At 42.8% G+C, this 71217-nt stretch overlaps 2 long non-coding RNA genes and 1 pseudogene across 2 annotated transcripts; 2 read left to right on the top strand and 1 right to left on the bottom strand.

Moving 5' to 3' along the window:
• Positions 1-26484: 26484 nt before the first annotated feature.
• LOC147914342 (uncharacterized) lies at positions 26485-40742 on the top strand. The gene is made up of 2 exons (XR_015555344.1): positions 26485-26848; positions 35207-40742. It is a non-coding gene; the product is annotated as an uncharacterized LOC147914342 (long non-coding RNA).
• A 44-nt stretch (positions 40743-40786) lies between these two features.
• On the bottom strand, positions 40787-42057 carry LOC101398907 (A-kinase anchor protein 17A pseudogene; annotated as a pseudogene).
• A 4193-nt stretch (positions 42058-46250) lies between these two features.
• On the top strand, positions 46251-64834 carry LOC147914341 (uncharacterized). The gene is made up of 5 exons (XR_015555345.1): positions 46251-46765; positions 47951-48067; positions 51145-51290; positions 56825-56915; positions 63867-64834. It is a non-coding gene; the product is annotated as an uncharacterized LOC147914341 (long non-coding RNA).
• Positions 64835-71217: the final 6383 nt, after the last annotated feature.

Raw genomic sequence — 71217 nt, 5'->3', positions numbered from 1 at the left:
TAGCCAATGTGACCATGCACAAAACTCCTCAGGACTTTACTTCCACAAACCCTCTGTCAGTTGATTTTTACATTCAGAATTTAGCCCATGCCTTCTTCCTTTTTTTTGCTAGTACTGCAGAACAAATTTATCTTTCTTAACAAAACAAAAATATCTCCACTTATTTATACCTTCTTTATTGAAAACATACATCTTACTTTCCTTGTATACAGACTTTTTAGAAACATGTGCTTTCTCAAAGAAAACTCCCCAGCATGGCACAAAACATGTTTATTAATAAACCTAGGCATCTCTCAGTATTTCTGAGATAAGAAGCCAAAGACAGACAAATCTATGCTTAGTAATCAATTTTAACTATTTTTCTTATGTGGAAATGATCTGCTCAATAAATTTTTATAATTTAACTTAATTTAGCAAAACTCTACAGTTTCAAGTCACTAAAAGGCCCCAAAGATATTTTAAGTTCACATATCATAACGTATAATTATTGTTAATAACTTCACCCCAAAATTTTTTCCTTTCCACGTCCATTTAGTTTACTTGTTCCCAATAATTATATTTAAATTGCCTACAAAAACCTCATGAGACATCAGACAAAATCAGCCTTTATTCTAAGTTGTTTTTTTTACTGACAAATTTTGTAACAGAGATAACATGTCTGCATCATATCCAATGCTGATAACTCTGAGGATGTGTCTATTTCAAACCAACAAGCTTAAATCAGCTTTCATTTACCAAAGATTATTTTACATCATGTTAACTTGAAAGACATCTGGGCTAGTTTTTATTACTTTTAGAAATAATTTTGTATAAGCACTTACTTCAAACCAATTAAATACAGCTCCTTTAAAAATTACACCATCTGGTGGCAGACAAATATATAGAAAGAGACATACATACACAGACAAACAGATAGACACAAATAGAGATCTTTAAAATTTTAGTCTTGTCTCAGGTACAAAACTCAAAAGAAAAGTTGCATCCAAATTGTTTTTCTGGCAGATGGACCTGCTCAGAAGGCCAAAGATTTTTACTAAAGATTCTTTTCTTTTTGCTGTAAGGATCCTTTTAAGAGCTGTACTTGAGGTAATTTTTATCTTTTAGAAGCCTCTCCATATTAATCAAAGACTGCATTCCCTTGTCTCCAAGAGGTTTTGAGTCCTCTCTTTTAAGAGTGACACTTAAAGTGGACTTATCTGAAACAGAGGTTCCCCAGAATGGTCATTATAATTCCAAATTATCTCAAAAGCTTACTTATTTCCACTTGCTTGGTTTTGGATCAGGAATTTTGGGGGAGCTGAAGTAGAGGAGCTCAGGAAGAGAGGAGAGAGGAGCAGCAGATTTGTTTTCATTTTGCAGCACAGTCACTGGTGCAACTGTCATTCTCCAATCGGGCATGTTTCTTTCTTGATTTCTGTTAAAGAGGCAATAAGGTATTCCTGATTTTGTTTAGAAGCCTCAAAAAAATTAAAATAGGCTTCCCATTCGTTATTTAATTTTATAGCCAGCGTTTTCCAATTGCATACCCTAATACATCAGTTTGGGTAAAGTGTAACTGCACCATTTTGGCCATTTTACAGTGAGATCTTTTCTTAGCATGGTTTTTTTTTTTTTTTTTTTGTGAGGAAGATCAGCCCTGAGCTAACATCCAAGCTAATCCTCCTCTTTTTGCTGAGGAAGACTGGCTCTGAGCTAACATCTATTGCCAATCCTCATCCTTTTTTTCCCCCAAAGCCCCAGTAGATAGTTGTATGTCATAGTTGCACATCCTTCAAGTTTCTGTATGTGGGACGTGGCCTCAGCATGGCCGGAGAAGCGGTGCATCGGGTACGCACCTGGGATCCGAACCCAGGCCGCCAGTAGCAGAGTGTGTGCACTTAACCGCTAAGCCACGGGACCGGCCCTTAGCATGTTTAATTAACATTGCCTGAAGGGTGGATTTATGTGCTCTTACAATATCAAGCAGGGAAAATATTCCCCAGTGAGACTGAATGTTTATTCCCACAATATAACCTATAATACAATCAAGCAAAAGAGATGCAATCATTTTACAGAAAGCCCATTTCAATATACCACTTATCTTTAAAAAATTTATCTTAATTTTCTCTATTCTTATACCTCTAATCATGCCTTCCATTGGGATTCCATCAAAAAAAAACTCAGTCTTATAATATTGTGTAAGGAAAGCATTTCCAGCCATACATAACATCCAATCCCAAAAAACACTCAGGAAGAGTTGATATAAGCTCTTTATATAATACTAGCTCAAACATTTTAATCATTATAATTTTATCAACCCTAGCAGACTAACTGTTGCCCCAAGCAATTATTGGTCAGGTTTCTCATTGTGATTTCTACCTTCTGGCTTTCTAAATTTTTCCAAACTGGGGTGAGTAGAATGGGCTTGTTTGAGGTCCTTTAATGTAGATGGGTCGATAGGGGGTCCCTTTAGCCCACTCAACTTTTAGGCAATGTTTTATTAAAACCTTCGTTTTAACCCCATTAATGTCAATTTTATGCATCCCATTTTTTTAATGACCATCTAAAGATTCCCATCCTGCTGAGATGAGTATTGTGATTCTTCCCTTCATCAATTTTCTTTATCTACCCCACTGAATTATTTCCCAAAAACCCCTCTAAAAATTTCCAGCTTTTTGAGAAGAGCCCCTTTATTTCCCCACAGCTTCTTTTTATTCTTTTGTTAACTTAATGCTTTCATTAACATCTGTAAGACAGTGAGAGGAAGCTGAGACCCCATATTTGATTGTCTCATCTTTTTCTTTTTAATAGGCTTATTATTGAAAACATTCCAATTTTATAATACATAACCCAGAGGGCTGCCACTGGGAATCGAATTTGAGTTTCCCATTATGGTTCTGCCCACACACGCCCACACACACTCTCACACTATACACACTCACATACACACACGCACACAAGTATCCAAACAAGTGGAGCCAAGAGTTCCTCTGTGAGCTCTAGTCCCTAGTCCTTTCAACAGGTCGGGGCTCCCCTGACCAAACTGCAGTGGCCTGGAACAAAACCCCTAAACAGAGGCAAGCAAATGAGAGGAAAGATAAGACTTCAGTCAGTTATAGTGAGGAAACTCACCAAAAGAACCAAAACAAATGGGTCCTGGAGTTCCTCTCTGAGCAAAGGTCCCTTGTCATTTAAATAAAATTGGGGCTCCCCTGAACAAACCCCAGTAACCTGGAACAAAACCCCTGAAACAGAGGCAAACAAAGGATCAGAAAAACAAGACTTGGTTATTGTTAATGAGGAAACTCACCAAAAGGATGTCCACTCCAAACCAAAACCAAAAAAATCCAAAGTCTGTTTCCTTGACACAAGAAAAATACTCTTAGGCTGGTGGTGCTGGGTCTGACAGAAAGTACTCAGGACAGGCCCTGGGGGAAATCATCTAGGCAAGTGCTGGACTGCTTCTTGGGAAATCCCAGTTGCCCCAAGGCTGCAGAGCCTCAGGCAAAAGAGTTTCCTGGCTGGTTTGCCAAATTGTTGCTGAACACAAACACAGATTCATTTACCCAAGAAGCAGCAGAAGCAATTCATCAAAATGTCAGGCTTGTAGCAAGTAAAGAGGTTTATTATCAAAAGGCAGCCAGTTGAAGAGAAGGGAGTTAAAACTAAAATTCACCACCTTGAATGGGAAAAGGTAGGTGTTTTTGTTTGGGGTTTTATGTAGGGGGGAGGGGGACCATGTACTGGGGTTTTAGGTAGGGGGGAGGGGGAACATGTGTACTTGCTGGTTGGTGTCTTCCAACCAGCCTCATTCAGCCTTGTAAGATTGAATCTCTTTTTTCCTTGACCATCTGGACTTTCCTGGTTAGTTTTCATCCTTAGCCTGTGTTTGGCCTTGTGCGGCTGAATCTCCTTTCTTCTTAACCATCTGGACCTTGACTTCCAGGTAAAAACGACTCAGACAGAAAGATTTGGGTAGTTTTAGCTGAGTATGCACAGCTGCAGTTAGCAGAGCTTATCTCAATTTTTTTTTCATTTTTTTTAAAGATTTTTCTTTTCTTTCTTTTGGAAGATTGACCCTGAGGTAACATCTGTTGCTAATCTTCCTCCTTTTCCCCCTTTTTTTTTTCTCCCCAAAGCCCCAGTAGATAGTTGTTTGTCATAGTTGTACATCCTTCTAGTTGCTCTATGTGGGATGCTGCCTCAGCATGGCTTGATGAGTGGTAAGTAGGTTCCGTGCTCAGGATCTGAACTGGTGAATCCTGGGCCAATAAAGTGGAGCATGTGAACTTAACTGCTATGCCACCGGGCCAGCCCCTTTTTCTCTCTTTTAACTCATTCATTCTCAATTTCAGTTCATGGAAAAAGAAACTACTCAGTGTACTACCCAGCTGAAGAACCAAATTAACTTGCCATCAACTGAAATAAATAGTCATCTGAATTTCACAGTGAAATGTAAGAATTATAAATAGATTGTGTTTCAAAAACAAATATATGAATTCTATCAATGCATGCTTGGCACAGACTTTGGATCTAACTGATTACCACATAGCAACATCTCATAATGAATAAATGAGATCAAAATCAAAATCTGAAGATGTATTTGTAGTTTCACTTTTAAAGCCACCTATGTCTACCTTGTATTGTTCTCAAACATAAGACAAAAATACATCATAAAGGAGTCAACTTAAAAAGTAAATTGGCCAGTTGTTTTACTCTCAAAATGAGTTTATTCAGGAAGAATAAAAAGAATTGCAATTCAGGGTATGCAGGCTATGGCGGACCATAGGCAAATCCAGAGAAACAAATGAAGGGGCTTGCTTTTATAGAGTAAAGGGGGGAGCTGGGAGGAGCTTAATAAAAAAATCCATTGGAGGAAACTGGGAGTCCAAAGTGTATAGGCTTCCCATTGGTTGGGTTGCTACAGTCTGTCATTCACTGGGCTGTTGCTGAGCAAGGAGAAAAATCATCCTTCCCTCTTCCGGATAGTAAAGTATAAAACATCTTCCTGCCAGAGATGCAAGCATAGGTCTCTTCCTATTTGGAGTAATTGATGATGTATGATAGGGTGTGAGAGCTCCCCCTCCAGGCCTTCCCAACTTCAATTTAGTTGAGATTTCCTTTATTAATTTCACTTTAGTGAATAAAGATAAGAAGGATAAAGTCTGCTTTGTTCACTTCTGTGGCCCTAGTGACCAAGAGACTACATGGCACAAAGGCAAATATCTGTTGAGCAATTACAGGAATGAAAATCATTGCATAAGAGTAGAAGCCAGAACCAGATCCCGTGGCCACACTTAGCTGTAAGAAAGGCTTGAAAGCAAATATTTGGTAAAGGGTAATGAGATTACTGTGAGAGTTTTAGAACAATCAGACTCATCTTCTGGTGTTTTGCCACCCAGAATAAAGTTTCCATTATCAAGAAAGGAGGGTATGTTGGTGTAGCTGTAGGATAGTCTGATAAGAATGCCTCTCAATCTAACAAAAGTGTTCATTGATAAGAACTGATCCCAGCCTACAAGGGTAATGATATAAGGCTTATTAAATTGTTAAATGGAACAAATATGTATTTGTAAAACAGAGAATTATAACTAATACAAGAGCAGAACAAGACTGAGGTCAGCAGGATTACCATCCCTTTGATGAAGTGATTGTTATCAATGAAGCCTCTTTGGTGGCTAGGAGTGTGATTCTAGACCTGCTGTATCCTTTAGGCTGCTTTTAGTTATAGATGATGGAAAAGTTAACCCAAACAGGATTAAATACAAAAGAAATGTATTGGCTCACTTAATCGAAAAGCCTAGGGCTAGGGGTGGGATCAGGTACTGCTGGAAATGGGGCTCACACCATGGCATCCGGTACTGGTTTATCTCTGTCTCTTCCTGTGTTGCCTCCATCTTCACTGGAGGTCTGCCCTCACACTGGCAAGATGGCTGCCAGTGGTGCCAGTTTTCGTATTCTCTTGTGTCCATGTCCACTTGGAAATAGGCCCTACCTCTGAGCAAGTTTTAGAAAAACTCGTGGTAATTCATTGGCTCAGAAAAGGCATTTACCAGTTTCCATGGTGTAAATACTCCCATCATGGCCAATTTCAAGCTTCAAAAGTAATGTCACTTAATGTGGAGTTGATAAGAAATGTAAAGAAGTAAACCATTATATAATATTTCTACCATACAGATGCATTAGACATAAATAACCCCAGAACATAGCTAATAGTAAAATGTAAAGCAATTAGGAAGTGATGAATTTTGGGTATTTGTTACCTATGTTTTTAATATAACTTCTTTAATTGAAAGTTTTATAACAATTTTTAGTAATAGCTGTGTCTAACAACTGACTCACAAGATTCCCCCCAAAATTAACTATTGGCTTTCATAAACTGGCACAAGCCAGCTTGAACACACTGCTCTTTTTTAGGTACAATCTTTTCCCCTTGATTGTTTTTTTTTGTCAATATTGTAACAATCATAGACCAATTTGTACTGGCCCTATTATATCCTATTGCATCAATAACAAAATATCAATCAAAGTTTTTTTGCAAGGGCAACAAGCAAAACTTGCAAGTCATGCAGCTGGAACATGCTCAGAAGATTGAAACCTTGTTCTCAAACGACCTCAAGCCACCCAGGAACCAAAAGTTCCCCAACTACAGAGCTCAGTGTGAAGAGAAAGCAGGATGGGGAATCTAATAAGAAGCAAGGGGTCCTTTGATTTGCAGCACACTGGGCTTACAAAATTGTTACATTCCCACCCTCCAATCAGATTTTGCCAAGTTAATATTTACGGTAACCACTCCCATTATCAACTCCTTAAAATCTGTCCCTGCTTCAGCTCGGGGAGGCAAATATGAGCCTTGCCTCCTGTCTACTTGTTAGTCACCCATGCAATAAAGCTCTTTTTTTGCTCAAAAGCCAGTGCTGTAGTATTGGCTTTTATGCACATTGGGCAGTGAGCCTTTGCTTGATGATAATGAAACCAAAGACAAAGGAGTGAAAAGTTTCCCTGGATTAGGATGAAACTGTGCCTGTACCCACAAGGCTAATGTGGGAAACAAAGTAACCAAAGTTTCTTAGCTTGCCTTGCAGAACAGCAGGTAGACCACTGATAAAGAAAGTAGCTTCCCAACAGCACCCACCACCCCTCCCTGACTAAGCATCATGCAGGAGCATTGAGAAGCTAAAATGACCAAGTGTAAGCTTTACACATCAAGACTAAAAATTGACTACTTGCAACACATAGATGCCACCTGAATTTGCACATGTGACCCATGAAGAAATATGAAAGACAGTTGCCCCTGCACAGAGGACTCTTAGAACTTCAGCCCCCCAGGCCACATGCGCCTCCTCCCTGTCTCCGTGTGTCTTATTCTCACAATGTGCTTTGTAAAAATGCTTAGAACTGCACATAGGCAAGCTAATCTGTAACTGGTAGAAAGAATAACTTGCTAGCAGAAAATTTAAGTCCTCTGCCCAAACTGTTCCTTCTGTCCCAGATAAGGAAGTAACTGAGAGTTTCTTAGATCCCTCAGGAATGTTGCATTCAGCAGATCAACTATGGAGTGGTGCCCAACATTCTGCGGTCATCTGTCACCTAACATTTCTGAGACCCCTCCCAACCCCGGTTGGCCTTCTATAAGTCATTTCCAAATCAGTTTCCCTTTAAGATGGCTTTTTTTCTGGATGATAGTCTGCCATCTTCTGATTTGCTAGCTTATCACGCGCTTATAAAGTTCTTTCTCTACCACCATCTGTTTGGCCTTTTATCTTGTGGCAAGTGGATTGAGCCCTTGCTTGGTATCAACAATGTCAGAACTCTTATCCGGAGTTTCCTACTTTTTTTTGTAAGTTCTGTAAGTTCTCTCACTTCGATGCTGTCAGAAGGAAACACAATTTTTTTTTTTTTTTGCTCATTTCCACTAGCAAAGAAAAACAAAAAAAACACATGTTTTTCTTTGCCAAGATAATGTCTTAGCAAAGTCTGTTTTAATTATAGCACACAATTATGGCATTCTGTCCACTGCTACCTGTAGTGATATAGACAATTTCATGTAGTATTTGGTGTAGGGTAAGCCAACATATTCATTTTCTATTACTGCATAACAAACTACCACATTTAGCAGCTTAAAATAACATCCATTATTATCTCACAGTTTTATAGGTCAGAAGTCCAGGTGGGTTGACTGAGTTCTTTACTTAGGGTCTCACAAGGCCAAAATCAAGGTGTCAGCCAGGCTGGGTCTTAACTGCAGGCTCTGGAGAAGAATTGTTTTCCAAGTTTTCAGGTTGCAGCGGAATTCAGTTTCTTGTGGCTATAGGATTGAGGTCCTTGCTTTCTTTTCTGGCTGTCAGCCAAGGATCACTCTGAGCTTCTAGAGGCTACTCTCTGGTCTTGTGGGTGACCCCTTCAAATCCAACATCCATGCATTGAATTCTTCTCATGCTCTGAATCTTTCTTATCTTCCCTCTTGCCACCAGCTAAAGAAAACTCTGCTTTTAAAAGTCTCCTGTGATTAGATTAGGCCAGTGTGGAGAATCTCCCTTTGGCCATGGTGTACCATAAGCATGATATCTCATTATAGCTCCCACAGTACTGGGAGCTAGAGTGGGAAATCTTTAGGGGCTATTTTAGGATTCCACCTACCATAGCCAATAAAACTCTTTTGGAAATCAAGGTAGCAAAATGTGTTGAGTCTTTCCAATGTTTGTTCTATTTGAATTAACCAATTCCTTGCTGGGACCAAAGTGTTCACAAAAAAAAGTTAATTTTTGTTTATAATTTAAAATTACCTTACAGCACTTTGAAAATAAGTTTATAAAGATTATACAAAATATTGTATAATAGTTACAATATAATAATAAGCAAGATATAAAAGTTCATGTACACTACCATTTCAAGGGTATTTCTGAAATTAAAAACCCATGTGGATTATGCAAGCTAAACTGTGAGAGCAAAGATAAATAACATGATCTGCCCTCAAAGAGCTTAATATTGAGGTGGGAAGTGAAATGCGTGTACAAATAACCATAAAGTGAGGGAGAATACAAGCAGTGCAATAATTCAGGGGAAAAACAAACAATAAAATCATTGGAACACAGAGAATGTTAGAAAAAGAAAATTGATGCATCTATATACTTTTTTGGAAGAAAAGTTGAAGGAAGTGTTTAAGAGAACAAGAGGATCTGTAGAGCTCAGTAAGAGTGGACGGCAAGTCTCTATCTTGACTTTCCTATGGTCTGTAAAACGACAAGCACTTATCACATGAACTTGAAGTCACAGGTCAAGTTCAACTAAATGTGATAAAAGACATTAATCCTCGGGCCAGGTTTGGGAATGTTGGGATGGAGGGAGGGGACCACATGTATGATTCAGAAGGCTGCACCACATCATCTACTCTTTTTTTCCTGCTGGCTTGTTAGCTACTCTAAGCAGCAAAGAGAGAAGAAATTTGTAAGGTTCTTCTCTGTCATTTGGCGCCATCTGTTTCTTTTCTCATTCTTTTCCCAAAAACTTTTCAAAAAACACTATAAAACAGACACCAGAGGATATTTATAAGAGAAAATTCATCTTTTGTCAAATGTAGACTTTTGGAGACCTTTTGCATTTGCAGAAAAGTCCCCTGTGTGGCTATACTTTCCTTCACATCTTGAAGGTACTGGAAAAAGTGAGGGGACATGATGCTCCTTTACTGCATCTGGGTGAAGTTAAGAGAGTTCATGATTCCTTCCATAGGCATGCATTCAGCACATATCTTCTGGAGACCTAAAATACACCAGGCACCACCTGGGAGTGATGGAGATAAAGTCAAATAAATTAGAATTTCTCTTGGAGACTGTGTGCTCTTCAAAGTTAGGGACATTATCTTATTCCACTTTGTACCCCCAGCAGACAGCAGAGTGCTAACACACAATAGCTGCTCCATAAATGTTTGTGGAGTGCCTGTTTGCTCACAGAAATCATTGTTTACAGCTGAACAAAACTGGGCTCTCTGCATATAATCTAGGGAATAATTTGCTGTGTCCTTAAAGTTATGATGTTATCTTTAGCCAGGGGAAGAAATAACCCCCGTTACAACAATGATTAGCATTTATCAAATACATACTCTTCTTCAGGTACTGTTAGAAGTGCTTCTCATTAATCAACTTGTTGAACCCTTTTCACTGTCATAACCACCCTATGAGGTGGGCATCATTGTTATCCATATTTTATGGAGAAGATATCAAGCCACAGAGAGGTGAAAATAACGGGCCCCAGTTTGCACAGAAACTGGCTTCAGAGGCTTGTTCCTAACCTCCCAGATTGCAGCTGCCTAATCTCTCCAGAACCAGGAGCACAAGGAGAGAAAATTAAAACAGGGAATTTCAAACGTTTTTGGACTGTGATCTACAATAAAACAAATAAAGTTTACAACAACACCTATTTATAAACCTGAAGCAAAAGTTTCAGGAAACAATACTTATTCAAATTACTTGATATTATCCATCATATTCTAATTTATTACTATTATTTTGAAGCTGATCCCAATCCACTAATTTAATTTCACAGCACATAGCTTAAAAATCCCTGAGCTGGTCAAAGAGCCCAGCCCTACCTGGCTGACCCTGAGCTCCCTGTGCTTAAGGCAGATTCTCTCTGAATTTTCCCTTCTGGGGCAGTTCAATTGCAATGTCTGTGGTGTGCCCAAAGACCTCTTTAGGCCATTCAGAACCTGGGCTTCTGTAAATCCTTTCTCTGCCCCTCTTCTGGGTCCTTTCACCACTCTACGCTGCTATCTGGGGTGGAGTTGATACCGAGCGAGGGCTTGATCTACTTGGCATAAGATAAAAGGCCAAGCAGGTGGTGGTAGAGAAAGAACTTTAATAAGCAATAAGCTAGCAAATCAGAAGATGGCCGACAATTGGCCAGGAAAAAAACATCTTAAAGGGGAACTGATTTGGAAATGACTTATAGAAGGCAAACGGGATTGGGGAAGGGGCTCAGAAACGTCAGGTGATGCATGACTGCAGTACGTTGTGTGCCTTTCCATAGCAGATCTGCTGAATGCAGCATTCCTGAGGGATCTAAGAAACCCTCAGTTACTTCCCTATCTGGGACAGAAGGAACAGTTTGGGCAGAGGACATAAATTTTCTGCTAACAAGTTATTCCTTCTACCAGTTACAGATTAGCTTGCCTATGTGCAGTACTAAGTATTTTTCCAAAGTGCATTGTGAGAATAAGACACACAGAGACAGGGAGGGAGTGCATGTGGCCTGGGGGACTGAAGTTTAAGAGTCATCTGTGCAGGGTTGACTGTCTTTCATATTCCTTCATTGGTTGCATGTGCAAATTCAGGGGGGCTGTATGTGTTACATGTGGTGGATTCTTAGTCTGTGATGTGTAAAGATCACAATCAGTCATTTTAGCTTCTCAATGCTCCTGCGTGATGCTTAGTCAGGCAGGGGGGCTGTCAGCAAGCTACACTCTTATCAGCAGTCCTTCTGCTATTCTGCAAGGCAAGCTCAGCAACTTTGGTTACTTGTTTTGCACATTAACCTTGTGGGTACAGGCATGGTTTTGTCCTAATCCGGGGAAACTTTAACTCCTTCATCCTTGGTTTCAGAGTCTCTTTCAGATATGAGTCCAGTCATATCTGCATGTCTAGTCCATGGGAGGCATATCTTTGTCCCTTTCCGTTTCCTCCTCCACTGAGCCTGAAAGTGCCGCCTTCTCTCCCTCTCTGCTCTGTTGTCTAAGACCAATCTAGCTACAGTTTCTCACACAATGCTTATGTCCACCTCCCAACCTAAGGGACACAAGCTCTCTGATTGATACACTTGAAGAGGATACAGACAGAACTCACTGATATTTATCTCTGAAGGAATTCTCCATCCTCTCTTCTTCAACTCCACTCCTCTCTAGGTAGGAGTCTGATGGGCAGAACAAGTTTCACACTCTCTTAGCATCACCTGGATTTTCTAGGACCTACTATTGGAATATGGGGGATTTAGCTTCATCTATTATGAAGATTTTACCGTTGGCAGACTCTTCCAAAAGTATGAAAAAAAAGAAGAGTTCCATATTGGCATCATTTTACAGATTGGTGGGCTATGGATAAGTGAATGGAATAGGAAAAGAATGAGACAAGGTTGGAGTCTGGAATAAGCTATCAGAGTTTGGGAATTACTGGGGACCACGAGCTTCCTGTGGAGAATCCATGTATGATGGAACTCTACAGGGAACGAAGATGGATATCAGCGGAATAACAACAGGCAGCCCAGCCTGCCAGGGGCTCTCCCTGACATTAGTTGACCATCTTGGTCCATTCTGTGACCCAGATCCTTGGCACATCCCTATTCCTCCACTCGGAGACCTTGTTCTTGCCCACAATGTGCCAATTTGATTAAGGCTTATGTGTTTGCAAACTTTCTGCCTTTTTGCTGCCTCAACTAAAAGTTTGATCTTGGTCTTACTAACTCTATCCTTCCTTGTACTTGAAACACTCTAGCAGTAGAGGCAAGAGCCAAGCAAAGGGTGAGCTGCCATGCCCTGCAAGAGCTGCTAGCTGGTGGACCTGGGGATCATCCTCACTCACCACTCCACCATCCATAGCTCCCAGGGTCCCATGCACACAACTCCTCCAAGGGTCAGGCAGCTACGCCTGAGTCTACTAAGATTGTTTCCCTCTTGAAATGGGTCGAAGACCTGGGTTCCATGCTTAGCTCTGAAATTTTCTACCTTCACAGTCTGAGTTGGTCTGAGTTTATCTTTGACTTTCAGTGTCTTCACCTGAAGTGTGGTAACAATAACATCTAGCTAGATGTCTCAGACTTATTTATTGTGAGGAACAATGAAGTGATGTCAGTAAAAGCACATTGAAGCTAAACTTTACAACTGGTCAGTATGTGAAAAGGGGAGAATGTCATCACTCACTTCTTGAATCTCTAGTGAAACATGGGGACCTACTCTGCTTTTGAATGTTCAATGTGCACCTAGTTGTCTGTGTTTGACTTTTAAAACTGTGCTCTTACAAAGAACATGATATCCTAAATGTAGTTAAGCTGAGGCAGTAATAGATATTTCATATTACTCTCCCTTTGCAGACTCTCTACACAGGAATGAAGAAAATAAACTTTCAAAAAAGGCAGAGAATCCAAGATAACACTTCCTTCCATCTTCTAAAACTTCAAAAAAGAACTCAAACCAAATCTGTAGGAAACAGCAGAGAACAGGTCTAGCTGGTCAGGCAAAGAGCCAGGGGAAAATTGTGGTTTTGAAATATGGTGGAAATCTCAGAATACTAGTATTAGGTTTTGTTGCGTTCAGGAAATATATTTGAAAACAGAACAAAAAACATCATTTGACAGAAATAGTGAACTGGATGGGGAACCTTTAATAAATGCGAAATACCAGCAAATCTGTAAGCAAAACGACTCCCTGGGGAGCTGCAGAAAGGACTGTGAAGGCTTACAGAGGCCTGAAGGGCCCAGGGATGAACCCGGACCTGCCGTGAGGGACTCAGTCAGCAGCAGGTGTTTGTTCACACAGGTCCCAGCAGAACCCACCCCAGGGAATCCTCTCCCTGCCCCAGGAGGAGTCATTCCTCTAGGATTTATATCTACCTGCTTCCAGAAAAATGCTTATGGTGCCATCTATTATGTGTACAAAGTGAATTGTTGACATGGAAATAGAGAATGTGGACCTTGAGGGAGGAGGAGGCAAGTGGGCTCATCAATCCCAGCAGAAGTGTCAGCATTTCTTAGCCATGGGGGCCTTTAATCAGATGTGGTCCTCGGGAGAACCCACAGATAGGATCAGCTAGGATTCCTGCCTTCAAGTCAGCAGGGCAGCAAGGAGCAGAGACCCCCTGGTTTGCCCATCAGGTGGGCGCTTACATGAGGCCCTCGGGCTCTCTGGGGAACATCTTGAGAATCAGGATTCTAGGTGATTATAGCTCCCATGATTGAATGTTAGCCCTGAGCTTCCTGCAAATCAGGGTGAAAAGGGAAACACTATGGATTAGGTTTTTTGCTTCTTTAGATAAAAGAAAACAAAAGGTTTTATCAGGCTCTCGGGAACATTCTAACTTAATACATATAAGGAATGCTTTTTGGAATGGCTGGAGGACTGGAGGGATGGCATGTACTCGGATCATCATTTCCTTCAGAGTTAAATAACAGTAGTGGATATATGTCATATTTTTTTTTTACTGCCCAATATTGGGCTCCCTCCACCCACTTACGTTTAGAGAACTTATTTCCCCTGCATGAGCCTTGGTGGAAAGTGTGTCTCTCTAAAGAAGCTGAAATAGACACGTACTCCATTTTCCAGGCACCTTGCAGGGAACCCCTGGGCACACGACAGAAGCTCAGCCAATCAGATGCTAACCATATAAAGATCAGTTTCTGGGTCAACAGGGCCAGCCAGCTGTGTGGAGGTTGTGGTTCTGGCAGCCTCTGGTGGGAGCTGTGGCCTCCTGGCTCATCAGCAGTGGCACTGTCCTCGACGAACTGGCTGTGGTGCAATTTGGGTTCTGGTTCTGACCCCAGTTCAGAGGTTCCCTTTTCTCATCCAACTTCCAGCTTTCCCATCCATTCTCTGAGCTACCCATTATTCTCCCAATAAATTCCTTTCCTGCTTAAATCAGCCAGAATCCGTTCCCGTTACCTGCAACCAGTTAGATTCCCAATTGAAATGGCAACGTATGAGGCTTAGGTCTGCTGTGGGAAATACGAAAGATAATCCAGTGTGGTTGTATAATCCTCATATCTGACTGAAGAGAATTCAGCTAAACGGGCACAATGGACATAAGCATGAGAGAGGAAAGTAAGGTTCTTTAATGTGTTCAGTTAACCCTGCCTGTTCAAACTCAACCTAGGCCTCTACTGCCCCAGAACAAGGGGGCCTTGGCCAAAATGCAGAGACACAAAAGAGTTAAAGCTGGGCCGGCCCAGCAGCGCAGCGGTTAAGTGTGCGCTCTGCTTCAGCGGCCTGGGGTTCGCAGGTTCAGATCCTGGGTGTGCACCGACACACAGCTTGTCAAGCCATGCTGTGGCAGTATCCCATATAAAGTAGAGGAAGATGGGCACAGATGTTAGCCCAGGGCCAGTCTTCCTTAGCAAAAAGAGGAGGATTGGCATCGGATGTAAGCTCAGGGCTGATCTTCCTCACCAAAAAAAAAAAGAGTTAGAGCTTAGGTTTGATCTTCAAAAGACTCAGGTTTTAGCAATTTAAAGATAAGAAGTTTTCATGGGTAGTTTTGACTTCTATATCCACCTTTTGGTCATGCTTGTTGACTTTACAACCTAACCCCTTCCTAAGCTGAGGCTGCACTATAGACAGCAATGGTGAGCTCTCAAGACTCCTCACTGTGCAGGGACTGGCACCAGCCCTTTCCCACCCCCCCGCCCCCAGCTCTCCCTTCCACACTGTCCTGGGTAATCCAGGGAACTAGTGCTGGTTTACAGCATTGATCTAAGAAACTCTATTAAGACCAACAACCAGGAGGCAGGCAATTTGACATCTCAAATCTAGTTCCAAAGAGAAAATTTACCACTATTTTATAGATGACTCCTTGTTCGTATCTTCACTCTCAACTCAACTGTTCAGACCTGTTTCCATTAGAGAGAAAAGAGGAGAAGAGGGGGGTAAGACGCAGGGGCAGGGAGGAGAGGACAAAAGAGAGGGAAAAGGAGAGGAGGGGAGGGAAGGAAGAGGTCATCTATTTGAAGTTTCATATCAGGGTTTCCGTATTGGTCTGTTCAGGCTATTATAACAAAATGCCAGAGGCTGGGTGACTTTTAGATGTCAGAAATTTATTTCTCACAGTTCTGGAGGTTGGAAGTCCAAGATCAGGGTACCAGCATGGTCAAGTTCTGCTGAGAGCCCTCTTCTGTGCTGCAGACTGCCAACTTCTCATTGTATCCCCACATGGTGAAAAGAGAGTGAGAGAGCTCCTGGGGTCCTTTTATAAGGTCACCAATCCTATTCATGGGGCTCCACCCTCATGGTCTAATCACCCCTAAAGTCCCGCCTCCTGATACCATCACGTTGGGGGTTAGGACTTCAACATATGAATCTGGGGAGGACACACAGGTTCAGTTCCCATCCAGTGTGGGCATTTTGTGCTCATTTATACCTCCAACTAGAAGAGTAAACATTATCAATTCACCTGGGCACTCCAGATTTGAAGATGCCAGCACCACTTTAAACCCATACCTATCCTCCCCCAATTTTAACACATATACTTCACAATTAAATGTTCACACGAATCACATGAAACTTGCATAGTAATTCGGAAAAAGAAGGTTACTACACCACTGTGCCCTAATAAAGGTTGAAAAAAAATTCCTCTAACTCAGGAGTTGGCAAACTGTGGGCTGTGAGCCAAATCCTTCCTGCTGCCTCAGTAAATGAAAGTTTGAAACATAGTCACACTCGTTCATTTACTTATTGTCTATGGACAATTTTTCATTTTGGCAAAAGCTAAAGAATGTACTGTCTGGCCTTTTACGAAATGATCAGTCAACCCTGTTTAGCTAAAAGAGAAAGCCTAAGGCCTCTAGAACAGGGGGCCCCGAAGTGTGGTCTGTGTCTGCTCCTGGCCTGTGACCTGTCTGTCACTGAAACTGAGTGTTGAGAATCTTCTATAGCATTTGGACACTGCCAAGACATCCAAGTGTGTGACTGTTTTTCTCGTACTTAATTTTTATTGTATTTTTTGAACTATTAGTTCATGAAGAATTAAAAATAACAAAAAATTCTAGAAGTCACAATTTTCTATAAGAAAAACACAAGATATAATTTCATATCCATCGTAATGACTTTAAGCAGGCCTCAATAAATAACAAAATTCAGCCCTAGAGGTTTCATCCATAACACAGATTTTGTCTTGGAGAACAAAAAGGAGCTGAGGGAGGGCCGGCCCGGTGGCACAAGCGGTTGGGTGCGCGCGCTCCACTGCAGCGGCCCGGGGTTCGCCGGTTCACATCCCAGGCGCGTACTGATGCACTGCTTGGCAAGCCATGCTGTGGCAGCGTCCCATATAAAGTGGAGGAAGATGGGCACGGATGTTAGCCCAGGGCCAGTCTTCCTTAGCAAAAAAGGAGGAGGATTGGCAGATGTTAGCACAGGGCTGATCTCCTCACACACAAAAAAATAAATAAATAAAAAAGGAGCTGAGGCAGGCAGAGCCAGGTTTAAAAATTGTTTGTCCCACAAGCTGGGTTCCCAGTGAAACTTTCTCTATTTTTGTTACTACATTAAGGCCCCAATATCAGAGATACACTTATTTCTAATTAACATACAATTGCATACAGAGCACTTTCTATACATAGGTGCTGGGGGAATTGAAATATGGTCCAAGGCCTCTAGAAGTGCTCACTCCAGTCAAAGAGCCAAGGTGATTATAAAAATACGAGACACTGGACTGTGTGGAAGGCCACTGTGAAGAGATTACTGTGGGGTTGGTATGTGAACTCATGTATTCATGAGGGCCACTCAAATATATCCATCTCCCTTCTGTTAAATGCCTTTCAACCTAACTGAATAACGCAATCCATCGAGACGTTTAAGGGAAAGTGACTGTGTAAAGGAAGGTGACTCCTCATTTCCCATTTCTTAGAAGCAATTTCCATCCTTTTTGTGATTTAATATTTATCTCCCCATCTCTAAGGGAGACGCTTACGCTGCTGCTTCTTATGTTCTCAGGTTGGGCATCTACCTACTCATTTCCCATTAACGGAAGATGAACATTTCTTTTCCAAACCCTTTCTTTCTATTGCTGCCTCTTCTGATCTCCTCATCCTTCCCCAAAAGATGTTCATTTTGTTTTATAACAATTCAGTGCTGTAATTCTTAAGACCACGTAAATGATATCCACAGCTGAGCTATAGAGAACGTTGGCTTGTCTGAGCACAAGTATAAAGCTTGATGAATTTTCACAAAGTAAGCACCCTGTGCAACCATCACCTAGCTCTAGAAACAGGCCAGTAAGATGAAAACACTCAGCAGCCTTCAAGATCCTCCCCAGTCACCCTGTCCTCAAGAACCACTTGGATGTTTTTTGCTACAGTTTTGCCTGTTCTTAAAAATCTATATAGAATCATACAGTATGTACTCTTTTTTTGTCTGGTTTCTTTTGCTGTTCTTTTTCTAGCTTGAGATCAGAGTTTAGATTATTGATCTTTCTTATTCATGTATTCTAAGCTATAAATCTTTTGAGGAAACCATTAGCTGCATCCCACAAATTTTTGCATGTTGCATATTATCACTCATTTCAACATAGCTTTCCATTGTGATACTTTTGTATTTTTTTTTTCTTTTTTTGTGAGGAAGATCAGCCCTGAGCTAACATCTGATGCCAGTCCTCCTCTTTTTGCCAAGAAAGATTGGCCCTGGGCTAACATCTGTGCCCATCTTCCTCTATTTTATATGGGATGCCACCACAGCATGGCTTGACAGGCGGTGCGTTGCTGTGCGCCCGGGATCTGAACCTGTGAACCCCGGGCCACTGAAGCCGAGTGTGCACACTTAACTGCCACGCCAGCTGGCTGGACCCTACTTTTGTATTTTTATAACATTGATTTTTCTCCACTATGTTGTGATCAATATGTTCTTTATACTAATCTTTGGAAATTTGTTGAGATGTTTTCCATATCTTGGACAACAGCTGCAGTGGAGGTCATCACCTGATTAGTTTACGATAAAGCAGTCACTCTCCAAGATCCATCAAATTTCTGTCTAGTCTGAACAGAAATGATAGGAGCCTTTACCCTGAATCTTTTGACGATGGCTCTCTGCAGTTTCCCGAGATGTAGCATTGATTTGGTGGTTTACTGTTCTCGCTTCTACTTGGCCCTTTTTACAATCAGGGAACCAAAGTGGGGATACTGTCAGTTGTCAAGTACATCTATTCTAAACACACTCAGGAACAGGGGAAATAAGCACAGGGTAGCTCCAAGGACTAACTGAGCTGCCTGGGACACAAGCTGGGGCTCAAACTCCACGTGTGACCTGACCCAAAAGGAAGACAACTGTCAAAGAAATGTCGAGTCACAGCCACATCACCAAGTATGGAAGGTGAATCTGGAACAACAGACAATAGGCACATGACAGCACAGTCAGAGCCTCCGTCAGGTCTCACAGTTCACCAATTCTGTGTCTGATCTGTACTTAACCCGTCCATTGAGTTTTTAATTTCAATTATTTTTTCCTCACTATAAATTCTATTCTGACAATTCTTAAATCTGCTCTATTTTTATAGAATCTTGTTATTTTACCATTTTTGACATTCTTTTCTTTACACATATTAAACAGTCATTTCAAATTCTGTATCTGACAGTTAATACATCTGTCATCTTTGTATAGCTTATTCTATAACGTGTTCCTGCTAACTCTTGCTTATAATGGCATCTTTTTTTGTGTGTGTGAGGAAGATCAGCCCTGTGCTAACATCTGCCAATGCTCCTCTTTTTGTTTTTTGCTGAGGAAGACTGGCCCTGGGCTAACATCCGTGCCCATCTTCCTCCACTTTATATGGGACACCACCACAGAATGGCTTGCCAAGCAGTGCGTGGTGCGCACCCGGGATCCGAACCTGCAAACCCCGGGCAGATGCAGAAGAGCACACGCACTTAACGGCTTGCGCCACCGGGCTGCCCCGGCATCTCTTTTTATAGGGGGGATTTACTTCCTATCTCCGTCTCTGAAGCTCAGATTGGTTCTCCTCTATCAGCCTCATGTCCACTTTCCAGGTAAGAGGGGAACAGGAACAGGCTAGCATTTTCACCAGGAAAGCAAAACTGTCCTCACAAATCCCAAGCAGACTTCTGTTTCCCTCTGCCCGGTCAGAACCGTGTTACGCGCCGGCCCTGACTGCAGGCTTTAGCCCTCCAGAGCTGGGAGCGCTGGAGACGAGTGTGCAAGAGCAGCTGTGTGTCCTGCTTACAGAGAGACAGGCAGGAGTGCCGGGTCACTGCTGTGGGGTTGGTGGCGCGAGTCAGGAAGGCTACAGAGCCCTGTTGGGGAGCAGGAGTCACGGGAGGGGACTCAGACCCACTTAGACTCCTCTGGCCCTGACAGCTCCACACTGTAATGGGGACCCTCGCCCTCAGAAAGTGGTCTGAGAGTCCTGACGCCCTGTGAACGCTCCAAACAAACCCGACACTGTGCCGCAGGCATAAGAAACAGGGGCCCTTCAGGCAAGGCCTTTGGCTGTAGAACCACCACCAAACGCCAGGTTCTCCCTACAGCTGCCGCCTGTGACCTGCTAGTCAGGCCTCTAAAGCACCTGAAAGGAAGCATCAGCCACAAATTAGGATCTTATACAGACAAGGCAAAGATTCAGGCTGACACAGGGAGAGAGGAAACATCACCCAGTCGAGATTGATTTCAAGGCCTGAAAACATTCAAACTAATCAAAAAGGGTACTACTGCAATTTCTTATAATACATACATACTTAATATAAAATCTAAAAAACATAGACGCTGTTAACTAACTCCTGAACCACATACTATACAATTTTCAAAAGCGATGGCTATTGAACAAAATGTAAGGTGACAATATCACAGAACTTTCACACACTCAGTGTGGACATAATTAGCAGCAAGCTATTCAAACAAATACAAATCTGTTTTTACACTTTCCATTTTTGTTTTTAACTTTGCTTCATAAAATCACTGATAATTGAGGCTTTTTCAAGTATAGGATTTCTAACATTAAATTATACTTTCTAAGTATTTTTATAAAGAAGAAATGAAAAAGATACATACTACATTGTTTGCCATAAATTCATACGCAAAAAAGTAAAACACAATTCAACAGAATTTATCCATGCTTCCCCCTCTCCAACACGAGTTTTAGATGTTTTTCTAACTCCTTTATAAATATTTTTGTTAAAATCAGTTCTCTAATTCATTTATGCAGATTAGGGAAAAATGATTTATAATGACTTTATCTTTAAAATTACGTCCTGTATATTTCTGGCCCCTATCCCCCCCAAATCTGGTGCTAAAGTAAACAATAATGCAATGTACTGTTTCAGGGGCCCAAATAATCTGTGATCTTAATTTCCCAAATATCCAAAGATTCTAACTTTCTGCCAATATAAACAAACGTCTCAAGTGGCCACAAATCACTTCTTAGTAGTTAGCAGGAGGAAAAAATGCATAGTATGAAGATTATTTAACTAAAACTTTTTTATTTATACCTTTCCCCCAAGCTACAAGCACTTTTGAGCATTAAACTACATTGTGCGTGCACAACTACAACAGTTTACGTTTGCTCAGGAACATGCAATCTTATTAGAAATAAATAACTTTATGCTTCACAATTTAATTGTCTCTTAAATAGTTTCCCTGGGGGGAAAAGAAGAATTTTGTGTTCTTCAAGAAACTGGTATATATAAATGAACTGCTATGTGTTCATTTAAACTTTGAGGAAACCTAAAGTTTTTGTTTCTATTTTTTTTTTCTAAAAGGCAATACAGATTTGCACTTAATCACTGTTCGCATAGTGAAGGGATGGAATGGTAGATATAGATGAAATCTTTTGTAAGTGTACAGTTGTAGGATATACTAAATGGAAAAAAACTGACACTGACAATTGTTTAAAGGAAAAAAGAACTAGAGTCAAGAAAAATGTTGAAGAAGAATATCTACTCTTAAAAAGAAGAGAGAAGTGTTATACAACACAAAAACAAGACCTAGAGATTTGAAAAACACTCATTTTACTGCTTTAAAAGACAGACAAAAAAATGATAGGCAGAGGGAGTCTAGACCAATTAGAACTGAGGCAGCTGTAACAAATATGGAACACAGTGCAGTGACTTGACCCCATTAAGGAAATGAGTGATTAAAGTTAAATTTCACAAGTCTTCATGTCTATAATAACACAAAATTCACAAAATATCAAATATACAAAGTCTGGATTTTCCCCTGAGATTTATCATCAACTATGAAACCTTTGTTTGATGCAGTGACTTTTACAACCTTCTCTGTTGAGCAGCACATGCTGTATAGGTACAGACGCGCTAGGATTATACCGTGAGAATTATTGTTCTCATCTCAAACTAGTGAGTGGCCTTTTTACTCATACTTACGTACATTTCATTTCCATTGTAAGACACTTAAGACCCTTCTAGTGGTACATTTTAATCAGCATATTACATAAAAAAGAATCTTGATTTCTAAAATGAATCATTTTAGCACTGTCGCATGATGGGTTTAATTGAAGAGTTGAAGCTTAATATGGTAACTGCACTGTACGGTTTAAACTAATTCACAGCTGTAGGAAAAGGTTTGACTTTTAAAATATAACCAAGATGAGACTGCACAGTTATGAGCAGTAAAATACTAGAAAACAGTAAATGAATAAATAAGATGATTTTTTATCAGTGGCCATTCATTATTTTGCTTTTAGGAACCTTGAAATTGTCTTCTTTGAGTTTCAAATGTTCTGGTAAATCCAGTCGTTTCTTAACTTCCTCAATATCACCTTGAATCGCTGAGATAAGTGACTGCAGGGAGAACACACCAGGTGAAGATGATCATAAATCGCTGCTGGACTCCCCGCTGCTCCTGTGTGCAGCCTCCTGCAAACCCCGAGGGTGGCAGCGTCTCTGGCACAGGCTAGACGCCTGTAAATGTTCCATCGCTTCCCCAGACTCAAGTAGAAGTCAACGGTACACACAAGATGGCCCTGATCTTTTTGCAATTTCTTAGAGAAAGGTATTAGCAAAAAGATACATTGCAAGTATCAAATGGAAGAAACAAATATTCACTATCAATTCCCTTCAGTATTTACACTTGTGAAAGAAACTCCACAATAGAATTAAAACTGTCACATACACTAAGATACTTGATACCATTCGTTTCAAATGTTCTGATTTCCTGTTTCTTACACTTCAAGCATTGCAAAGCATCCATTATTCATCACAGTGTTAATTCTTACTTGTTCCTTAAAATATGAAAAGGAAATAAAGATGGCATTAACTTCATCATACTGTTGGAGAGAGGCAGCCAGCCTGCTGGGTTTGAATCTAGGCTCCATCACTTACTCTGTGGCCCTGGGCAAATTACTTAACCTCTCTGTGCCAACTTCCTCATCTGCAAAATGGGCAAAATAATTCCTCATATGGTTGTTGTGAGGATGAAATGAGTGAATTCATGTAAGGCACTGAAAACAGTGCCTGGCACATATTAAAAGCTCAAATATTATCTGTCCTGCCGTGGTTATTACAAGTAGAAGCAGTAGAGGTAGTTGCAGTAATATTTAAGAAGATCTAAATAAGAACTTAGCTAAAGAATCAAAGTTCTTTTCCGGTCTGAGGTAGCCAACGACGGCCACATTGAGGATGTCCCCACAGAAGTCTTCTTTGAAGGTATGCAAGATATGAGTTTCCTACAGTCGAGAAATGTTAAAAAGATTACCATGAGATTACAGAGTACTTAAAATTTGAAATATATTTTCCTGTTTATGGCATGAGGTAATTTAAATGAAACAATCAATACTCATTAAATTTTTAAAGACTGATTAATATCTAAGTGCCGTTTTTCCTGAATTCTTCCCTAGCTCCTGTTCCTGCCCCTGACTTTACACGTAAACACTATTACTGAGTAATGATGATGTTATACCACAAATCTGGTATGATTTGCTGTTTACAGAAAAAACTAACAAGCACCAAAGTAATTAAGGGTCTTATCAAGGCAAAAAAACTGAGCAAAGGCAGCAAAGGGAATGAGCAAAGTATTAAGAGATGTTACTACTGAAAGAACTAGTTCTGGGGTTAATCAGGACCCATGTGTCTCTGACACACCACGTTACAGCACCTTTGAGGGGTAGGCAGAGCTGAAGACTGATGTGGGGCCAGAGGACTCAATGCAGGTTCCCGACCAAGAATGACGTGGCAAACGGATATAGGACACGTTGAAGCCAAAGGTGCAGGAGGTCAAAGATGCTCTGGACTCTGAATTTTAGTAGACTCCTGTAAAGAACAAATCTGAGTCCAAAAGGCAGAAAAAACCAATGAAGAGAGGAAACAAATTCTTTCTTTTCAGTAAAATTTTGGATAAAAAGGAAACTAAGATATGTAAGACCTCGACACTGATCATTACAAAACATTATTGCGAGAAATGGTAAAGACATCTACTCTCCCTAAATTGATCTACAGATGCAATGCTATCCCAATCAAAATCCTCTCATTTTTTTTTTAAACCATGGAAACTGACAAGTGATTCTAAAATTTATGCGGAAATGCAAAAGGCCAAAGTTACCCAAGAATATCTTGAAAACAAAACTAGAAGATTTATACAATCAGATATCGGGAGCTATTATAAAGGTATGGAAATAAAGACAATGTGGTAATGGCCCAAGGACAGACTAGGAGACCGAGTATGTATGAGTGCACTTTAGACTCTCACACATACAAAGTCACTTGATTTATGACCAAGGTGAACTGCAGTGCTGTCAGGAAAGGATGATATTTTCCATACATGGGCTGGGTCAATAGCCACATGGGAAAAAAATTAAGTTTGAGCCCTGCCTCATACCATACTCAAAAATCAATTTGATGTGGAAAATAAGACAATTTAGCCTTTAGAAGGAAATCTCGATGAATATCTTCATGACTTTGGAAGAGGCAAAAATTTCTTAAATAGAATATAAAAAGCACTAACCATAAAAGAAAAATGATAAATTGGATTATATTAAAATTAAGAACCTCTGTTTTTCAAAACACACCATTCCATTAAGTGAATTTAAAAAAAAAAAAGCAACACAGTGGGAGAAGATATTTGCAATACACAGTTCCAACAAAGGAATTGGATCTAGGATATATTAAGAGCTTCTTTAAGTCAATAAGATGGCCATTCCATTGTTTAAAAAAGGGGAAAACACTTGAACAAGCACATCATAGATGTCTGTTATTGGCAAAGAAAAGGAAAAAGAAAAACTATGAAAAGTATGAACCTCCTACCAATGGAAAATTGAGTTTCTCCTAACTATAGAAGGACTTGACTGGCTTTATAGTAATAGTTCTGTTATCTGAGTAGCTAATAAGGAGAAATTAGTCATGGAATAGCCTCTCCTTCCCTTCATTTCCTCCCTCATTCTACAGAAAAACAGTTTGTGTTCTTTCATAAATCCTTTTCCTTATCTGCTCCAACAAATAATTTTCACATCCTTAATATTCAAAAATAAGAGAAACATTGAGCATAAGGGTAAGTAGTTCTGGGCCATTGCTATTGTTTATACCACCAACACTTAGCCCTGTGGTTTTCCAACTGTGATACAGTTCTCTTCTATAAACTCTTCAAAGAAGAAATTTACAGCAACTGTAACTGTCTTCGCCTCACACTTGAGCTAATCAAAACATTCAGCCATAACCAGCAGATTAAGCACTTAAGCTGTGTGGGTCTTGTGAAGAGGGACCCTCAAAATGATTTAAAAGAGAAAAAAAAAATTACCTTCCAATTTTATCAGAAAGCACCATCCATGTAGTAAGCAGTTTTATCTTAACAGGGTGACTAAGTGATTAAAGGGTGAATGAACTATATTAACTGTGGCAAGCTCAATTTTACAAAACAGGATCTTGAAATACTTCACTTTTATCTCCAGTAAAGGTAAATATTTGGGCAGTTATAAAAGTTAATATTATTGTAATTTTGGTTTGTAACTCCACTTTTTATTTTCTACGTGATTTAAAGGATAAATGCATAAAAATTATTAATCTATGTTATTGGGCACATGCATAAAAATGTAATTTATAAATGTTTGTATACCAGTAAAGTTGGTGTAAATTCAAATTAGACTTTTGTAACTTTAGGATGTTAAGTGCTATCTCCAGTAATTACAAAGAAAACATCTATGATGTACAGCTATTTTATTTATTTATTTATTTATTTTTTGTGAGGAAGATCAGCCCTGAGCTAACATCCAAGCTAATCCTCCTCTTTTTGCTGAGGAGCACCAGCCCTGAGATAACATCTATTGCTGATCCCCCTCCTTTTTCTCCCCAAAGCCCCAGTAGATAGCTGTATGTCATAGTTGCACATTCTTGTAGTTGCTGTATGTGGAACACCGCCTCAGCGTGGCCAGATGAGCAGTGCCACGGTGCGGTGCGCGCCCTGGATCTGGCCCGGGGCCACGGGTAGCAGAGCGCGCGCACTTAACCGCTAAGCCGCAGGGTCACCCTGACATACAACTATCTACTGGGGGCTTTGGGGAGAAAAAAGGAGGAAGATTGGCAACAGATGTTACCTCAGGGCCAATCTTCCTCAAAAAAAAAAAATGTAGCAAATTCTAGGAGCCAAAAAGAACACACAACTGTGTCCTAAAAAAAAGAAAAGAAAATATAGAAAATAAAAAGAGAACACTTCTGGGGTCAGAGGAAACCAGGCAGTGGCCAAAGGGCTGCTCCCTGGCTACAGCGGGGCGGGGCCACATTGTGGGCGGGGCAGCAGAGGGGCGGGGCTAAAGAGAGGTGGGGCTACGGAAGCCGAGAGGACGCAAAGCCATTGGCCGAGGCGGAGTGCGCAGGCCGGCGGGCTGGGTGAGCTGGGCACCGTTCCATGCGGGCCGCTGTCGCCGCGCTCCCGCCCACAGCCGCACTTACTTCCACTGTCGCCGTTGTTCCGGGACAGAGACGCCGCCTCTAGTCGCCGACAGCTTCGGTTGGGCAGCGGGGTGAGGGACTCGCCGCGGCGTGTCGTCTGTCCCCCGGCCCTTTGTGCGGCCGGCCGAGCTCCCGCGTGTCCCCCGCTGGTCGGGGGCCGGACACCCCCTCGACGGCCGCCCCCGCGCCCCGAGGAGGCGGCGTCCTGAGGCACCTGCCGAGCTCCCGCCGGCCGAGCGGAGCGGGGCTTCGGCGGCGCTGCCGGCAGCGGGCGTCCCCGCAGGTGAGCGCAGGGGGCGCGGAGCCCCACCCGGGCCGGGCCACGTGGGGGCGGGGCCCTCGGCCGGGGGCTCGGGCGGGTCGTGGGGCTGCGGCAGCGGCGACCCCTGCCCTCCGCCCGGCTCCCGCTCCCGAGGCGGGGGACCGCTGGGCGGGCTGAGGGAGCCCGTCCCTGCCCGCGGCTGCGACCCCCCGGGACCGGGCTTGAGGGCTGGTGAGGGCGCGAGACGGGGAGTGAGTTTCTTCTTCAGTTTCGGTAGAATTGACCGGTGAACCCGTCTGAGCCTGGGGCTTTCTGTTTTGGAAGGTTATATTGATTCAGTTTCTTTAATAGACATAGGCTTATTCTAATAGTCGATTTCTTTTTGTGTGAGTTTTGGCAGACTGTCTTTTTCAAGGAATTGGTTCCTTTCATCTAGGTTATCAAATTTGTGGCTACAGAGTTGTTGATAGCGTGCCTTTGTTATCCTTTTAATTTCCATGGGATCTGTCTGTAGTGATGTCCTCTTTCATTTCTTAGTTAGCTTAGCTTTGGGCTTATCAATTTCATTGATCTTTTCCAAGAACTAGTTTTTGGTTTTGTTCATTTTCTGTCTTGATTTCCTATTTTAATTCCATTGATTTCTGCTCTAATTTTTATTTTTTTCTTCTTACCTTGGATTTAATTTCCTCATTTTTTTCTAGTTTCCTAAAGTGGACGCTTAGATTGTTGATTTTAGATCTTTCTTTTTTAATACATGCATTCAATGCTATAAATTTCCTCTAAACACTGCTGTCACTGCGTCCCACAAATTTTGATAAATTATATCTTCATTTTCATTTCCTGTAGTTCCAAATATTTTAAAATTTATTTTAATATTTATTTTTTGACACGTGTTATTTAGAAGTGTGTTATTTAATCTCCAATTATTTTGGGATTTTCCAGCTACCTTTTGTTACTGATTTCTAGTTTAATTATATTGTGGTCTGATGGTAAACATTGTATCATTTCCATTCTTTTAAATTTGTTCAGGTGTGTTTTATGGCCCAGAATGTGGTCTGTCTTGGTGAATGTTCCATGTGAGCTTGAGAAGATGTGTATTCTGCTCTTGTTGGATGGAGTCCTCTGTAGGTGTCCATTATATCCAGTTGATTGATGGGGTTGTTGAGTTCAGCTATGTTGTAATTGACCTTTTGCCTGCTGGATCTGTCCGTTTCTGATAGAGAGGTGTTCAAGTCTCCAACTGTAAGAGTGGGTTCATGTATTTCTTTTTACAGTTCTCTCAGTTTTTGCCTCACGTACTTTGATGCTCTGTTGTTAGGTGCATACACATAATGGATTGTTATGTCTTCTTGGAGAATTGACCCCTTTATCATTATGTAATGCTTCTCTTTATCGTTACAGCTTTCCTTGATTTGGAGTCTGCTCTGTTTGAAATTAATACAGTTATTCCTGCTTTCTTTTGATTAGTGTTAGCATGGTTTATCTTTCTCTATTTGTTTACTTTTAATCTATATGTGTCTTTTTATTTAAAGTGGATTTCTTGTAATCAGCATATAGTTGAGTCTTGTTTTTTTGATACCCTCTGACAATCTCTGGATTTTAATTGGTGCATTTAGATCCTTGACATTCAAAGCAATTATTGATATAGTTGGGTTATTATCTGTTGTATTTGTTACTTTTTTCTATTTGTTGCCCTTGTTCTTTGTTCCTGTTCTTGTCTTTCAATATTTTTGTGCCTTTTTAGGTTTTGATTGAGCATTTTATATGATTCCATTTTTTTCATCTTTTGTAGCATATCAGTTATACTTCTTTCCCCTTTTCTTAGTGATTTTTCATAGGGTTTTCAATATACATTTACAGTGAATCCAAGTCCAATTTCAGAAAACACTATACTGCTTCATAGGTGTTGCAAGTACTTTGTTTAATCGATAGATCGATTGATTGATTGCTCAGAAAGATTTGCCGTGAGTTGACATCTGTTGCCAATCTTCCTTTATTTTTTTTTTCCTCCACAAAGCACTAGTACATAGTTGTATATTCTAGTTGTAAGTCCTTCTCATTCTTCTATGTGAGTCGCCACCACAGCGTGGCTACTGACAGATGAGTGGTGTGGTTCCGCACCCAGGAATTGAACCTGTGCTGCTGGAGCAGAGTGTGCCAAACTTTAACCACTAGGCCATTAGGGCTGGCTCTGCAAGGCCTTTATAATAACAAAATACCCCTACTTCCTCCCTACTATCTCTCTTATCATTGCTGTCATTCATTTCACTTATATATAAGCATATATGTACAATTTATTGGTTTTCAACCCTTAGAACCAGCTTGTGGATAAACACAGGACAATGCTTCAATTGCATGACAAAATGTAAACGTTAGCAGCACAGACAAACAAAAGCAAACACATTATTGACAGAAGGTGTGTTGTACATGGGGAAAGGAAAGGCAGAGGAACTGTGGGGACATAAACAGTCTTGTGCATAGAGAAAATCATGAGATTAGGGTGAAAGTTGATAAAACAAGAAATAAAGAGCTAATATTTCTTGAGAGCTTCTGTGTGTTGGACACGAAAGGCTGCAAATGCATTATTATTTGCATCATCATGAACAACCCCATGAGATAGGTGTTATCCATTTCCTGGGTTTACAGGTGGGGAAACAGAGGCACAGGAAGGTTATGTAAATTACTCAGGGATGCAGAGCTGAGAAACTGAAGAGCAAGGATTCCAAGCCAGGTGGTCCATCTCCAGAACCAGTGCTTTAGCCGCTGTGCTGCCGCTTCCCTCATCACTAAAGGGAGCAAATTTACATGACGTTACAAGAGAGAAGCAGCAAATTAATGAAATGAACATGACATATTGGGAAGGAAGAGGGAGGAAAAGTAGTGGGAGTGGGAGTTTATCCTCCCTCTTCATGTTAGGTGGTAAAAATGTTGTCTAAAATGGATCTGTCATGATGCAGCAGGATCAGCATCATGTTTAGGATTATGGCGTAACATGGAAGTAGTGAAAAACTGTCTCTGGAGAGGGGAACTGGGGCGAGAAGGGTTGAATGTCAGTATTATTCGAGTTGCTATGGTGTTCATGTATTATTTTCATAAAAAATAAAAGAATATTTCTGTTTATTTAGAAATAGCTTCAGCTGTGTAAGTGCATCAAAACATGATATTCAAAATCATCTTTATGTCTCTCACATTTGTTAAACATTTGCCTTATTGAGGTTATTATTCTTAGCTTGAAGACCTTTTTCTTTCTAAAAAAAATCAGGAAGTAAGAATTTTTAAAATTTGTCCCTGATAATATTGCAGGTATGGCAGAGAGAGGGTGTGGGACTATTAGAAGCAAACTGCATTCCAGCCCTGCTTCTGAGAGGCAGTTCTGACTAGAGAGGGCAGGCAATTCTCTGAGCCAGGGAGCAGGAGCTTTGATCTCTGGACTGTGATACACAACTTAGAGGAAGGTGGCAGGTGCCTGGAGGAGTCCAGCAGCCTCTCTGTGATGGCACTCTGTGTTCTTACAGGGCTCATCTCATCAGTGTGGCACTAGGCTCAGTGCTGTGCATTGTTAGGCTCAGTTATCTTTTTCCATGAGTTTACTTCGTACAAGTCAGCACTTAATGCTCCCTTTAAAATAGGGATCTCCTATTTGAATTGCCTAGTGAAGGCAATCAAAGCACTGTTGCTTCAGGAACTCATATATTTATATATATATATATATTCTATCTCCATCCATCATCTATGTATCAATCATCTATCTCTCTATCATCTCCTTACCTACGTACTTGTATTAGTCTGCTCTAACAAAATACCATAGATTGGGTAGCTGAAACAACAGATATTTATTTCGCACAGTCTGGAAGCTAGAAGTCCAAAATCAAGGCAGATTCAGTTCCTGGTGAGGTCCCTTTTTCTAGCTTGCAGGTGCCCACCTCCTTGCTGTGTCCTCACAGGGTGGAGAGAGAAAGCTCTGCTGTCTCTTCCTCCTCTTATAACAGCACTAATCCCATCATGGCAGCTCCACCTCAGGACCTCTTCTAAACCTAATCACCTCCCAAAGGCTCCACCTCCAAATGCCATCACATTGGGGGTTAGGGCTTTAACATATGAATTTTGGGGATACACAAAAATTCAGTCCATAGCTCACTCTATCTATCTATATATGTATCATGTATCTGTCTGTCTATCTATCATTATGTATAGAACAATAAGAACATGGATTATCAGTCACTTCCCTGCATTATTTTATTTTATCCTTCCTAAACTCTTGAAGGTAAAGAGGCCACAAATAAAGCACTGAGTTCACTGAGACACTTGAAGGTTGAGTCGACTGTGATCACACAACCAACAAATGGTGGTGTAGGGAATTGAACCCACATCTTCTGTGTCCTCTCCTCTTCTCTCTCCCACTTGTGACTCTATTCCAGCCACATTAGTTTACTGACTGCTTCCTGAGGACACCAGGCATCTTTCCTCTGGGCCTTTGCAGTGATTGTTTCCCTGATCTGGAATGCTTTTCCCTCAGACATCTGACTCAATCATCTCCCTCTAAACTGTTCGAGTCCCACCTACTCAGTGAGGCTTGTCCTGTCCGCTGTTTAACTCGAAAGCCTTGCCTCTCTCTGCCCACAGTTTCCATCCTCCATGTGCTGCTTTATCCTCCACAGCATTTGTTACTGACTGACCTACCAGGTAATTACATACGTTTGTTGTTTCTTTTCTCCCCTCCATCTAGGATGGAGGCTCCACAGAGTCAGGAATTTTGCCTTTATTACGTCTAGCGGAGACCTGGCAGGACTGTAGGGTCAGACAGAACCGAGGGCAGCTGTAACTCGTGTGATTTGATATTTTAGTGGTTTAGGTTAGAGCCACGCCAGTTAATAAAGACGGTCTTTTCTGAGAATTTTAAGCAGCATGATAAATTCTAAGTAACCTTAAATTTTCAATAGTTACAGAGCAGTCATGAGCTCTTTCTTCCTTTGTTTCTCCAGATGCAAGAACCCAGATGCCAAATCCATCCTCTCTGGGTGAAGTGGGAATGTGTGAGGAAGACTGGCCTAAGTCCAAATTAAATAAAAAGATGCACAAAAAGACGTTTAAACATTTTAAAAACTGAAGTCATAATGTGCAGTTTCCTGTCCCACATCAGGGATTATCCAGCCTCCAGTGAGGACAGGGTGGTGGGAGAGGAGAGAGCAGCATAGAGGGAAGAGGCATGGGTGAGACACGCCGTCTCTCCCTCCTCTGGGCCTTCCTTCCTCCTAGAGTGTCGCCCCTCACACTCAACACCCAGATGTCGGGCCAGCACGTGCCGTCATCAAGTGTGGCTGCTTCCACGTCCCAGTCACCGGGACACAGGACATTTGCATAGTTAAATCTGGCTCGGCACATCACCACCCATATATTCACCCAATTCTTCCGCCACAGCTGAGTCAAAGACACATGAGCAGAGGCAGATTAACAAGAACAAGATTTTATAAATAAATATAAGTATATACGTAATCTGGGAAAGATAAGGGCCCATTGAGGCAAATGGGTAGGGGGAGAGGAAGCCCCTGTAAATAGCAGTGGGCATCCTGCCAGTTCCCAGACTAGAGAAAACTGGCCCAGAGCTTGGGTAGGCCATGTTAACAGTCAAGCCAGGGATGGCACGATTGATGATACATGCAGCTGTCTTCTGCTCTCCGCACTGGAGCTTCTCAAGTCTGGGGCAGTTCTGACCTGGGCTCGTGTGCCTCGCCTTCCAACACACACATACGCACAAAGCACACATATACACATGCATACACCCCCCCACACACACATACACACCCCATGCTACACTCATACACATGCAAACAACAGACACACAATCCCCTCAGGTATGGTCCTCTGGCTGCTGTAGGAAGAGAGCAGGTTCACTTTCACTTGAAGGGGCTGAGTCCCTTTCCAGTGGAGCAAAGTCCATTCCTGGTTACACACAGTTTGCAGAGGAAGATCTGCTCCTTATTTGTTGAGGTTCATGATAGAAGAAAGAAGTGGGTTGGTGGCTCCTCTGAAACCCTGGCAGGTGATGAGGGTGCCCCAGAGGCAAGGCTACTGCTTGCTGAGCCCTGAGCAAAGGCCCAGCTGCTCTGACCAAGAGCCTCTAAACACAGTGCTGGCTCCTCCAAAGTCAGAGGGGAACCTTCTGGTGTTTTGACAGAGAGTAGAGGTTTCTGTCTAAAAATGTGTGGTGCTGTCCCCCATCGCACCACCTGTGTTCTGGGTAGATGGGCTCCAAGTGTTCTGATGGCAGGTGGTGCCACGGGCTCCTCCCATCACGGGTGAGATGTTGTTCCCTCTGACTACACCCCCTGGGTTTTGGCCAGGTGGGCCCCAGGTGCACCGATGGAAACTTGGAATACCAGGTCCTCCAATCATGGGAATGATGTCCCCTCACATCGTACCACCTGGATTCTGACAGGTGGGCCCTAGGTGTTTGGAATGAAGGTGGAACTAGAAGTGCGTGCAAACACAGGGATGGTGCTTTCCCCTCCTACTGCATCCGCCGTGCTGTGGCCAGATGGATCCCACGTTGTCTGCCCAAAAGGAGGACGAAGAAGTGGTGCTGGGTGCCCCTTCAGTTCTGCCCCAAAGTTGAGTGCACTGGATGCCTGTGACAGAGTAAGGCCTGGGGTGGGCACACTGACCCCAAAGCTCCCACGATCCATAGGGGCTGCAGGTTCCAGAAACACAAGTGGGCCTGGAGTTGTTGGCAAACAGTGAGCTACTGTCCATTGTGCTGGGCATCCTCGTGGCAACTCCAAAGCCAGTAGTAGTAGATGTGCCAATGGGGAGAACACCTGGCATGTCACCAAAAGTCAGCTGGGTGTTGACAGTGGTGCCAAAAGCAGAACCTGGCGATGTCAAACCTGCTAAACCTGGTTGCATTGTGCTGCGTCTGGGTGGCCGGGCTGCAGGAGAGCTTAGACCCACAGCTTGTGCTGGGGCTGCCAGTTTTCCTACCAGGAAAGAGTCATTAGGCTGCTGCCCATCACAGGCCCCAAATATGGGCTGACAGGAAATTCCTGGGTCAAAGAGAAGGTTGGAAATTGAGTTCCATCTGCTGACTGACTGTGCAGGTAAACAGGTGGAGACGTGGGCTGAGGCAATGCCGCCGCTGGGTGGTGTGTTCTCAGAAGCCAGAAGTGCCATATAAAATGGGAAGTGGTTCTCCCTGGAGACGGGGAGACTGGAAGATGACAGCCTGGGAAGGAGGTGTGGGATCCATAGCATCGGTGTTAAAGGCAGGCTTGAAGTTTGCAGAGGTGCTGGCTGCTGGAGGGTAGGGGACTGCAGGAGCCACGAGGGGTGGGCTGGTGAGAACAAGACTGGGGAGAGGGTCTCCCTGCTGCTGCCCATCAGGGGTCCGTGTCGTGTGTGGGCTGAAGGTCAGTTTGGGGGCCAAAGGGGTAGTTAAAAATTGATGTGGGGACAGGGACCATCAATGAAGATGGGCTGGTGGAGACTGGTACCTTTGCACGGTGCCTCTGCTTCACATTGCGATGAACTTGGGAAAATGGGAGACATCTCACACTGGAGCCTGGGGGAGACCTGAAAATGACAGACTGGGAAGGGGGAGTCATGTCCATGTCAATGACACCAGGCTCTAAAGTGGGCTGGGAGGTCAGACCTGCAGGTGCCGTGGCTGTGATGGCGGAAGGGACTCCACAGAAAGGATGGGTGGCTGGTGAACACAGGGTTCCTGGTGGAAGGGACTGGAAGAGGGGTGGGTAAGGGAAAAGAAGGGGGAGAATCTACACACATGGGTGTCGGGGATGCTTTTTGTCAGGGAGTGACTTGAAGAAGGTGGAGGTGTAGGAGGTGTGGGGAGGCCAGAAATAGGAGATGCTGTAGCCCTGACTGAATGAAAAGGGCCTCCATTCTCATTCAGTGGAATTCCCAAAACAGGACTGGATCTAAAAGGAGGAAGAGAACCAGCAGGAACAGCAGCAGGAGGACAGTTTGGGACTGTGTATCTTGTTTCCTGATCAGTATTTGGTGTCGGGGAAGGTGGAGGGGCAGACAGGTGAGGGGGCTGGCCGACAAGTCAACCAAGTCAATGGGAGGAGCAGGGACCTGTGAAGACTGAGTGTCCAGGGGCAGGGAGTCTGCAGTCTCCGAGGCAGGTGGGGAGGAGGAAGGGGCAGGCTGAGTGGCACTGCAGTCTGCCATGGCCCCTGTTTGATCTTCCATGATCTTGTTCTGCTGACACTCAGTGTTCTTCTCCTGGGTGCCCAGGTTTTTGGCAACAGCTGTGAAAGGAAGCTTAGAAGGTGGGGACAGCTCACTTTAGCCCCACAGCAGTGGCAGTGGCAGGCATAGTGGCAGGGCAGCTCAAGTGGCATGCTGTCTTTCCATTTGCAGGGCCTACTGCTGGGAGAGACCGGGGAGAAGAGCTCCTTGACAGGGCGTCTGAAGGCCTTTCGTCCTGCGTCTCCTTACTGGACATCAGTGACCTGGAGAGCTGGGCCGGTGGTCTTCACCCAGCACCTCCTTTGTTGACCTCTGTGGCAGCAGGAGCAACATGGAGTTGGGTCAGAGAGCACTGCTGCATCTGGATCAGGCTTCCCAGGAGGCAGGACATCTCCAGCAGGGCTCTAGGAGGTGGTGACAACATGGCTTTCCCAGGAGGAGCTCTTGGAGACCTCTGGGCCTTCTCACTCAAGCTGTCTTCTGGGTGCTTGGGATGGAGGTCCAGAGGCCCAGGACTGCACTCGAGGGAAGTGAGGACTCTGTTGGTCTGCAGGGTCCTAGATGTCAATGGTATGTCCCCACTTCTATGGGGGCCCTTGTTCCCATCGTCCTGTCCCTTGGTCTCCACGTGGTCCTCCTCCTCTTTTGCCATCCCTTCTCTGGGCTCTTGGAGCTTCACCTCAGTCTCCTTTGGGCAAGGAAGTGGGACGTGATTGGATGGTACCAGCTTCATAGCTTTGACTACCTGCTCAGATGGTGAACGCAGGAGAGTAAATTTGCACCCTGGAGGAGGGAAATTTATGGTTCTCAAGTGTCCAAAACATCAGGAGCTTACAAGCAGACTGCATGGCCTTCTTTGAAGAGTCCCACTAGCTCACCAAGGGGAGGATCCCCAGAAGGGAGCACATGGCCTGCTGGATCATATACTGCCTCTCCTGTGAGATGTAAAAGCCAGTTGATAAAAGCGCAAGATCCTGGTGGAAGAGCCTGCAGCCAGGGCTGAGGGCAGGTGCAGGAGCAGTGGGGTGGTCCCGGCCAGGCAGGGCAGCATCACGGGTTGGGGATACCAGGTGGCCACAGCCAGGCAGGGGAAGGTGGCAGGGAGGGGACAAAACTTACAAAGGAAGTTGCCCATGTAGAGCCGCTGTGCGCCAAACCATCTGAGAATAGAGTTGAAACTGGAGACCTTGTCCTTAGCTTCTGACTCCTCCTGGGGCCAGGCAGGCACTGCACTGTTCAGCTTGTGACGTCTCCTTGGAACGTGTCACAGAGAAAGGGTGTGCCAGGGGCACACGCCCGCCAAGTATGTGAAGAGATGGTGCCAAAGGGCAAAGGGTGAGGCCCCAACGGCCCTCCAGCTGGACTTCCTAGCACCTGGAACTTTCTGCTGCGAGTTGCCTGTGTTTGGCACCAGACGGGCCACCATATGGGGACAATTCTGGACTGGGAGGCCCCATCCCCATAGCTCACCCGCACCCCCCCACCCCACCCCCCGCCCAGGGCGCTGCCTCTGCAGGCCCGTGAGCACCTGAGTGTGTGTCGCCAGTGCTTTCCTCGGGGTCCCCCAGGTCAGAGCCTGCTTAAATCCAAGCCAAGAGCCACCAGATCTTGCCAGAGTGTGGCCCGCCTCCTCCAGGGACCCCCGTCTGCAGCTTCTCTGCGAGGCCTGGAGCCAGGTGCACCTCGTCCTTGGCCCCTAGGCCCCCAGCATCATCAGCCAGGTGGGCAGGTTTCTGAGGAGGGGACGGGGAGCCCTGACCTGACTGGATGCTGTACCCGACGACATCTCTTCCTGGCAGGCAGGTTCTATCGTCACGTTTTTTAGGAAATTTGTTGTTTAAAACAACATTAAACCTTAGATCACCACAGATTTTCTCTTTGGTCTACTTGGAAGGATCCAAAAATGTAAAGATTGTAGGCAGTGCAATTACACCAGAAAACGGGTGTAGCTTGGTTCATCATACTTACCAAGTAGAGAATCATTACATAACCATAAAGGGGACAATTCGTCAGGAAGCTACAACCATTCAGATCCTCCAGGTGCCTAAAGGCTGCCCTGCTCGTCTAGTGGTTAACGTTTGGCCTTCTCACTGCCCTGGCCTGGGTTTGATTCCTGGTCAGGGAACCTCCCCACCCATCTGTCCCTTGTCATACTGTGAGTTCACACTGAGGACATAAAATAAAAAGTGCTCAGGGGCCGGCCCAGTGGCACAAGTGGTTAAGTGCGTGCGCTCTGCTGCAGCGGCCCAGGGTTCACTGGTTCGGATCCCGGGCGTGCACCAACGCACCGCTTGTTGAGCCATGCTGTGGCGGCGTCCCATATAAAGTAGAGGAAGATGGGCATGGATGTTAGCCCAGGGCCAGTCTTCCTCAGCAAAAAAAGAGGATTGGCAGATGTTAGCTCAGGGCCGATCTTCCTCACAAAAAAAAAAACAAAAGTGCTTAGAAATAGTCTATTAATAAGTGAGTCCCCATAAAATCATCTGCTCCTGATTTTATCTTATTTCCAATTTTAAAGTTACTTTCTATGAACTGAAACCTTCCGAGCTCTTGCCCATCCTCTTGGTGTATTTCTAGTCTACAAGGATTCTCTTAATATTCCAAGTTATTTGCAAACAGAAAACGAAAACATGACTTTGTTTTCCAACCACATATATATAAAAGTATGGGTTTTTTTTTGTTTTTCTTGTTGAAGAGAAAAATTAAAAAAGGGAAGAAGGCAGTTAAAAGGATAAGTCACAAAGTTGTGCCTTAAGGTTGGTTACATTTTCCAGAAGACCAGCAGCAATTTGGCTCAGGCCTCAATCCTGGGCAATCCCCAAAGGCACTACTCGTCACCTCTAGGTGACAAATCAGGACTCCATTTACATCTCAACATTGATTCATTGCAAAATCTACATACTTAGGGTGCCCAGAGTCTTTTGTAAAAGTCGGTTTATTCATTTCCAGAATGTTTTCTAGTGTTTTCAGGTTGAACGCCCTACATTGATCATTGCTTCTAAGGATCTGCAGGAGCCTTGGGACCTACAAAGACAGCTTTGGCATTTCCTTAAAATTCAGGACAGCTCACCATCTGCTCTCCCTTGGACTGACCCTCACGGGATGAATGCAGCCCTGCAGAGCACCGCCTGGGTCTGTCCATGGTGTTGTTCCACACAGAGAGAGAGGCTGCTTGGAGAGTTAGGAGGCTTCGGTTCTGCAGCCTGGATTTTTATTTAAAACACTTTTGTGAGGGGGATAAATAAATAGTTAAATGTGTGAAGTCAAAGAATGAGCTAATCCTGGAGGAACCATTGCAACAAAGATGTATATTAGGCCCTAGTATGCTGTTCTCCTCCAACTCCATGAGTGCTTTTAAGTATTTTTTTGACACCCTGACATTACTGGGGAGTCAAATGTGAATGAAATACGATCTAGTTATAAATTACATAATAAGGTTGCTAAATTTTCCCTGTATCATTCAGTATCCTCATTTCTTCTTCATATGACAGCAGATGTTTTAAGAAGAAAGGAATTCATCTTTTTTTTTCACCCAGTTTATAACCCAAGAGAAAACCTGTCTCTTGATTTTGTAATCTGTATATTGCAAAACCAGAAGACAGCACATTCACTAACTAGTAAAGGACGGGTGTGGTAGGTGAAGAAAGGAGGACAGAGGAAATGAGTGTCGAAGATAGAAAGCTTCAACCAGGCACGTTCAGAGATCAAGTCAAATACAGGAGGGGGAGGCACACACACTCAGGATGGCTTAAAAATTCACCCAAATATGCCCAGTTATCCCTGGAATACATTGTCAGGGAGACTGTGTCGATGAACCTTTTTTTTTAAAAGACTTAATTTTTTTTAGAGCAGTTAGATTTACCACAAAATTGAGAGGGAGGTACAGAGATTTCCCATATATGCCCTGTCCCACACATGCATAGCCCTCTCATTATCAACATCACTCACCAGAATGGTACATTTGTTACCAGGGATGAACCTACATTTACACATCATAATCACCCAAAGTCCACAGTTTACCTTAGTGTTCACTCTTGGTGGTGTACATTCTGTGGGTTGGGACAAATGTATAACAACATATATCCATCATTATAGTATCATACAGAATATTTTCACTGCCCTAAAAATTCTCCGTGCTCTGCCTGTTCATCTGTTGCCACCTGACCCTGGCAACCACTGATCTTTTTATTGTCTCCATAGTTTTGCCTTTTTTAGAATGTCATGTAATTGGAATCATAGGGTGTGTAGCCTTTTTATATTGGCTTCTTTCACTTAGTAATATATATTTAAGTTTTCTCCATGTCTTTTCATGGCTTGATAGCTCATATCTCTTTAGTACTGAATATTATTCCATTGTCTGGATGTATTGATGAACTTTTGAGACTGGGAATGCTCAAAACCATGATCCTTATCCTTAATCCACCCAGGAAATCGTAATCCCAATTAAAGAAATCTATAGTTTTTCAAACTGTGCTTACAACATCACTAATAATTTCTCCAGTTCCCACAAAAGTCTTAAAAAGCTGGTGGTGTCCTGTTTTCATTGACTGACATTAAGAGACATTAACTTACCTAATGATGGCTACTTGATCTTGATTAGAAACCAAGTGCCCCCAACTCGCACCACTAGCCCACTGCACTGTACTAGGGGGTTGGGACTAGGGTTTTCATGTTTAGCAAATTAAAATACGGTATTTTATCTGGCAACCCTAGTAGGAATAAAGGCCCCACACAAAATGGTGGTATCAGAAATAGCTTCAGTTTTTCAAGAAACCTAATAGAAAGTATTTACCATGGCGTGGCCAATGACAAGGCAAACTTTCCACCACTCTCTCTCCCCACCCACTATTCAGTGTATTCTCTCATTTGTTATCCTGATTAGAAGTTTTGAGCAGCAACTATATGTGCCTCTGGAATGAAAAAAAGAGACAGTAATTAATGATTACTCAAATGCAGTTTGTTTGGAAGGCTAATTCTTTCAATGGTGAGAGTTAATAGCAGATGGACAAAGAGTGGGAACCACTGTATGCTAGAGTCTGCATGGACTGCCTAGAAATGGTGGGGAGGGGCAAAGGGGGTGGGCTTCAGAGGGGCCTCTAAGATCCCTCTCTGCTCCAGTCTGAGCAGCTCTGCCTGGTCAATTTACATAATAGGATTCAGTCTAAGATTGCATCTGAAGAGAATGGCCTCCTGCTAAAATACCATCTGTGAAACCATTGTTCTAAATTAGAAATCTGCTGTCCAATACAGTAGCCACTAGTCACATGTGGCTACTGAGCCCTTGAAATGTGGCTGGTCCAACTTGAGTTGTGCTGTGAATGTAAAATAAACATCAGATTTCAAAGACTTAGTACAAAGAAAAAAATGTATAATATCTCCATAATTTTTATATTTATTACATATTCAAATAGTAATATTTTGGATTTATTAAAGTAAATATATTATTAAAATTAATTTGACCTGTTTTTTTTTTGAATGTGACTACTAGGAAGTTTATCTTTGTGGCTTGCATTATATTTCTATTGGATAGTGCTGATAGACCGTGCTGTGAGATACATGAAAGGAATTTTAGGACTGGTGTGAATGGCACATTACCACTTGCAGGTTAGTTTCGATTGTCCAGTAGCCTCAGCACTTTCCAGCTAAGAGTAATTTCATGTTTCTGTTACTGAGAGTTACTCTAAAACAATAAAAAATTGTTATTGCATGCTCTCTCCAAGTTTTTTTCCTGTATCTTCTTTTCTCTCAGTATTAAGACTTATTTCTTCTTGTTACTGTTGCAACCATCTGGGGAAAGGCGGGGCTCTGACTGTGGCTCAGTGTTTCAGAGAAATGCACAGATGGCAGCCTAGAGCAAGAAGAGGTGGTTCTGTGCTGAAGATCAAGACCAGCCCTGCCCCTCCGGGGTGGTACCTTGGCTCTGCTCAGTGGCTCCAAAATTAGCCTGATGGACCCCAGGTTCCTCAGAGCCAGCAGCTGCTTTTGGTTTCCAGTTTTCTTTTTTCTCTTGTAGCTTTTTCTGTCCTCTGCTTGTAGCTTCTCAAGCTTTACCTGATTCCAGTGGAATTCATGGTGCCTCTGTTTTTGTTCCCTCTTGCGAAGCTTCTCCTCTCTTTTCTTCCTCCAGTTCTTCTCGCTCTGATCTTCTGCTCTCTGCCTCTCTTCTGCCTCTTTTTCTCAGCTGTTTTGTTCTTTTCTTTGCTGCTGTTTCTTGATTGAGGCATCACTCAGGTGTTGGGTTGAATCAAAAGAAACCTTGGTGTTGCAGGCCGTGGCCTTGCCATCCTCGCCTATAATATGAGCTTTATCCCACCCAAGGTGCTCATGGCTTGGATGAAGCCCCCATACCCACGGTACTCGACATATGCCTTGAAGTTCCAGTGTCCCCCGAAACTGAAGGTGTGGAAGTTTTGGTCAGTCATCTCCTCTCCACCTGGTAGGGGTCCAGCATGGGGATGTCCATGTTCCATATCTCCCTAACCTTCTCAAACACCCTGACTAGAACCTCCTCACTAGGCTTCTCCAAGCCCAACTCCTTCAGGGCAAACCATTTGCAGGGCAGCCCCTCCAGGTGAATCTTGTCTGGCCTCTCTCCTGGCAACATTCATTCATATCCTTCACCGGTGGAAGAAGGAGTCCTGGTTGTGGCAGGTTGAGAAGTCGAATTTGATGAACTTGGTGGCTCGTACCTTGAGTATGTCAGAGAAGCCACTGAGCTGAATAGCCTTGCCGCCAAGGAAGGCCAGGAAGGATTTGACCAGACTCTTGTTTTCCACCTTGCCCTTCAAGTAGATGAAGTCCATGATGCTCTTGGAAATCTGGAGTATGGAGAACCGGTGACTGTGCACCGTGCGCTACAGCCTTTCCATCATCTACCAGTTGGAGATGGACTTCCCAGGCTGCTTCAGCTGTGGGAGGGCCAGGCTGAGAGTCATCTTTGTGATGGGCTTGAGGTGGAGGCTGTATGGAAGGCAGAGCTCCACTGCCTCAGACACCTTGTGGGCTATGGTACCTGCTGCCATAGGGGGGTTTTGGGCCGGCACAGGGCTCCACCTGTGTCCCTGGCTGCCACCACTGGCAGAACTTGCTGCCTTCTCCCAAGGACCCTCGGAGGCATAGCCTCCACTCCAGGCATCACTACTGTCAGCTGGAGTCTCCCCTGAAGGGACCCACACCTCTGCCACCACCCCTGTGATGGTGCTAAGTGCTGGAAATACAAAGGTAAGACATTAATTTCTGCTTTTGAGAACCTCAGTCTAGAGAGAGACAAAGAGTAAGTAAACAGTTACAAATATGCCCTCTGGGCTGCAGGTACCTTGACTGTCTTGTTCATAGTTGTATTGACAATGTCTGGGCCATAGTGCCGGATAAATATTTGTTGAATTAATAGGTGAATGTATGCATAGTACTAAGGAACACAGAATGGAGGAGTTAGGGAAGGCTTTGTAGAGGAAATGCTGACTCTGATGGATCAGAAAGAGGTAGCCAGGCAAAGCAGGCTGGAGAAAGTATTCCAGAAGGAGAAAGGGCAAGGTTGGCTCAGCTTTACAGTAACAAGCCTGGATTAGAGGTTGGCGGAGGAGGTGATGAGAGATGAGGCTGAATGTAAAGAGAGTCCCATGAGGAAGAGCCTCATATGCAAAGCTACTAAGTCAAGATTCAATCCTAAAATCAATGGAGAGTCATTTTTAAGCATAGGTGCATCTTTATGATGTTTGTGATGTAGAAAGATGAATTTGAGAGCATAATGGAGGACTGGTTAGTTATAGAGTGGCTAATCCTGGTGGCAAGAAGACGAGTTAGAGAATTGGTGAATAATTCAGGCAAGGGAAGATGAGACCCTGAACTAAGGCAGAGATACTAGAAAGCCAAGAGATGGGAGACGGAATTAGAAGATCTCTAAGGGGTAGATTTGACAGGATTTGAGGACAAACTGACTGTGGTGAGAGAGGAGAGGCAGAGGGTAACGGTCAGGTTACTGTCTCAGGCAAATGGGTCAGTGAGGCAGGCACACCTTTCCCAGCTGGAACCAGCCCAGCGGGCAGGAGAGGCACTGCATGCTGTGTCTCCTTCACATGTCCTACAAGAGCTGTGGCAGGGACACCGGTAGCTGTCCTCATGGCGTAGTAGCCCTTGGGGCAGTCCTGCATGCAGATCACATCTGCCAAGGGAGGAAAAGAGTCTATCTTGGTGTCAAATATGACACCTTTCCCCACCTCGTCTATATGCTTCCCACTGTGTACCATGGGGGGAGGGGGGATACAGGAGGAATGAGACAATGTCCTATGGGCTGATGCATATCCTTGGGAGCTCAGATGAATGTCCAAGAAATAAAATCAACCACAAAGCCATTAGGAGTTGAGAGAAAACAGGTCAGCGTGGACTGGCGTTGGTGGGCAGGACAGAAACCACAGTCTTGTCAATATGAGCCAGAGGATATACGGGGTATCCCAGAAGGGGGAGGACATTTAAGGCAGATACTGGGGCAGCAAGTGTCAAGTCTCCGTTGAAGAAAACTGAAAGTGCAGGGCCAACATGATGACATGTTCCCACAACATCAACTTTCCATTTCGAGCCTTGAATGTGTTTCCTCCAATATAAGATTTTAACCTCAGTTCTGCTGTGCTGCCTGCACATTGTGGCTCTTGAAATTAAAATGAAATAAATTAAAACTTCAGTTCCTCAGTTGCATCAGCACAGATATAGAACACTTCCATCATGTCATAAAGTTCTGTGGACGGTGAGTCTCCGTTTTGCCCAGGTATTTAAAAATTAGATTAAAACCTTAAATTCTCTGCTCTACACAGCAAGATGAGTTGGAGTTGAGTTGTTAGCCCCACATCACCCCAGTCCTTCCTCCACCAACCCCAGTGGAGCCGCTGATTCTTGCCTTCTTCCTTAAGAACATGTAGGGGGGCAAGGTGAGGGTTAATTAGAAAGTAACAAACTGAGATTTTCTGACTTTGCAGGTTAGCGCACAGTCGTTAGCGGCAACTTCTTCCCCAGCTCCTGCTCAACCTCGTAGAATGGAAGCCAGGCTCTCCTGCATTTCTAGTGTGAGCCACTGGTCAACTCTAGACCAGAAGCCAGTCTGTGTCCATAACTCTAGTCAGCATTAAGCACAGGCACTGATGGAAAAGCTAAATAATATGAGCTGCTGTAAAAAGTGCTGTGGACTCAAATTCTATGTTGGGAGGTTCTCTGAGCTCTTTGAGGGCAGGGCCACCTCATTCACTCTGAGTTTCCAGCACCCAGCACAGTGCTAGTTCTCCAGTAAATGCTTGTTCTGCAGCTCTTGTGGTAAAGATAGATGTTGGTAATGGTTCATTGTCCAGTTGATGTATCTGGTTAACTAGGGGGAAGCCCTAATCCCCTAAAGGTGAAACACCTCTGTACTAGTTTCCTATTGCTCCTGTTACAAATTACCACAAACTTAGTGACTTAAAACAATACAAATTTCTTATCGTACAGTTCTGGAGGTCAGAAGTCTCAAATGGGTCTACAGGGCTATGTTCCTTTTGGAGGCTCTAGGAGGGAGTCTGTTTCTTTGTCTTTTCCAGCTTCTGGAGATCACCTGCATTCCTTGGCTTATGGCCTCCTCCTCTATCTTCAAAGCCAGAGTACATCTTCTCTCTCTTTGTTCCTCTGCTCTGTCATCACATAGCCTTCAACGACTAACTCGGAGCATCCTGCCTTCCTCTCATAAGGACCTTTCTGATCATCCAGGTTAAGCCTTCCAAATCAAGACCATTAATTTAATCACACCTGCAAAATCTCTTTTGCCATGTAAAGTAACATTCACAGGGTCTGGGATTAGGACGTGGACCATTTTAGGGGCAGCATTATTCAGTCTACCACTGAAGAATCACCTAGTTTATAGCTAGCTGACCCTGGTGGAGTGGTGGTGAGGGGCAGGGTGGGAGAATGTGAGAAGATCAGGCCTCACCACATTCTGTGCCCAGCCTTTGGGGGACTATGGCTCTGTGCTACCCAACAGTGCCAAAATCTCAGTTCTAGTCTAATTCATCTCCCTAGTTTAAGGGAAGATGACCTCATAGAGGTAAGATGTCTTCCTGTCTGTATGAAGGCACCTAGGTTGATCACTGACAGTACTCTAGATTGGGGTAATTAGAAAAGAAGGTCTCAGGGGTTGGGATGATACGAGAAATCTGGAATATTCTCATGAAGCAGCAACTGCTGGGAAGGAAGGTCACTGAGGTGTGTGTGAGAGGAGCTAAGATGGATGGATAGAGAATATTGGCATCTTCGAGTGTTTTCTACCGGGAGGTGATCAGGAATGGTATGGAGGACAGCTATCCCTGTGTCTCAGCAGGGAAATGGTGCCCTAGCTGATGACACCTCAACAAGAGGAGGAAAAACTCCCACACCTTTCTACTTTGAGGGTCTTGCTGCTCAGGTCTACTCTACTGGGTTGGGGAGATGAACACTAACACTTTCCGGGTCTTCAGAATATTTGTCCTTCCTTCTCTCTCCTATACCCTCCACTGCTCCTTCTTTCAGCTGAGTTGAGTTTTGTTTTGTTTTCTTTCTCCCACGTATTCTTAAGACTAATCTTGGTATCCCTGCAAACCTGAGGGCACTGCCTCACATTAGCAGTAACCTTCACATGGATCTGCTGGAGGTGGCCAACCTCAGACTGTGCCATATTTTGTTCAAGAAGATTTATTAATCAATTGATGCTAAATCAAGGGGAAATTTTGATGAGGAGCTGAACACCTACATGTTCATAAAGTGTCTCTCCACAGACTGTTTATTAATAACAAGGGAAAATAAAACTATGCAGTGGAGAAATTGCACAGCACCCTGAACAGGTGACCAAAATGAACATCACTGATGAGAGGCAGGTGAACATCGTGTGTGTCTCCAGAAGGACACAACATCGCCTGTGAAGAATTGTGGCTGAGAATGCATAATCTACATCTAATCCTGGGAAACTTCACACAAAGCCAGTGGAGGAATAGGGACTATATCCTTCTAAAATGTCAATATTACAAAAAACAAAGAAACTCTGTGGAAATGTTTCAGATTAAAGGAAGCTAAAGAGACATGGCAACTAAATTCAACTAAATTCAATATGTGTCTCTAGACTGGACCCTGTCCTAAAGGGGAATTGAGAAAATTATAATACAGATGGGATATTGAGGTATTGTAGCAATGTTAAATTCACTAGAGTTAACAACTGTGCTGTGGTTATGTAAGAAAGTATCTCTGTTCTTAGCAAATACATGCTGAAGTATTTGTGGGAAAGGGGCTATGATGTGCGTAACATATCTGCAAATGGTTCACAAAAAAATATATTGTGGGTTATGTCTGCATATATATTGAGAGTGGGAGATAGAGAGGAAGCACCTGATAAAGCAGAGGGGGTCAGAGATGAATAGTGGGGAAGAGGGTAAAGGGCCCATGTGCCTGTGCTTCGTGCTGTTCTCACTTTCATGTCTATCTGTAGGTTTGAAGTAAACAAAGTAAACAATTAAAAAGAAAGACACCAAGATCTACTGGGCATCAAGCGTTGTGCAAGGTCGTTTCTCAGATGGAGGGAAAGATACAGCCCTCCTGAGAGGAAAAGCAACTCACTGAGAAGAAGGCTGTCCCCTAGGCGGGTGTGACACTGGTCCTCCAAGGGCCCCATGCAGAGGAAGCACTTAGCGTGACAGGGCTTGCATCCCACAGCCCCCTCATCCCAGTACTTGGAGGGGCACATTCCTGGTGAGCATGCAGTCAGTCCCCGTGGTGGTTCATCCTCAAGCCCTACTGACAGGTCGTGCGGGTCCAGACAACCAGCAGGTCTGACAGGACTTGTGGCAATCTGTGGATGGGAGGGGGCAGCAGACAAAGTGAGAGAGGCCAGGGTGCCCCTCTGGGGAATCACTTCCCCTGGAAAGTGTGTTCACCTTCCTTCCTCATTTCTTCCAGAGATTTCCAGGGCTCTATTCCAAGGGTGTGGGCCCATGAGTTGAGGACAGCCCTTGGGCTCTGGATGGAGCACTGTTCTTACAAAATGAGAAATAATGGCTGTTTCACATTCTCTGTAATATCTAGAGAGCCCCTTCCTTCAACAGCCACCTCAGAGATATCAGTAAGATTCTCTATGATTAGCGAAACTACAACAAAATAGTAATAAGCAGTTCTGCAGCAGCATGGTCACACGCTAGTTTGTGGCCTTTCCACCACCACAACTCCTATTCTGTGGTCCTCCACTGACCTCCCTGAATACCTTCAGCTTATCACTAACATAGCAGTGGTCAAAATATGATTATCTATTGACAAAGAAGGCCTCTTTTGCATTCATTTATGAACGCACAGTACCTGTGGGGGTGCCTGGCACATGACAGACACTCAGTGAATATTTGTTGACAAACAAATAAGAACAACTCACTCCCCCCTCGGGGTTTTAGCAGTTGCCTCTCCCTCTGCCTGAAATTCTCTTCTCCCAGGTATAGTGTGGTTTCTTCCCTCCCTTTCTCAATGACATCTTCCAGGCCGCCTTCTCTCTAATTTCAGCTCCATCCTGCCAAACTTCCTGTCTCACTTCCCTGCCTTATTTTTACTTGTCACTTATCTTCCCTAGAGTCTGTCTTCCCCAGTAGAGTACAAGCTCCCTGAGGGCAAGATTGTGTCTGTATTGTCCGCTGCTGTTCCCCAGGCCTGGAAGAGAACATAGCAGGCCCCCAGTAAGCACTCACTGGATGAATAGATGTCTGGTATTATTATCATGATTGTCATCTCATTTTATCTAGATCAGGAAGTTGAGGCTGGAGGAGCTAAGTCACGTGGCTGAAAAGGGCAGGGTCAGGAGTTGAACCCAGGACCTTAACAAGGGCTCTTGCTCTTTCTGCCCCGGTGCCTCAGGAAAGGTGAAGCGTCCTTAGAGGTGTCTGTGCTGTCTTCTAGGGGCTACTTTGGGGTGATCAGAATGAATCTCAAGGCCTTGTGTTTCCTGAGAAGATCTGCTTGGAGACTGCTTGGTTCTGGGTGCTTCTCTACACCCATACAATTCTTAATTTTCAGGTAGGTCCTTTGTTTCCTCTCTCTGGAAAGTCAGATGGTCACCCTGTTTCTTCCCTTGGCCTCCCTTTGGACTGGTGGAAGGTGCAATAGCATCGCAGGGAAAGACCTCAAGTCACTTTCCAACAGTTGGTCTGAGGTGAGCCCAGGCATCTGTAGATTTTAAAGCTCCCCAGGTGATTCTAATGGGCAAACAGGGATGAGAACCAGGGCCTTTCTCAATGATAAAATTAAATCAAGTAAATTAAGTAAAGCTACTCTGAGACCAGTGAAGTTCTCTCTATGGCAAATTACTTCTATTACTGAACACCAGCGAAAGGCCAGAAGTTGATCCTCAGTTCCTGCCCTAGTGCAGGCAGATGGCCCTGCAGACCTTTGGCTGAGTCTCTGAACTTCTTGTGGAAACTGGCCCCTAGCTCACAGCCTGCCTCCCAGGCTCCCTCCCGCCTCTTCTGCTGCAGGGGCACAGCCTCCCGTCTTCAAGTCCATGTTCTTTTACAACTAGTTAGGTGGGACATTGACAGTAAAGAGCACTTGACATAAGCCCACAAAAAGGTATATCCCACCCATAAGACTAGAGCAGAAAGCCTTAAGGGGAAAGTATATCTTCGGGTCCTACCAACAGCTTTCCCTGAGTACCTTCGAGGATGTAGGTGGCCCAAGGTTTCTCCTGCCAGGGGAGTTCACCCTAAGCTCTCACTGTGATTAGGGGGCCTGCCTCTGTGTATCTGTCTCACGTTTGCTTGGAGGCCACATAGGGGGTTAAGTTCCCACTGGCTGTCTAGCTGGAGTGAATCCTATGACAGTAGTTAACGATACAGTATTGTACATGTGAAAGTTGCTAAGAGAGTGGATCTTAAATGTTTTTACCAAAAAAAAAAAAGGTAACTGTGTGGTGATGGATGTGTTCACTGATCTAACTGTGGTCATCATTTCACAATGGATACATATATCAAATCATCACGTTGTACACCTTAAATTTATGCAATGTTATATATCAATAAAACTGGGGAGGAGAAAAGGCCATTCGCCCAGAGTCCTTCTCTCACTTTCTTGAGAATTCCTCTAGTAATGGCAATTTAATTTTTCTGTTCCCTGATAACTAATAAGAGGCAAAGAATTCATGCCCAGTTAGAACATAAGGGGCATAAATAAGAGCGGATCCTTCTGAATGTGTAGGGATTGAAGCGCCAAGTGGGATGGAATAGGGACCCAGGGCAGGAGGAGCTGAAGGTGATGAGGGGACAGAGGGAAGATCCAGAGAGGCAAACGGTGAAGGGAGACAAGAGGCACCGAGAAAATCCTCTGTGGCACAGCTTTCCTTAGGCTGCTGTAAACCTATAATGGCTTAAAATTTTAAGAAAAGCCCTCCGTTTTTGGTAGCTTGAGAAGGCTCATCATCTCTGTTGTAAATCTTGACATGAGAACCCTTTTTGATCAGCCACTTTTGTGAGGAGGGTCAGCATTATTCATTGCTAATAAAAGTCACATGATCAAAGCTAACATATGGTTCATTTCAAAAATAAATAATAAATTAGAGCAGAATCACAATATGCTTCCTTGAACAGTAGGGAAAGGGCTGGGATGACAGCTCTGGGGCTGGAACTGTGCCAACCCCAGAACCTGCTTTGTTTCGGCAGATACCCCTAATCCCTTTAGGCTCCCTGGGAAGCGGCGCTCGGCTGTGCACCCAGTCTTTACCTTTGCAATCCTTAGTCTCTTTTTCTTAGCAGGTTCATCCGAACTCTGCCCATCGTAGAGAACCAGGGACACCTCAGCACAGAGGTCGTGGTTCTCCACTGAGGGACCACTGCCCTCCAGATAGTTTTCATGGCAGAGGACACACTGGCATGTTTCTTCATAGACGTGGCGGGGACAGGACTGATGGCACATATCCCTGTACAGGAAGGACCCAGTCATGCACTCTAGGGGAAGGGGAAAGCAGCAAGTGACCCCAGGGGGACAGAAGAAAGGAATTCACTCCTGCAGTGGTCTAGCTTGTTCCTACCACTTTGCCTCATTTGCCCTGAGTTGCACATGCACTTGCACATTCCCACCCTACTGGGGCACATCCTCCATGTCTCACAAGCCCTGCCTTGGGAGAGGAGACCACATATGGTGGCGGATTAGATGGTGCTGGGTTTACACCCTGAAATGATCTTTCCCTTGAGGGTGCAAAAAATTGTAGTGCTGTGGCCGATGAGTGATGGCTGAGATGCTGGGGGGGGGTTGTTCTGAAATCCTGGAGAGTAGGAACAGATTTTAAAGTTGTGTTGAGCATGCTAACACTATTTCGGAATTCTTGGGTTAGTTGTTTTTTCATTCACTGGTAGGGTAGAGCAATGAAATACACATGGTTAATTAGTATGAAAAATGCATTGTAGGCATATTTTAATTGTGTTCTTTTCTTATTTGGGGGAGGAATCCGGAAAACCCTTTCGGTTACACCAAGAGAATCCTTTGGATAGGACAGCACTCGTTAAGTGAATCAGTCTTATTCTGGAGAAGAAATTACACATAATTTCTTGGGAGAAAATTCCAGAGAAAAAGTTCCTATCCAGAGCACTGTTCTCAGAGTCTTAGAGTTTCCCGTAGTGCCTGGGATAGAGCTCAGCACCCCCTGAGTGCTCAGTACACGTGTGTGGGAGAAATCGTGCAAAAAGGGGCTCTTGTCTTAACTTGCAGAGTCCATAATGGAAAGGCTTTCTCTCACCCTCAGTTGCCTCAGTGTTGTGTACAGAGATACGTTTCAGGAAAGGTAGGGAGACTGGTTCCCCCAGTTCTGCTTGGACATCCCGCCCTCAGAGAGTCAGCCCCCAGCTGGGGAGGCTTAGCACTGAGCCACACACCTGCTGGGATGCTCCAGGTACCTTTGCATGTTTCTCCCGTGTGCCATCCTGACACATCTCTGGGCAAGGCTTGCACACCCCCTCCACGGCCACGTGCCTCTCAGAGCAGGTTTCCTGTCTGCTCCCTGGTCCAGGACGAGGCTCCATTTACAAGAGTGGCAGTTGGTGGCATTTCCTTCACATGTTCTGCAAGGATAGCTACAGCATTCACATGTGTCGTCTTCTGCATAGAATCCCCTGTGGGGAGGAGAGCGAGCAACTGGAGAAGCTTCCAACCAGGGAAATGATCCCACCTGGAGACAAGGAGTCAGGACTGTAGACGGATGTCCTGCTGCGATTGTCGACCCAAATGAACCCATCGGATCTGAGGAAGTGTGGTAAGAGATCAGGTCTGGAGAAATAAAATGAAAGAGACGGGTGTCATCCTTGTGAATTTGGTTTGTTTGAAAATAACTTGTGTTAATTTGTATCTAGTTTAGTCATCTTCTAATTTCTCTATTTTATTATTATTTTTTAGTTGTTTATTGTGATAACATTGGTTTATAACGTTGTATAAATTTCAGGTGTACATCATTATGCTTCTATTTCTGCATGGATTACATCATGTTCACCACCCGAATACTAATTACAATCCATCACTACACACATGTGCCAAATTATCCCTTCTGCCCTCCTTCCCCTCTCCCTTCCCCTCTGGTAACCACCAATCCAATCTCTGTCTCTATGTTGATTTCTCTATTTTATCTTCTGATTTTCATTTTTTCTTTTTCTTTTTTTTTTTTGGTTAAAGTAGAAAATGCTTTTTATTCAATTTAATACATTTTTTGATGAAAAGAATTTTTAATTTAACAAATTATAAAAATTATTTTTAAAAGGCTTATGGGTTTAGTGCCCTGGAAAATGGGAACCACTTTTTCATTTGGATGCTCTGAAGCAACCTCTGATGGCTTCATTCAAACACAAACATGTAACATGTGCACACAGCATCAAACATTTGTGGAGCCCCTGTGCTGGAGTATTTGTTTGTGTGATTGACTTTCTTCCAGGTGGAATCTGATGACTGTATGTATATTGCACCTCTGAGTGATTAACCTGTCAGATCCTAGGAATCACTCACTGGTGTGTGAACACAGTAAATATGAAAAACCCCAACCCTCTCAAATATAATTGGGAGATGAGGGAGCTATAGATGATGTTTCTTTGGAGGGAAAAGCTGAAGGGAAGAGCTGGAACTTGCAGAAGCAGGACAGTCATAAACCAGTTTAGAGAAGATGGACTTCTGATGTCATAGGTACCTGTTCCAGTTGTTTTCTATAATTATCTTTCTATTAGTCAGCTATTGCCACAGTAGTGCTGTGTAACAAAACACCCCAACACTCGTTGTCACTCATATATCTGTGTATAGGCTGATCTAGGCTGAGCCTGCACTCAAAGAGGCACATGTCATTGTGCAGGAAGAACTCAGGCATGTGCTCTGGGGGAAGGAGGCTTGACTCTAAGCTGCACACTGGGTCTGGTCTTCTTCACATCTCTTTATCCTCCCTGGCACAGGGGCTACTGGGGCATGTTCTTCTCTTAGCTGTGACAGAAGCACAAGAGGGCAAGTTCAACCAGGCAAACACATTTTAATCTGCTTCTTTACTGCTAACATACCATTGGATAAAGAAAATCAAACAACCCAGCCCAAAGTCAAGGGTCAGGGAAGTCCATTCTGCCTTTCCTGGGAGTTGCTGCAAAGTTACAGGCAGAGGCACAGATGCAAGAAGGGATGAAGAACTGCAGCAAATATCTCAATCTACTAGAGTCATTTTTGGATCCTAAAGCCAATAAGGGACTCCTCCTATATAGCATCTTTGCTTGATGTTTTAATTAATTAACTCATTCACATCCATTTGATCATTCCTTCAGTTATTAATTTCTTGTATTTATTCAGTAAACAAAAAATGTATTGAATGGGTCAGGAAGAAACAGGACAGGGGTAAATAAACGTCACATTTCCAATGTGGTTTTAAGAAAGAAAAATTGAAGAAGAAGAAGAAGTTTAGGTAGAAGAGGTTGAACTAAATAGTATCCAGATGAAAGCTAAGACCAGGCTTCCTCACATTAGCATCCTTAGCTTTTGGGACCACAGTTGAGAACACTTGAAGAACAAAGACCCTGCTACTTTGTCCAACCAAGTCAATCTCTTACAAATGAATTTGACAAGGCTTGGATAGAAACATACTACTTGCTCACCAAGAGTCTGGTTGAATTCGAGAAATTTGAAATTAAGGAAATTTAGTACATTCTCCTACCACATCTTCTACCTCAATAAGAATTTGGTGGATTCATTGTTTCTATGTGTGTGGTGAGACATTTGGCCTCGCCTGAAGAGAGATGTGATCTTTCTCCCTTGTTAGCTTCTAAACTCTTGGAATTTCCCAAGAGGTGGGAAGGTCTTTGTCATCCATCATGGACCCTGCTACCACAGCTGATAGTCTGTGCTAAGGAAATGACTCAGGGTGGGCCGGCCACACCCTGCGGGTTTAGGGTGGGGACTGGCAAAGCCAGAAGGACAACCCTGTGGTTAGAGGTTAGAACTTTGGGGCCACGTGATACCAATTTACCTCTGGGGAATTTTCTATGCTAGGCCTGACCAAGGTCTCTACAGATTAGTTCCTGGACACTGAAGATGAGCAATTCTAGTACTGAATTTGAACAGATGCAGCAGGAAGAAACCTTTCTCAGATTCTTCTAATAAGGGAGTCACTGGATCTCGGATGAGTTGCTGAAATAAAAGGAATGGATTCAAGCAAAATAGAAAAAACAAAAAAGCATTGAAGACTACTGATAATTCAAAAATACGTGAATCTCAGAGACTTATTGGAAGGCAGCCAGAAGGCAACATGAGAAGGTGTTTTTCAAGAGCCACTTTGCTAAAAGCAGCCTCCTTCACACAGACCTGCCCAGCAATTTGTCCTCCTGTCTTATCCCTGCATTTACAAAACTCTTCTGTTAATGCTTTATTTCACTGTTATTTTTATTTAGGAAAAAATTTTTCTTTTGAGAAGAAATGGCCACCTGTATTAAATTGTTAAATTGAAAGTACTTTACGTTGAAGTCTTTCTGCCCAGATAAATATATGTAATGCAAAAGCTGTATGGTTCTGGAGCTGCACCTATATCTTACCGACACCCAAGACAGTGACAGCCGGTGCTTAAAGGAAGACTGTTTTTTCCTCTACTAGAGCTTCAAATCTGTTCCTATTTGGTGAATTTGAGCACACTTTAAGTTTTGCATTGCTTTTTTAAACAATCACTATAATGGTGTATGTTACTACTTAAAACTTTTTTTCTTTCGTGAACATATACCATGTTTGAAAAAGCAGTGGCCCCTAATGCTGACCTTTAAATAATTCTGGTTAACTGGATGCCGTTTCATTGCAAGTTGTGTTCCTGTTATAAATCTTATTGCTGTTTTAGGATGAATTGCACCCAAAAGGGCAATTTCTCAGAAATGGCAACAAAGCTGCCACGCAAAGCTGGATATTATATGTTCTTCAGACTTTATCTCCCATGGTTTTTTTGTAAACACTAAGATGAGGCCCCCATGGTAATCAGACCTCTCTCTCAAAACAGAACACATACTCGTGATTCCATAGTCTGCAGGATATTCAGACCATGTTAGTAGCTTCTCTATGGCTCAAAAAATACAAAATATCTTGGCTGCCATATATCTGCATAGTGTCCCATTGCTGCATAAGAACGGCTCAACCCAGATTTGGGGGAAAGAAGTGTTGAGTGGTCTACTAATTGGATGAAGGCAAAATGCATTTTTTTCCCCTCACTTTAATGTGTTGTCAATTCCTGGAACGTTCGAAGAATCCAAAAGACAGTTGGGAAAGAGTGGCAAGGATTAAATAAGTAAGATGATAACCGTGACATCCGGCTCAGTCCCACCATGGCAAAGGTTTAAGAGGAAGCAATGATTGACTTTGGAAAGTAGATTTTTGACCTTCACCTTTGTTGTATAATAATGTCTTTCCCAGCTTTGCTGAGGCTGGAGCACGGTTGGTGGGGGAGGAGGGCTGGGACTGTCCTGACTCAGTCTTGCCTCATGCTCCCTTCTCCCCCTGGGTTCTGTGACCTTGCACCTTTCACCAGTAAGCTTCTTCTCAGATACCCAGCTGGCCAGGAACCTTGAAAATATTATGCTGATTAAAAGAAGCCAGTCACAAAAGACCACATTTTGAATCATTCTATTTATGTGAAATAGTCAAGAATAGGGAAATCTATAGAGACAGGAAGTAAATTAGTGGTTGCTTGGGGCTGGGAGAAATTGGGAGTAACTGCTGAAGGGTACACAGTTTTTCTTTTGGGGTGGTGGAAATATTTTAAAATCCATTGTGGTGATGGTTACACAACTCAGTGAATTTACTAAAAACCATTGAAGTGTACACTTTATATGAGTGACTTGTGTGGTATGTGAATTATATCTCAATAAAGCCGCTATTAAAAAAAAAAACAGTTGATGAGAAGGCGGCCTTGTGCAGTGGTTAAGCACATGGACTTCAGTGCTAGAGAGGTTTGGGTTTAAATCCTGACTGTACCATGGATTAGCTGTGTGATACTGAGTGTGCTACCCCTTTCCTCTTCCTTAATATGGGGGAAATAATAGTATCTGGATAAGAGGATCCTTGTGAGGATTAATGGGATTGTACATTTGAAGCCCTTAGCGCGATGCCCAGATATCGCAAGCACTCAAGTAGCTGTTTTTTTATTTTTTATAATTTTATTTACTTATTTATTTTTTCCCCCAAAGCCCCAGTAGATAGTTGTATGTCATAGCTGCACATCCTTCTAGTTGCTGTATGTGGGACGCGGCATCAGCATGGCCGGAGAAGCGGTGCGTTGGTGTGCACCTGGGCTCCAAACTCGGGCCGTCAGCAGCGGAGCGCGAGCACTTAACCGCTAAGCCACGGGGCCGACCCTCAAGTAGCTGTTTTTAAAATGGTTTATTTTCCCTTGGAATCTCTTGGCCCTTTGTTTATTAAGGCTCTGAGAGGTATGACATTGTTTGATGTAAACCTTCCTTCTGGACTGTAAGCCTTTTGCAAACACAGACTTCCTTCAGTTGATCTTAACTAGCTTCTAACATCAACTCTTACACCCAGTAGGTGCTAAATATGTATCTGTAGAATTGAATTGAATATACTTGTCTTCTACACTAGATTGGAAGCTTCTTGAGGATAAGTACCATGACTTGTGTTTGTACCCTACAGGATCTATCTCAGTAATGGATACAAATAGACCATAGGAAATAGGCATTGTTTTTATCATCAAGTTCTTTTAATCATCAGGCAAATGAAATTTCTAATTCCTTAAAACAGATGTTGTTGGTTGCTTCCCAAAACTCATTTCTTGCCTCCCTCTCTCCATTCTTCCTGGCCATCAGTGTTCTGATTTTGTATGGTGTTCAGGGGGAATCTTGGTCAGCCTATACCAATCCTTATATTTCCATTCTCCTTGCCAGGGATCTGTTTAGGAAGATGTAAGTGATGCATTTTGGTTAATGAGATGTGCAGGAAAGTCTGAGGAATTTTCTTTCCTCTTAAAAAGAGATAAACAAGGGGAGAGGGGCCCTTTTCTGTCTCTGGTTGTTGCAGCTTGGGGTGGTGATGTTTGGGGATGGAGCAGACAGCGTTGCTTGGGGGAGGACAGGCTAAGGAAGGTACAAGAGCTAAATGGAGAGACTGTGGGTTTTTAATGAAGTGTTGGCCACTGAAGTAAGCAACACTGGATTTCCAAACTCCTTGTTATGTGAGATAATAAAGCCCTATCTTTTCTCAGTTATTTTATGTGACATTTCTGTTGCTTGTCCCTGGAAATTTCCTGATGTATTTTTCCTTTTGCTCCTCCCACTTCCCTTTTAGGTAAATCCTCCAGGTGGGAGCATTGGTACGAAAAGTAAAGGAATTATAAACCATGGGCTGAGGAAGCCTTGAAGAATCCATAAATAACCAGGTATTATTCTTTATTAATTATGTATGATTCATACCTTACCTACTTTCAACATTTAGAAGAAGTTCATGTGTTCCCCAGCCTATCACAGCCTCATGTTTTCTGATAGGGGGAAAAAACCCAAAAAACAAAAAACTGACAACTACTTGATCATACATACAAGGTGGGAAAATAACATATTTTCGTAAGAGTAAAAATAGATGCATGCAGTAGTCACAAGGGAGAAGTGTGCATCTGGCCTTAGGTAAGCTTTGGCTGCTGTGGCCAACAGTGATGTCAGACAGTCAAGAAGGGACGCTTATGTAGGCGCTCGAACCAGGGAGGAGAAGGTTCTTTGGTGAATAGGAGGGAACTGCCCCAGAGTGCTGCAGGAGAATGCACATGAGCAGAAAGTGAAAGAAGAGGGAAACTTAGGGCACTTGGCGTAGCACCTGCCTTCCTGGAGGAGGAGCGGGTGGTCTGGCTGAGTCCCGCACTCTTTGCAAAGCTTGGCTCCAGAGCAGGAGGCACAGTCCTCTGTACAGTTCTCACAGCTGCCACTCCTCACTGAGGGCCACGTGCCTTGGGGTCAGGGGAAATGCAACCAGATATGCGCCTAGAAACCCAGGGAAGAAGGCACATCAGATGGTCATCATGTGTTTGGTCTAACAGCACAGGCATCTATGCAGAGAACTGATGCTCATGGCAGATTCTTTAACTGCTCTAATGACCGAAGTATCTGTAACACTTGTTTCAGGCTTCCCAAAATATGAATTAGTGATGCTGTCTTCCAAGATGAGTTACATGTCTAGAAGGGAAATTGACAATAGGAGGATTTTGCCCTGTTTCTTTTACTTTCCTACTGTTATTGGTGCAGATCACTTTGGGGATTCCCTTTGCCCAGTTGTTCAGTCTATTACCACCTTTGTCTGTCTCCCTGGTGTGCGGCAGTTATACACACACAGCTTGATGGAGTCTGTTCTTCTGCTTCCCGAAGCCTGTCTTGTTAGGACACTAACATAGTAGCAACTGTTCCACCCAACTCCACCTTAAGGGGTAGTCCATCTATTTATTTTTCACTGAAAAAATCAGATAACATCATTGTTAAAAGAGTGCAATTTTAAAAATCACCCTGAACTCCAAAATTCCAGGAAAATTCCCTCAATTTTTGTGTGTAAACTTTTATATTGTGTAGGAGTAGAATCATGGCGCACCTAAAATTTTAAATTCTGTTGTTGTTTTTTATTCCCCTGAGGATGATTCCCCCTGAGCTATCATCTGTTGCCAATCTTCCTCTTTTTGCTTGGGGAAAATTTGCCCTGGGCTAACATCTGTGCCAGTCTTCCTCTATTTAGTATATGGGTTGCTGCCACAGCATGGCTGATGAGTGGTATAGGTCAGTGCCCGGGATCTGAACCGGCCAACCTGGGCCGCCAAAGTGGAGCATGCCAAACTTAACCACTAGACTACCAGGCCAGCCCCAAATTCTGTTGTTTTTGTATCCCATATCACTATGTATTAACGTTGCATGTTCCAACATAATGATCACTGTAATGGGAGTATAACATTCTTTTTTTTATTGAAGTGTAGTTGACATACAATATCGTATTAGTTTCATGTATACAACATAATGATTTGACTTTTATATACATTATGAAATGATCATCCTGATAAGACTGGTAACCATCTGTCATACAAAGTTATTACAATATTGTTGACTATATTCCCTATACTGTACATTACATCCCTGTGACTTATTTATTTTATGACTGGAATTTTGTACCTCTTAATCCCCTTCACCTATTTTGCCCATCCCCTCACCCCCCGCCCTCCACCTGGCAACCGACAATTTGTTCTCTGTGTCTGAGTCTGTTTCTGTTTTTTTTTTTTTTAGATTCCATGTATAAGTGAAATCATATGCTATTTTTCTTTCTCTGTCTATTTCACTTAGCACAATATCCCCTAGATCAATCCATGTTGTTGTAATTGGCAGGATTTCATTTTTTTTTTATGGATGAATAATATACGTTGTATGTACATAACACATCTTCTTTATTCATCTATGGATGGACACTTAGGTTGCTACCATATGTTGGCTATTGTAAATAATACAGCAATGAACATAGGGGTGCATATATCTTTTGGAATTAGTGTTTTCATTTTCTTGGGATAAATACCCAGAAGTGGAATTGCTGGGTCATATGGTAGTTCTATTTTTAATTTTTTGTGGAAACTCCATACTGTTTTCTGTAGTGGTTGCACCAATTTACATTCCCACCAACATTACACGAGAGTTCGCTTTTCTCCACATCCTTGCCAACATTTGTTATTTCTTGTCTTTTTGATAATAGCCATTCTGACAGGTGTGAGATGATATCTCATTGTGGTCTTGATTTCAAGTTCCCTGATAATTTGTGACATTGAGCATTTTTTCGTGTGTCTATTGGCTATCTGTATGTCTTCTTTGGAAAAATGTCTATTCAGTTCCTCTGCCCATTTTTTAATCGTATTATCGAATTGTTTGTTTTTTTCATATTGAGTTGTATGTGTTTCTTAAGTATTTTGGATATTAACCCCATATCAGATATATCATGTTCAAATATCTTTTCTCATTCAGTAGGTTACCTTTTCATTTTGTTGATTGTTTCTTTCACTTTGCAAAAGCTTTTTAGTTTGATGAAGTCGCATTTGTTTACTTTTGCTTTAGTTATCCGTTCCTGAGGAGACATATCCAAAAAAATATTGCTAAGAATGATGTCAAAGAGTTTACTACCTATGTTTTTTTCTAGGAGTTTTATGGTTTCAGGTCTTATGTTTAAGTATTTAAATCATTTTGAATTTCTTTTTGTATGTAGTGTAAGAAAGTTGTCCAGTTTCATTCTTTTGTGTGTATCTGTCCAGTTTTCCCAACACCATTAATTGAAGAGGCTGTCTTTTCATCATTGTATATTTTGCCTCTTTTGTCGTAGATTAATTGACCATAATAAACCCAGGTTTGGGTTTGTTTCTGGGCTCTCTAGTCTGTTCTATTGATCTATGTGTCTGTTTTTGTGCAAGTACCATACTTTTTTATTACTATAGCTTTATAGTATATAGTTTGAAATCAGGGAACATGATACCTTCAACTTTATTCTTCTTTCTCAAGATTGCTGTGGCTATTTGGAGTCTTTTGTGGTTCTACACAAATTTTATGATTATTTGTTCTATTTCTGTGAAAAATGCCATGCGATATTTGAATTAACAAATGTTACTTCTTTCATATTTTAAAAATGTGTGGGAGTGAGTATTTATGTGCTTGTGTGTATGTGTACATCAAAGAGTTTTTGAGTCAAAGGTAATCAATTATTTCCCAAGATTCGTAGATGACCACTTCTCTTCACTCCAAGATGATGATTGAGAATTCATTGTGCCTTTTGTGGAGAAACATATTTTCTTTTTTTTGTTCTTTGGAACTAGATTTCATAATTGGTCAGCGTTTGGGTCTCTGTGTCCTTCAGAGTAGCCACTGTGGAATACAACCTAAATTTATCTCATCTTAATTCGTCCCAAATTGCCATTAAGCATCAACATAATGGAGACACTCTTGAACTTTCTGGTTGGTCATGTGATAAGCAGGCCATCCCTGGCTAATAAACCATTAACCTGGGAAACATTAGAGCTGTTTCTCCTGTCTTTCCCTCCAAGAGCATTCGATGGGCAGGCTTCTCCAAGAAGTTAGCAACTCCATGGGAAGGTTTCAAAGACATACATAACAGCCTCAGTGATATCACTTAATCAACACACATCTAAATCCTGACTAAATCTTAGTAATTGCTCAGGAATCAGCATGACTCACACGGAGGAAATTAGAAAAGGCGGGGGAAATTAGAAAAGGCGATGTAGCTCAGAATGTGTGATATGAATGACCCTTACACTCAGTCAGCTGTTATTGTTGGCATCTTACCATTTCCCTCTAATACCTCCTTCCTTCCTCCCTCCCTCTCTTGCCTTTCATTTCCTTCCTTCTTTTCCTGAGAGTCAGTCTGGCAGAGTTGGCTCTTTAGTCACGCCTGCCTTCAGATTCCAGCTGTGCCGCTTATGGGTAGGGTAACCATGGATACAGTAACTCTCGGAGTCCTGCTTTCTATGTCTCTAAAATGAGAGAAAATGATTCTTCTCATATAGGACTGTTGTGAAGACTAAATGAGATAATGTGTGTAAAGTGTGGACACAGCTGCTCAGTAAATGGTAATTCTTTCTGCTTCCGTTCTCCTCTCTCCCAATTTCCTCATTTCACCTCATTTCTGAGGCTTTTGCTTTATTTTCCTCTCTCTTTCCTCTGTTCTGTACCTGGAGTGTCACCAGGAAGCATGGTTTCTATGACAGCGCTCATGGTTAATAAGCTGCAGAACCTTGCTGCAGGGAAAACTAGATTCAAAGGTAGGTAAATATAGATGTAGGTATAGATATAGATATAGATGATAGAGATCAATAGAGATAGAGATAGAGAGAAATGATTGTCCATCCTGCCATGCTGAGTGGCGATTTTTTTCCTAATTTGGAGAGAAAAATCTGCCCTGGTTTTCCAATAGACTGACTGACCAATGTGCTCTCCCTGGGGAAATCTGTTAAGAGCTCAGTTAGCCTTGTGCAGAGCAATGCTAGTCAGGGGATTTCACAAACGTGGTGTCCATGACTCTTAACATGACAAACTCTTTCCCTGAAAGCCTTTTTAACCTGAAAATACCACTTAACACCAAAGAGAAGGCAGCAGAGAGATAAGCAACAATTCTGTTGTTAACGTCAGTCCTCACTAATCATCAGAGAAATGCAAGTCAAAAACACAATGAGATATCACCTCGCACCTGTCAGAATGGCTATTATCAAAAAGACAAGAGATAACAAGCGTTGGTGAGAATGTGGAGAAAAGGGAACCCTTGTGCGCTGTGAGAGTTAATGTAAATTGGTGCAGCCACTATGGAAAACAGTATGGTGGTTCCTCAAAAAATTAAAAATAGAACTACCATTGAACCAGCAGTCCTACTTCTGGGAATATAACTGAAGGAAATGAAATCACTGTGGATATCTGAGCCCCCATGTTCATTGCAGCATTATTTACAATAGTCAAGACATAGAAATAACCTAAGTGTCCGTTGGTGGGTGAATGGATAAAGAAAACACATATATACTGGTGCCAGCCCCATGGCCTAGTGGTTAAGTTTGTACTTTGGCGGCCCAGGTTTGCGGGTTCGGATCCTGGATGTGGACTTACACCACTCATCAGCCATCCTGTGGTGGTGACCCACATACAAAATAGAGGAAGATTTGCACAGATGTTAGCTTAGGGCTAATCTTCCTCAAGCGAAAAAAAAAGTATGTATAATGCAATGGAATATTGTTCAGTTATAAAAAAAAAACAAATCCTGCCATTTGAGACAACATGGATGAGCCTTGAGGGCATTATGGTAGGTGAAATAAGTCAGAGAGAGAAAGACAAATGCTGTATGATCTCACTTATATGTGGAATCTAAAAAAAACCAAACTCATAGAATCAGAGTAGATTGGTGGTTGCCAGAATTGGGGGTGAGGGGTAGGGAATGAATGAAGGTGGTGATGGGGTTCAGGGCAGGCTGCCTTAAAATGTGCCATTCTGTTATGCTGATTATTGTGAGCTGAAGAAGATAAAGGCTCAGAAGAATCATGAAGGACATTTGACCTTCCCCCAAACTGCCTAAAAGAATTTAAGATAAGAGGCCTGTCCCCAGGACAGGCCATCACCATAGATAACTCTGGCTATTGATAGACTGGGAGGGTCCTTGCTAAGCCATTTCTTATCAAAGTTCTGTTTACCAAACATTTACATTTGTATAGGAAATCTCCATTTGTAAAGGTATCTCCCTCTCTTTACCAGGAAGAAGGGGGATGACCTCATCTCTAGAAACTTATCAATGAGGAAGGTGAGGCCATAAATCTGCATAATAACCTTACTCTTGTTTACTGTGCTTTTCTGGTAATCTCCTATAACTAGCTCCCCCCAGCCCCAACATCCTCCTTTGTCTTTAGCTGAAGATAGTATTTAAGAGGAGAACCTCTGCCATTTTGTCCCATTACCCAGTGGGTCTCTCCCATGTATACATGTTATAAAAGCTTTGTTTGATCTTCTCCTGCTATTTGGTCTCATGTCAATTTAATTTGTAGCCCAGCCAGAAAGGACCCAGAGTGAGTAGAGGATAGTCTTCCTCCCCTTCAGTAGTCAAAGGGTACAAACTTCCAGTTGTAAGGTGAATAAGTTCTGGGGCTGTGATGTACAACTTGTTGACTACAGTTAATAATACTATACTGTATACTTGAAAGTTGCTAAGAGAGTAGATCTTAAACGTTCTCATCACACACAAAAAGTTAACTATGGAGGTGACGAATGTGTTAACCTTATTGTGGTAATCATTTTGCAGTATATACATATATCAAATCATCTTATACATGTTAAACCTACACATTGTAATATGTCAATTATATCTCAATGAAGCTGGAAATATAGAGGCTTGCTTAATGTCTGAGAGCAGTTATTCATGGAATAATAACAAAATAGTATTTATCAGACATTGAGCACCTTGAAAATCTTTAATGTATGTCCAGGCGATGGGTTTATATTCTGATTTTATCATTTTTATACTAAAATGTTGTATTTAAAAAATATGAGTTTTAATTAATTTTCTCATATTTGTGTAAAATATGATGTATATATCTACACATACACATGTATTTGTAATTACCTATATCACATTCTGGCAATTTACTTTAGAGATACACTCAGTATAAAATCCTATAATGTCCTCATGCCTCCACTAGAGGGTGCTCTGTACACCGTTAGCAATTAGGCGTGGACAGTGGATGAGGTCACCCTCAGTCAGAGCTCTTTATCATAAAAGATTATTGGCTTAATCTCAACAAGTAAAGTCTGACCTTGATCATACTTTCTCCTTTTTTCTTCTCCAGAAATTTGAGACTGGACAGGATCTCAAAAAAAATCACCTTGACCAAGAAAATACAGTGTCCTTCCTTCAAAAATTAACTATAGCTCACCATATAAAACAGGGGTTCTTTTTATTTTATTTTTTTTATTAAATAAGCAATACTCACATGGTTCAAAATATAGAAAATCAATATACCGTGATGTCTCCCTCCCAATCCCTTCTCCACCTCTTTTATACAAACTGTATCTATTCACACTGTTTATCGCATTGCCCCCCCCTTTTTTTGTAACTCAATATATTTTGGAGACCACTCTTCATCAGTATATAAAGAATCTCCTCATTCTTTCAGATGGCTCCACAGTATCCCACTCTATGGAAGTATAATGCTTCATTTTTCTCCTCTCATGTTGGTAACCATTTAGTTTTTTCCAGTCTTTGCTATTTCAAATAATGGTGCTGTGACTGGGGAGGCAAAAGGTACTTTTTCAGCCTGTTCTTAAAAATGTGCAAGGACACAGGCTTTTCTTGATGGTATCTGCGAGAGGTAACCACTTAGCACCTCAGGAACGTCCTTGAGTGTTCTAGAAGTCTCCACTGCTGAATTTCCTCCCAGTCTTTCCCCTTGGGCACCCACTGATATTTTATGCCGTGGTCCCCTCCTGTCTCCACTTCTCTCTCACGTCTTCTGCTTCCCCACTTGCTCCTCGCCACCCAGCTCCTTGGGTTGGTTTCTAATCGCAGAGACTCCTAATTGGCTGTGATGCCTTCTCCCTATTGCCCTGTTGCCTCTTTTGATGTGAAACTTCCACCTTCATCACTCCTGCAGTGGGCTCTTCACCAAAGATGGGCTTGCAGTGGGCACAGGTTCTTTCTTATTAAAAAAAAGTAAAGTGTTTTTTTAATGCACAAAGTATAAAGAAGAAGATAAACTTTTATAGATAATCTTACCACCTAGGAATATCTGCTGTGTATATTTTTTAATATAGATTTCTCAACTTATATCGAATATGTGAGTATAATTACATATGTGTAGATATGTGTAATCGTTTACATCTTCTACGTATATAATACTGACCCTACGTTTTACACATAATATTATAAATCTTATAAGCATTTTCTCTTGCCATTAAACTTCTTTGTAAACATTATTTTTAATGGTTTGTGTATTTATTTGCATGAACCATAATTCACTTAATTTTTTTTTTGTTACATATTTAGATTGCTCTCCTCCCTTTTTTTTTTTTGTTATTATAAATAAAGCTATCAGCGTCTTTGTGAGTACACAGTCTTAGTTAAGTCAGGACTCCACCTGACTATTGGGCATCCCACTGGCCACTATTTGCTGCCTTCTTTCTGGGATTATTTCTCCCAGACCTGTGTTACTCTCTAGGCACCCAAAATTGCCTTCTTTCATGAGCTAGAGGAGGCTGTTTTGAGAGTGGTCTAGTGTTTCATGTGGTGAAACTGGACCAGGTTAAATAGTTAGGGAATAGACTCACTTTTATTGTGTCACATTATGTGCTGGGAGCTTTGTATGTGTTCTCTCATTTAATTCTCAAAATGACGTTGTGTGAGGTAGTTTCTTGTTCTCATTTTATAGATGAGGAAACTGAGGCTCAGAGAGGATGAGTAACTTGTTCAAGGTCACACAGCTAGTAAAGAACAGAGCCAGGATTTGAATTCAGGTATACCTAACTCTAAAGCCTACATCCACTAGAGAGATGTTTCAGTAACTAATTTGGATTTTAAAATAGTTTGGTAGAAGCCAAAGCAGCAGTGTACTGGTAAAATGGCTCTTTGGAAAACAAAACAAAACAAAAACTTGATTTGTAGTGTTTGCCAATTCCTGTGGTATAAATACTCCCACTGTAGCTGATTTCAAGCTGCCAATGGTTTAAAGCATGCACTTACAAAATTCCTGGATATTTAACAATCAGGGCACATGGACACACGTGGCTCCTTCAGCCCACTGGGCAAATGTTTAATTACGTACTTACCCAGAGACGTGTGTTTCCTGCACTCCGAGGTCTGATTGGTTAAAAGTAAAAATAATGTCCTCATTTCTAAGTTAAGTGAGGCAACTGTATACACCTACAAAGTCCTCTTAAAACTCAGATTTTCATGGCGTCTTTAAAGTTCTCTAAAGTTCGGTTACTATTAGGCAACATATCTCCCCACTACTGAGAATTTCTTTTCCACACATGAGTGGTTTTCAGTGTTTGTGACGGATTCTGGGATTCCAGTCTTTCTCAGAGCATAGGAATCAAGATCACAAGTCAGGCTAGTGATAAATTGTTAGGATGTGGTCAAAGAAAAATGTTAATTCACCGTGTCTGTGCTTCGTAGATTAGGCTCTCAACAGAATATGTAAATAGATCCTGCCACAAACGTGGTTTTAATCAGCAATGGAAATAGGTGGGCAGGAGAAATATGCAGGAATTATTCCTAGGACCTTCCAGCACTGCCAGGGGGAAAACCACTTGAGAAAATCCAGATGATTGAACAGTGATCCAGTGAACGGTTTCCATTCTGCGTAATGGTTTCAGCCATTATCTTCTTTCAAGGCCCGGGGCCTGCCACAGCTGAACGTTTCCACCCGTGGGGGCTCTGTGTGATGCCTGAGTCCCTGCTGAAGCCATCAGCAGGCTGTTTAACCTTGGTTCTGTTACTGCCATGTAGGGACACTGGATTAAGTAATCGTCACAATATATCAGTGACTGGGGCAGGGGATCTGGGGATGATCTGTACTTTTATGCAGTGACTTTGGTGGTGGGAAGAGCAGAGAGTTGACCAGCCGTCTTTGGTGACTACTTATTCTCTGCTGGAGGATTCCCAGGCATGGTCTGAGGTGTAGGGAAGTCTCCATCCCTGGAGAGGTAGGAGGAATTCCCACTCCACTGGTAGCTGACAGAATGATGGCCCTCTCATCGTTGCCACTCTCATCATGATTTGCCACCTTATTGAAAGAGGAATTCAGTGAACTCTAGTTGGATTTTATTTCAGGAGTGTTTCCCCAACACATGCTGACTAGACTCGTGGGGTGGGTCATGGTCTTTGGATTCAAGCATGATCGTTTTGTACTGTCCTTCACTGGGTGAAGAATGGACTTCCCATCTTACCTTTCCTACCTGGATCTGAATCTATGTGTAAACAACGACAGCAACACCTTGCTGGTAGCACCTAGGCAGCTGCATTCTCTCATAAATACTCTGATTTGTGGGCTACCGCTAAATTGACCCAGGATGACTGCAGTCTACTTTCCATAATCTTCAAGGTGTAGCTATTTAACGCTTGTTCTCTGGAACCCTCCACTCTCCTACTATAGTCTCAACCTTGTTTTTTAAGGAAGAGAAGTCAGGAGAAAGATGTAGGGATGGGCTGAAATCCTCCCAGGGCCTTATGGTGTGCATCTCATTCACTGTCTATTTAGTGGTGTCTAACTATGCTGAGGGAGCTGAGATACGGCCTTACCTTGCTCAGTGAAGAAACAGTCTTTTCTCTTTGTTAACAGCCTACATGTCTTGTTTCCTAGATCACAGAAGTGGACAAGTGCACCCACATCACTGACTTGATTGCTTTTGTCCAGCCATGAGCAACATTCTCATCTGCTTCTGGAATCCCTTATTAGTGCTAAATCCCCAAATGGACTAATCCTTCCTCTCTTCAAAAACATTACTTTTTTACTTATTTAATTAAATTTTATTGAGGTAACATTGGTTTGCAACATTATATAAATTTCAGGTGTACATAATTATATTTCTACTTCTGTGTAGACTACACTGTGTTCACCATCCATCACCATACACATGTGCCCTTTTACCCTTTTGTCCTCCTCCCTCCCTCTTCCCCTCTTGTAACCACCAGTCTATTCTCTGTGTCTATGTCTGTGTTTGTTGTTGTTGTTGTTGGATAGTAGAAAATGTAGAGAGGTGGGTGTGGTGCTTTGACAAAGGGGAACAATCAAAGCCTGATTTCTGCTTGCAAAGTGCATAGTCCACTTGAAAGGGGCGTGTAATCATTTGGGGAATCAAGTCTGCTCTGACTCTTGGCTCCCTGGATGTTTTCATCATCCGGATGCCAGATAAAATATACATGTCCTGAGCTAGACACACAAGACTAGACTATTTTCCTCTTGGCGTGTACTGCCTCTCAAATGCCTGAATGCCAGACAAACTCGTTTTCAGCATTCTGGTTCAGCTATAATTCACGGAAGATATCCCAATCTGGATTGAATGATTTTCTTCCCAGCTATGTCTCTGATATCAGCCCCATGTTCACTGTGGCCTTTGGCTGCTGCGTTTGTGACAGTCTCTGAGCTGTTTTTCCTTTAAGTCGCATGTGCAACACTATCATAGTAGACAGCAGCCATGGACATCCTTCCTCTGAGACCCAGCATGAGCCTTTTCTCTTGCGCCAGATCTATTGCTCTCTCCAGCCCTTAGAAGGCTCATCCTGAGAGACCTCCTTTCAGTTTCCATAGCTTCTGCACTGAAATTACCGTTTTTTAGATGTCCTTGCCTCAAAATTAAACGGAGAGCATCTCTTGTTTTCATGAGTGTCTCTGTTTTTCTGTGAGTCAGATTTTTACAGCAGGAAGAGGATTTTATTTTTAACCACCTCAGACACAGACAGAGCACTGAAAGTTTGTAATTACCTTGCAAGGAAGCCTGTGACCGAGGCTCCAGCGTGAAGAGGCCAATTGTGCAGTCTCAGGTAGGAATGAATACATGCAGGCCTTTGCTGTTAGATTCCAGGCTCCTGCACTTTTACTCCCTCCTGCCCCCTCTCAAGCCCTCTCCTTTCCCCATCTGCAACTGGAGAGGGCAACTTTTAAAAGGCGAGCTTAAAGGATGGCAAGTTCTAATAATCCAGGCAGAAAGGGCAGCTGTTTTAGCTTAAGTTCTGATATTTTAGAACCATTCTTCCTTGTCTAACTGGAAAAGCCTATCCTACCAGTAACGTTTTCCTTCACCATAATAAAGAGGAACATGAATGTGATAGAAGCTATTCTGAAATCTCTGAGAAAATAGAAGCTGGGCCATTTCCCTATATGACTCACTTTATGTTCCAAGGTCTACTCCACCCAGGTAGAAACTCAAGTGGCCAGGCCAATTGTAACTTGCCCTTTGGATTTTCCCTCCTGGCCAAATGCCTACCAACCACAGCCTCCTACCCTCTCCTGCTGTGAGTGTCAAAGAGGCTGCAGGAGTGGCCCAAACTTGATTCTCACTCCAAACTTTTGTTTCACTGCCCAGCCGTCATCTCTTGGAGATCCCAAAGGCAAGGCTTAGAGAGGGAGGAAGGAGGGAGGCAGAGGAGGCAGCTAGACACCTGCAATCTCTCTTGGGAGTCACATACCATTCCAGAATTTTCCTTCCACCTGGGACCCACACACATCCCATGCAGCAGGTGCAATCCTTCTCAGCAGCTGCTGCACTTGTCATAGCCAATGCCTGTGCAGGTTTTGCAGGCTCATGGCAGGGCTCACATTCTTCCAGGTCTGGGTCACCATGGAAGCCAGGGCCACATTTCCTAACACAGCTGCCGCCTAGGTAAGAACACAGAGAGGAAGCACAAAGGCGGAACTCTGGCTGCCTTAGCTTGGTGCTCTCTGCAAAGCCAAGTTCTAAAGAGGCTGTAGAGAATCTCAAGAACACTTTTATTTGTTTATTTTTAAAGAAACCAAGATAGCATTTGCTTATTTCATCCAAGAAATGTGTCTTAATAACTCCAACACTTTAACTCCTCCTTCCACGGAGAATTTAAATTGACTATCAGCTCAAAGTGTTAAGAGCATAGAATAAAGAACTTCACATTCTTAAGGCACTGAAACACTACAAATAAAATGAATCTCTATGTAGAGAACCATTGGAGATCATCGTAGGCTATCTCCCCTACTCTCTCTCCCACAAACATTCAAGAGCAATGGGCTATTACTCTTCAGATGGAAGACTCACAGTGTGTTTCTTGCCTAACCATCCATTTCCATCAAAGTCAATGAACTGACCAAAAATGAATCAAAATCTGCATTTTAAAAAATCCCCCGCATGATTTGTGTGCCTATTAAAGTTTTAGAAGCATGAGTTAACCAATCACAAGACTTCAAGGAAACTCTATGAAGAGAAATTATTCCATCTATCTTTAATTTAGGTTGGGTTTCCTTTCGAAAATACATAGACCCAAATGCTAATTATTTTCAAGATCTTGCCTAAATTTACATTAAATACATTCTTGGAATTTGGTAGCCTCCCTACATTTCATTTTACATCCAATCCAATGGTGTTGTGTGGTACAGACTATCCCCCCAACCCCCACCACAGGAGAGCCACATGTGCAAGAGGGGGAGAAGGGAAGAGCCAATGTTTTGAGTTAGAGAATTACATGGTAGACTGTCAAGTGCTTTTCATTGTATGATGGGGATTTCAACCTGCTACCAGGTTGCTTTTTTCTCAAAGGATTGTCTTGGGCTCCAAGCAATAGAGTCATTTTTACAAATGATCTCCAAACTCCTGATTTTACAGAAGACCCCCAAACTCCTGAAAAGCTTTTGTGTTTCACATACTGAGTACGTTAGAATCATTAGGCATTTCTTTGCTTGAGTTTATTTCTCTCCCACCATTGTTCATCTTCAAATTTGTCACCTTGAGAAGCTAAGGAGAGGCTGAGTCCCAGGCACCCTGAGACATGGTTGCTGTAGGTATCCCCTGCCAACCAGCTAACAACCAGAGGAAACGATGCCCCCATCCTTTCCTAAACTTGAGTTTCATGAAGACAAGTGACCTATCCATTGCCTCAAAAGGGAGCATCTGTCACTGTGACCCTGTTTGCATGGGAGTGAGCCTATGTCACCATGGTGACACTGATGGTGACAACGATGACAAGAGTCCCTGCTGAAGCAATGACAGGATGAGCATGTGTGGAAAAGGACACAGCTACTTCAACTCTTTAAGTAATAAAGGAAGACGACATGCCCACGCTGCAGCCCAGACAGCCTCCTTCACCAGGCACGCGCTCTTCATGGTCTGGGTCTTGGACTTCACCTACGCAGTGAGAGGAGTGCAAAACACAATCCATTGTAACTGAGTGGAGACACATGAATTGCTGTGAAAATATGTGGGTGTGTCGCTAATTTTCAAGCAAATCATAGAGGAATTATGAAACCCAAAACAATCCTTGAGGATGTATGTGTCATGGACATTTTTATCTCCTTCTATTAATTTAATAGATTGGATCAGCTTGATTGGGTACAAATACAACAAAGTTGAACTGTAAGCCATGCCACTAGTTTTGAAGTCAGACTAGTAGATTTGATTTATTAAACAAATGAGTTCTGCTTCTGGGATATGGACTTGGATATATAAGTGATGAGGCTC

The sequence above is a fragment of the Ceratotherium simum genome, chromosome 20 (genome assembly GCF_057802395.1).
Source record: "Ceratotherium simum simum isolate JZ-2026a chromosome 20, ASM5780239v1, whole genome shotgun sequence".
Lineage (NCBI taxonomy): Eukaryota > Metazoa > Chordata > Mammalia > Perissodactyla > Rhinocerotidae > Ceratotherium > Ceratotherium simum.
The sequence above is the reverse complement of the archived record's forward strand: the minus strand, read 5'-3'. Positions and strand labels throughout refer to the sequence as shown.